The sequence below is a fragment of the Juglans regia genome, chromosome 14 (assembly GCF_001411555.2).
Source record: "Juglans regia cultivar Chandler chromosome 14, Walnut 2.0, whole genome shotgun sequence".
In the NCBI taxonomy this organism is placed as follows: domain Eukaryota; kingdom Viridiplantae; phylum Streptophyta; class Magnoliopsida; order Fagales; family Juglandaceae; genus Juglans; species Juglans regia.
Genome location: NC_049914.1, coordinates 21,385,216 through 21,457,304, shown reverse-complemented (window position 1 = coordinate 21,457,304; position 72,089 = coordinate 21,385,216). Strand labels below are relative to the sequence as shown.

The following is a 72,089-nucleotide window of genomic DNA, read 5'->3' as shown; positions in this document are numbered from 1 at the left end:
CATTCTTCGGACCTTCCTCCTTCGGGTAGGGGAAAGAAAATCTACCGAAAGAGCGCCTGGGCCTAGGATAGGCCTCTTCTCGGGGCCTGGGAACCATTATCATGAGGATAAGCTATATTGAAGGCCAACCATTCCATTACTGTTGCGATTCTAGCGTCGGTGTCATCAGATGAACTGGTGAGTAGTCTTCTTGTGGCACCCTTATTGGTGATCGTTGTTGAGGCTCCCAGGGTCGAAGTTGAGATCGATGCCTTCCTCCAGAGTATTTTCGTGTCTACCACTCCTGACGAGGGACAACATTCTTCTTCATGGATTTCACCTCCTTCTTCGTCTCGTTTGGCTGCCGGTAGTCATTCTCTCGAGGCTGCTGATGAGGGGCGGTGGCTACTTCTTGCAACCACATGGAGGTAGAGGATCGTACAGGAGGTAGGTCCCCTCCAGACGTTGAAATCTGCGAGGGTTCTAAGAGTCCTGTGGCAAACCCTTCCGTCCAAGCCACATCCACAGAGAAGGGGGGTTACTTTCTGTACATCCTAGTCGGCAAAGGTCCAAGGAGTTCGGTCATCAACCCATTTTTTCAAGTTGAGTTTCCCAAGGAAGGTGGTTAAGCAGGTGTTATAGTCAACGAGGGTCCGCGCGATGCACCATCCACCCAAGCCGAGTTTCCAACAGGGGGTGATTCTCTTTCGGAAGTTGCAATCGGCCTTAACCCTGGGGGTTTGAGTGGGGGTCCGCATGTTCCTATTGAGGTCTCTGCAAACTTGCCTGAATTCAAAGGCCTTGTAAAAGCTCTTCCCTCTTTGTTCCGGCTAGCCATGGAAGGGAACCGAGAGGAGGCCATGGGTCGGGTCATTGAATGCTTGTCTGGTTTTTTCCACGAGGTTTGATCATTTCCTTTTAGCCTTCTTCTTCTTCATCTTCATCTTCTTCTCCTTGTTTTCCTCTCCCCCCTTAAACCTTTCTTTTTTTGTCATTAGGGTACTTCCTAGCTTGCGGCTTTCATCATGGATGATCAGGAGGCAGCCGTTTAGGAGAATTTGGATCGTGCTCGTGGCAAAAGGCAGGAGAAGGAACTATTGAAACACGAGCTGGAGAGGGGGCGACTTGACCTATCGGACGAGCACAAAAGAGCGAGGAAGCTAGAGCGCCACCGGAGGAAACATAAGTAGAAGTCACAAGAGAAGAAGACGCAATTGGAGTGGCTTAACCAAAGTATTTAGGACAACTTATCCCAAGCGTAGGGGGAAAAGCAGTGGTTGGAGCAATTAAACCAAAGTCTTCAGGACGTCAACATCTCCCTAAAGGCTGTTGAAATTGTTCCCAAGACTTCGTGACGAAGAGTGGGGATGCGGGGTCGTCAAGGGCAGTAGATCAATACGGGCATTCCTTTTGGACTGTACGGACTTGCGTTCATGATTTTTCACCAAGTACCTTTAGAGGCTTATGCTTGCAGATATCCCCATCAGCGAAGCGGCCTTTCAAACCAACCATGACCTAGGAAGGAAAGCGATTCTTGAAGCTTTCCCCAGCCTAGTTGTTCGCGCGCCAACAGTTGTGGAGTTGGCCAGTCATGCTTCTACTGCCACTGAGATCAGTGTCCCTAGTGCTGAGATTTAAGGATTTTCTTGTTCCGTTATACTTTTCTTCTTTTTTTTTTTTTTTGCACGCATATGTATCCGCACTTTGTGGCCCAGTGACTTGTATATATATATATATATATATATATATATTGACTAGTACGCATGCCTTGTTCTTTATGTCTCTTTTTTGCTTTGATGGTCAGCCTGGGGAGTTATGGTGAAGGGGTTCATAGGGCTCCTACCCACCCCGCTGGCCGGTTGCACTGCACCTGTTTATCCTTTTTTGGACAGTCGTTCTCAGGGCATGACCATCGCATTCTTCATTATATTCTATTATTTATGGGGCCACGACCCGCGACTGGGTTCCAAGATTCTCGGCCCACCTCGCTGGCATCCGGTTTAACCCTTTCGACCTTGCTAGCCCCTTAGCCTTTTGTTCATGTTTTTAATACAGGCCTTCTTCCTCCACATTTCCCACAGTGCTCTGTGCAAGTCTTTGGGTTATGAAAGTGGCCACAGACTGTCAGACTAGACCATCCCGTTGACTGTTTGGCACCTCTTTCTAGCAGATGTTTCATCCCCTACGCAGACTTACGGGCCTTCAGGCCCTTTATTAGGTTGAGGCCTAGTGGGCTCTAAGTCAGCGGGAAAAATCCCTTAAAATTATCCTGCCAATTCCTTTTGGACGGGTCTGAGGGGAATTCTCTTTTCATTCCTTAACCCTTTGCTTTGCTGGATCTCCAAGCACTTTTCACTGTGTGCTGAGCGACCGTCCATTTTACTCCCACGTGGCAATTGTGGTGTCAGTTACATTTTTGCGTCAAATGGTGCCCCTTCGATTTTTTCATCATGACTTCGTGTAGTGTAAACATTAACTCTGCATATCGTACCAGTAGATACACTCTACAGCAGTTGCGATAATCGAGGGATTCTGGTTCTCTAGGGGGACACGTGGAGTTATGGCGCCTCAAGAGCTCAAACGTCAACCCCGCCTATATAAGGACCCTCTTCCACGTTGGGAAACCCATTATACTCACTCTGTATTTTCTCTTTCATTTTGTGATTCTTGCTCTGCTTCTTGAGTTCTTAGTTCCTTTGTCTTCCTTCGCTTTTCTTCTAAAGTTCTTTTTCTTTTTCTTCTATCTTTCATGGATTTGACGGAATCTTCACACCCTAGTGGGCGATAGGACCTCTAGTGGTGTTTAGGTTGCTGTTGGCTGTGGCGGTTCCATCTTGGATGATTTCACGTGGTGGAACTACCCATCCTCCGTTATGGGGATCTTAGACCCCATGTTCTCGTTCCTGCCCTTTTGCTTATTGGGCACAACTTCAAAGACATTCTCTGCAGCTTGCTGCTCACTCAGAAGCATAATTTGATCGAGCATGGTTGCAGCGGTGAATGACCTTCGTCCGATAAGCGGTTCTCAATGTAAAATTTAACTCTGAGATGTTCTGATTATTGACAGTATCTTCATCGTCGTTGGAGATTTTCAGCTTATCTTGTTTTAGATGGATCTGAGAACAGTGCGGTCTCCTGGTCCTTCTAGATTATCCCTGGCCGTTTTACGGTTTTGGTCTACGGTCGGACACTGGAACTTGTTGCGACTTGTTCCCTGTAGTTCTGCTGCTTTACGATGTAATTTGTTCCTTGTAGGTTTGCGGCTTTGTGATGTAATTTGTTCCTTGTAGCTTTCAGTAATCAATAGAATTATTTTTCGTTCATTGTAATTGGCTATATGATTTTCGTGCTTTCCTTGTTGCATTCCTCTTTTCTAGGCTTTTTCGTTTGCATCGTTTCGCGCTTATAGTCCTCCCTACGTGCCATTGTTGCCCTTTTTTGCATATTTTGTCTTGGTATTTGGGGAGTTTACAACCTCGACCTATGTCTTGCTTGTTAGTGCTTGTGCAGCCTTTTTGCGGGACCTTGCTCCCTTGTGGAGGTCTTTCTTACTTTTGGCAGTCGTAAAACTAACACCCACACTCCATCTGGGAGAGGTCAGACTACCTCAAATTAGCCTGCCCCTTTCGGTTCCCCAAGGAGGTAACTTCTTCGGGTAACCACTGGAGCAGTTTGCTCTTCTGTTGTGATAGGACTCGGGATAAATTTTTCAGGCCACCTCGAAAGCAGGACTCGCTCTCCTCTACGGGAGGGATAAAGCTGCCTTTAGGCCGACCTTACCCTGTTGGGTCCCGCAGGGATGTAAGTTATTCAGGCAATTTGTTACTGGATCTACTCCCGCTCGTTAACATCACAGGGGAGGTAAGTTTTTGGGCCAGGTTGGTGCTGAACCCACTCTTCGCTCGTAGTGGAGGTCGGGGTAAGTATTCGAGTTGCCCTAAGGGTCAAGCCTGCACTCCTCCATTGGGGGGACAAGATAACTTTTTAGGCCTACCTTTCCCTATTGTATCCTGTGAAAGGTAAGTTATTCTGGATAGTTTGTTACTGTACCCGCTCCCACATGTTGACACTTACAAGGAAGGTATAGTTTTGGATTTCAGGTAGCTGAGAACTAACCCCCACTCCATTGCCGAAGGGACAAGGTAACCTTAAGGCCTTCATTTCCCTGTGATATCCCACAGAAAGGTAAGTTCGGACAGCGATATAGCTTACTGCTTTTCGCACTGATAAGAGCGGGGGTAAGCAGCTCGGGTTACCGGGGAGGTATAACCCGCTCTCCATCGTGGGAGGGGTGGAACAGCCTCTAGCCTAATTCTCCCTTTGTCCCACTAGACTAGCTCTCGCTCATTGATATCATAGGAAATGTAAGTGTTGGGTCAGGCTTGTGCTGATCTCATTCTTCATTGCGGCCGAGGTCGGGATAATTTACTTGGGGGGTTGTGAGGCCGATTGTGCTCTCCTCTGCGGGAGGGATAATGTGAGATCCTTAATTTGTGTATTATTTACCTATTATTATTAGTCTTTTATTTTGATTATAATTATATTATTGGTAGTTAACAATATTGATAAAATGATTTTATTGTTTTATTTTATATTCTTTCTATTCTTTTGAAGTTGGGCTTGTGTGTAGTGAAATTTTAGTGTTTTATTTTCTGATAGGCTTTGTGTGTGTGTGTATTTTACTTGGGCAGTGTGTGTGTAATAAAGGGCCCATCCCGTGTGATATAGAGGGCCCAGCCCTTGCGGAAGTAGTGAAACCCAGCCCCCTTTGAAGGAAACAGTGCTGTTTTGAGAGGAACCCAGGGTTCCATCTCTTTCCCTCATGCGCCGCACATCACCTTCTTCTTTTTTCTTCTTCTTCTTTCTTCTGGGTTCTTCCTCCTCCACCTGTTTCCGACGCTGCTATTTCCTCTAATCAACCATGGCCACATTTTTCTCCTTTTTCTCATCACCGGCCACCACCACCTTCCACCTAGAGTTTCCATATTCTCCTCACCGCATGTAGTCACCTTCCCGTGGTTGCGCGACCATCCCCGAGAGCCACCCATTTATCACAACCCATAAAATAGCCCAACCCCGAGAGTTAGGATCTCTTTTTGGCACCACTCCACCGTGTGCCGCCGTGCACTCCCACCTTGGGCAACACTTGCACACGCGTAATCTTTTAGAAATTTCCCGACTACATTGTAAGTAATTTTTCAACACGACCCATAAGGTTTAGAATAGCACTATTATAATTGACATTATTTGTAGTTTGTTGGTTTGAGACAGGCCTTGAGCCGCTGAAGTGTTAGAATTAATATGTAGATGATTTTGGGCCTTGGGCCTGATTGAAGGATGGGATTACGGGTGTAGTTGGTTGTGAAATTGTGTATTTGTATTTATTACGATATTATTTACTATGTCATCCAATATCTGTTTATTATGCATATTTATCATTTTATAAATAATTGTACTATGAAGTCTTGTTTTCTGTTTGGAAATTGGGACTGTTTGTATTATAAATATGTGGGTGCGTGTATATCACGACCCCAAGCCGAGATAGAGTATTATCTCGATGGAGCTCCTCCGGTCACTCAAAAGTGTAACAGACTGACGTGATATCCCCTGAGTTGTTGCTGGGCATGACGGGAATGAACGAGACAGTAACGCTCTCATACCGATTTCGTGGCCTCTTGCTGGCGTGGTTAGAGGATGCTTGGTCATGTATGCGCCGGTGTGGAACTGGGCATCGCTCGTTACGAAGTCATGCACGAACGTTACCCATGGTGTGACGATGAGAGCCAGGGTATGTGGATGGTCCATAGGGGAGACCGTGGTACATGCATAATAAAATAATGGATATGTTTGGGCCAAATGAGATTTTTGGCGTGAGTGATTAAATTTGTCTTTTTGAGAGGATTTTTTCATTCATGTTTGACCGTATGTGGACGTGTTGGTTGTATTAATGTGTTTTAAATCGATTGGATGTTTGTTTGGTTGATTACTTACTGAGATGACATAATCTCATTATGGTGTTTTACCCTACAGTTCCGTCTTATAGAATCATAGACTTTGACACAGAGACTAATTATGAGCTTGAAGGACTGGCTCCGCTAGAGGCATGACTTGCTGATATGTTGTTCAGCGATATGGGATTTGTTTCCCTTATGTTATGTTATTTTCTTTAATTTATCTTTCGGATGACTATATAACTCTCGTAAAACATATTTTACTATTTTTGAACTTTACGATAGTTAATAAGAATGTCCTTTTCATTTTCCGTTGCGATTATTATATTGTACACTTATTGCATGTTGTACACACTCTGAGCACTTGTCGTTAGGGTATGTGATCCATGTGATCATCATCTCAGTGTCACGGCCTCCACTAAAATAACACGTGGGGGTCGAGGGCGCCACAGATAAGACCACCTTCGGGCCAACATTTCCCTATAGTGTCCTGCAGGGAGGTAACTTCGGGCAGTTTATGACTGGATCCGCACCCGGCCGTTGACATCCATAAGGAAGGTAAGCTTTCATCTTCGGGCTGCTGAAGGTTGACCCGGACTCCGCCACGGGAGGGATAAGAGAACTCTTAGGCCTGTCTTTCACTATGGTGCCCCGCGAGGAGGTAATCTGTTGATGACCTTGTTGCCGTAGATTTCGTTAGCCACGCACTCCTCTTTTCTTTTTTGGTGCTTTACTGGTAATATAAAAGCGTTGAGTAGATGTTTTGTATTGTCCTAAAAAATCTCATTTTCATTAAAAAAAAAAAAAGGTGCAAGCTAGACGAAGAGCTGTTACAAAATTAAGGAAAACAGAATCCTAGATCGGGGAGGTTGTCGTCCATCCTTTCTTCCAAAGTCGTGCTCCGCCCCTTCCCTCCGCGAGACTAGCAAGGAGAGTCGCAGACGGAGGCCTACCATGGCTTCTCCTACTCTGTTCTGTTACTGTCGTCTGAGGCAGACCCTCCATCTTTCTATTTTAGCTCTTGGACGTAGCATTCTTTTGTTAAGACCTGCTCTCGTCGGACTTAGCCCACTCCTTGGGATTTGGGAACTTGATTATGAGGTGATTGGTGGATGTGACAACCCTTAAGTTGTTGAGGGAAGACCTCCCAATGATGGCGTTGTACAACGACAGTGTCTTTACTACTAGGAAGTCGACCATAACAGGGGTTGTGCAGAGGCTACTCCCCACAAGGACGAATAGTGTGATAGTTCTCACAGGTTGGACAACGCTTCCAGAGAAACCTTTCAAGGGCATAGGGGCAGGTTGGAGCCAGGTGGCCTTAATACCCATTCTGGAGAAGGCTCCCCAGAATAGGATGTCCGCGGAACTCCCGTTATCGATGAGGATTTTGCAGGTGGTGAAGTTGGCAACAAGCATAGTGACCACCAGCGCGTCATCGTGGGGGTACATGACCCCTTCTTCATCGACCTCTATGAATGAGATTGTTAGGGTTGGTTCACCCCTCCATTATTTGGCAGGATGATACTCAGCCAAGTACACCTTGTGGTATCGGGCCCGTCTGGCGTGTGTTTTCCTGCTCGATGAGTGATGCCCCCACCCACAAATCCTCTAGCTATGGTTCAAATTTCTCCAAGAAGGGGCTCCTGCCTTGGCGACCTGGTGGTGACTCTCTTATCGCCAGTTGTTGCTGAGGGCTGTTCCCCCGCCTGTTTCGATCACCTTGGTTCTGACTCCTTTCTCTCGATCTTCTCCTTTTCTCATGCTCCTGCCTCCAGGCCAAGGAGTGGTACCGCTTTTGCTGTTTTACATATTCCCTCCTCCCTTGTGGGGAGAAGCAGTCTTCGGTATTGTGTGAGGTGGACTGATGGTACATGTAGTAGCGGCGCACTGTCCCCTGGTCGTCTTCCTTTTGAGGTGGGCCGATCGTACCGTGGTCCAGGTCCTTTTGCTGGACTTCCTCCCGCTGCTTCTCTTGGGAGCCATTCTCCCCTTTTTCATAGGGCTTGACCTTGGCTAGGACCTTAGCCTTCTTCTCTATGTGCTCCACTTCCTTTCTTTGTGGCTTTGTCAATGCCCGGAGAGTCTTCTGCATTGATGAAATCGTCGGCCTGGTCCGTGAACTCTCGCAACGTTGCGGGAGTCCTTCTGGCCAGCTCCGTTATAATCTAAGATCGTGGCCAGACCCCTCCCAGGAGTGCCGCCAAGGTTGTCTTCTCTTCTTGGTCATCAGTGGTCATGCGCTCTTTGTTGAACCGGGCTAGGTAAGACTTCATGCTTTCATCCTTTGTTTGTTTGATGGTGAGGAGGTTCGCAGCATGACGCCGCCTCCTTCAACTAGACATGAACTGGGATAGGAACAGTCTGACTAGTTCACCGAAGCTGTCCACCGATCCAAGTGCTAGTACGTGCTGACCCTTTCAGGGTTAGTGCAAATGCCCTACAAGCTACTTCCCCAGGGAAGCCATGCAGCGTCATGTGAGTCCTGAAAGTTTTCAGGTGCTCAATGGGGTCCCTTCCTCCATCATATATCTCCATAATGTGGACTCAAAATTTCGGTGGTAAAGGCACCTCCATTACTTCTTCAGTATAGGGTAGACTCGCGCTTGTGAGCAACTGGTCTACCGTTGACAACATGCCTACCTTCCTTACTATCTCCTCGTATTTTCCTTTGAGGCTGCGAAGCTTGTCCTGCATATTCTTCTACTCCTCTTCCTTAGTAAGTCCTACTTGCGTGTTTTGGGATCCCACGTGCTCAGTGTCACTGGATCCTGCTCCTATTGGGGTTTTCTGAGCTCCTCGTTTTCCTTGCGGAGTGTTTATACTTCTCCAGTTAGCTTTGCTACCAATTCCTCCATGGTCTTCAACCTTACTTCCATAGAATCTCCCACGTCTCTCCTGAGTTGCTCGGAACAGGTTGTCGCAGGCATGAGAAATACACACAAGATCTATTACGATTCCATAGACGGCGCCACTGTTAACATTATGTTTCGCACACCTTTGGGCCAAGCGCCGAAAACTCAGGTCTTCGAAAACCTGCCTGCAAAAGATGGAGAGAAAGGCAACTTGGAGAGGGTGGCCTAGGGGCCGGGTAACCTCCGATGCTAAAGTTAGTAAATAATCTTGAAAGTTTGTAAATAAGTAAGGAAGTCTAGAGATCAGAGAGAGATACTCTCGTACATGAGATCTGCTATTTATACTATAAGCCTGAAGGGATAGATCATGCTTGCCCCAATGAAGTCTGTGTCCTCCGTATTGTTCCATGTGTCAGAGTCTTTTAATGAGGCGTGGCTCTGCGACGGCATCATTAATGTGGCTTGTAGCCCGGGTAGTAGAGCCATTAATGAGGCGTGGTTCTCCGACCTCCTTCTCTCAAACTGCCTTCTTGATAGTCCCTTGATGTCTTTCCTGTCAGTAGATTAAGGGTTCCCCGCATATTACGCCTGCTGTGCAGGCGGGCACTTGAGGACTAAATACTACTAGAGGGGTCCCCAGATCGAGGAATCTCATCCCCTGCAGCACCATCCCTCATGTAGGTCGTGTACAAAGGAGCTTTCCCGTGGGCTGGGTTAGGGACTTTCTACTCCGGGCTTGACTTTTGATCTTGCTTCCTTTCCATTCATAGGCCTCTTGGTCTTAGTGGGGGAAAATACCCTTACACTAATCATTACAACTTTTCTAAACTTTCAAACAAAAAATAGAAAACAATTCAACTTTTTCAAATCACCAAACAAAAATAATATTATAAAACTATATTCTAACAATATTTTAACTTTATGATATTTTTTATTCAACTTTTTCTCTTTCTTTTCTTAAAACTCAAACTATCTTACTACTATGCACAAACTATCTTAGTACTTTTCACAAAGTTCTCATGTCATCTCACTCATCAACCGAGCCTACATGGAAGAAGGAGAATAAAGTAGAAGAAATGGTCAAGGACTATCTCTTAGATGTATATATAACACTGAGCGGGTGGTGGTTCAAACCTAGGGCTAAGTGGCACCCCGACCCTCCACCCCGCCCCACCTCATCCGACATGTGCCTGGTCGGGGTAGGGACCAAGCCCGCCCTATACCCTGTCCTCCTGGCCCAGCCCATATATATATATATATATATATATATATGTATAATATGCATATATATTAAAAATAATAATTTTCTTTCATAAGACGATGTCGTTTTATTTAAAGTTTTAATTTTTTCTATTTAATAAAACAATGTAAACGCCATCGTTTCCAGATTAGGTTTAACTGAAAACAAAACCCTCCCTCCTCCCCCAGTCTCTTTCTTTCCGCTCACTCTCTCTCTCTCTCTCTCTCTTTGGCACGATGGTAGCCATGTTCTCTCTTATGTCTCCTCTCCTCTCATTCTTTTCCTTAAAGAATAAGAGACCCACAGCTATTCGTTTTTGTGGTTCTTTGCTCAGATCTGTTGTTATTTTGGTTGTTTTGGATTTTTTTGTATTGTTTTCTTTGTGGATGGATGTGGATTTGTTGTTGATAGATCTGTGGTTATGTGGATTTGTTGTTATTTTTCGGTTGTTTTGAATTTTTAATATTTTTCAATTGTCTTTCACTGTGGGTGCGGTGGTTGGGATGGGGCAAACAGTTGTGAGGGCCAATCCACTTCCTAGCATTCAGACAAGGTTAGGGCAGGGGCACTCCATCCTAGTCAAACCCCCACTACAAATATTCTTTTAAAACATTGATCTTACATGCCTGCCAATCAAGGCCAGCTCTTCCATTAGGAGAATTAGGCAATTCCCTTGCCCCTACTGGAAGAAGGCACCCCCAAAAAAGTCTAAAAGTATAATTTTTTTAAAAGAAAAAATATATCTAATTAAAAAAATTAATTAACCCAATAAAATAACCTCAAAAGTATTAAATAGATATTATGTCATTGTTAATTTTAAAAGTATCCCATATAATAATTATTTCAAGTATTCTCCTTCTAAGAATACACTTATCTTTTGTCATTAATATTTTAATATATAATGTAAAACTTATAAATATCAAAATCTAATTTTCGAGTGTTCATAAAATACTTTTGTATGATCCTTTGTAAAAGGCAAGGGCCTACTTTTTCCTAAATGCGTACGTTATTTAGAGAACTTTATTGACAATAATTATTATAATTGCTTTCAGAACTCTTTTATATACTAAGAATATCTCAGAATATTTGTGAATAGTAGTGAAATAGTTTGAGTTAAGATGTTTTATTGAATTTTGAGAAATGAGAGAAACAAAAAGTTGAATTTGAGAATATTTGAGAATACCTAAGAACAGTTGTGTACCCAAACGGCCCTTAAGAGTCTAAAGCACGTCTTATCAAACTAGATTTGATAAAATCCTCTAAATAGAAAATTTTCTAATAAAGATTAAGTCGGTTATTAGTTGAAAATGTAGTATAAAATTTTCTAAGGGACTTGGTTCAGGCGTGCTAGCTCTTCTTCTCAGGTGGGTTTTATAATTGGCATCATTCCCATCATTGTTACTTGGCGCCTATGGAGGAGAAGATGCCTTGCTCACATGGAAGATATTCTGGAAACTCATGAAGTTGTTGTTCATTCTATTTGTGTGTGGCTAGGTTCCCTTTGTCATGCAGCTAAGAATCCCATAAAATTTTCTCGCCGAGATGGCATGATTCTAGAGGCCTTGTGGGTTAAGCCGGTTGTGCCTAAAGCTCCTTGTTGCAAAGTGGTTAAGTGGTTGAAACCATCGTCGGGATGGTACAAATTGAATACGGATGGTAATAGTCTGGGAAACTCGGGCGCTTATGGCATTGTTGGGGTTATTCGAAATGACTCAGGTCGACTTGTCCAGGCTTATGCCTCCCATATTGGTTTCGGTTCTAACAACAAATCGGAACTTCTGGCGTTCCTTCAAGGTTTGAGAATTTGTAAATCATTACATATTTCTAACGTAATAGTAGAAATGAATTCGATGGGTGGTTATTTCTTGGTGGAATAGAGGGCGATGTGGTGTGTGGTACCTAGATGATTTTTGGGTGGAACTTGTCGGATTGTCTCGCACTATTCATTGTCGTGTTCAACATGTGTTTCGTGAAGGTAATATGGTGGCGGATTGTTTAGCCAAAGAAGGGGCCTCAAGCGCAAAGTTGGTTTTTCTAATAATTGCGATATGCCTCGGATTCTTAGAGGATTGCTCCATTTGGATTTCTTAGCCCTCCCTTCTTTAAAATGTTAGTTTGTTTAGTTTTTGTGGTTTTGTTTTCTTTTTCATTCCATAGGATTGTCTTAGAATGTTTTTTTGGTTGCGGTCTTGTTGAGTTTTTCCATGGGCCTTGATTGTTATCACGGTATTCTTCCGCCATAAGTGGAAGCTTTATTAATAAATTCAGAAGGGGGTCACTATTGGACATGTGACTTCCCACTCTTAAAAAAAAAAGGTAGCGTAAAATTTTAATCAATAATTTTACTTGACAAACGATTGGAATTATTTTTAAATAAAAATGGAATGTAAAAATTAAAATTAAAATAATTTTATTTAATTTTACTTTAAAAAAAAGCCTCAATTAAAATCTTAGCCTTATGCCCCAAACCTATTGAGCCGGCGCTGCTGCAAATGTTCAAAATAATTAATTGTGCAGATTGGCAGGTATACAAATATATAAATATATATATATATATATATATATGTGTGTGTGTGTATATATATATACACTAGCAGTTTGCCACATCTGCCAAATTGAAGAAAAAAATAAAATGTAACTTCGAATATTAAAATAGTCTAATGTATAAGAGTAAAATTATTATTTATTTATGTTCATCATTTATTATGAAATTTAAATTATATTAAAAATTCAAATTAATTAGATATTTTTTTCTCTTAAAAATGTTCAATAAAACTTCATCATTTATTTAATGATAAAAAAATTAGTATTTTATAAATTAAAGTTGATTTTAAGTGTATGATATAATATTATTTTCTGAAAAATATTCACTAAAATTTTATCTTTTATTTAATACTGAAAAATTAGTATTTTATAAATGAAAGTTAATTTTAAGTGTATGATAGAATATTTATATTTTAATTATCTATTTTATATTAGTTTAAATCAATATTTAAACTTCTACCGTTATATTAAATCTGAAGATTAAAGATGAAAGGTTGGAATTTAAAACTCAAAAATGAACATTTTCCTTCACTTTTCCTTTCTCCCTCTCTCTCCTTCCCCAAGCATGTTTGCCTAATTTAGTTAATTAAGAATATTATCATATTTAAATTATGTTAAAACTCTAATTATTTATATGGTTTTAATTTCTTAAAAATATTTAGTAAACTTTTATCATTTATTTAATGATGGAAGGCTAGTATTTTATAAATTAAATTTGATAGTTTATGTATGATATGCTATTTATATATTAATTATTTAAATTTTAAATTAGTTTAAATCAATGTTTAAATTTCTATTGTTAGATCAAATCTAAGGACTTAAAATGAAGGGTTGAGATTAATTTCTTAAAAATATTTAATAAAATTTCATCATTTATTTAATTTATTTCAATATTTTTAATTAAGTTAATGTTTACGTATTTTCAAATTAATATTTTAATCTTTTACCGTTAGATCATTTTGAAAACCCCAAGACAAAGGGACTGCGTAAATATCCAGACCCTCTTCCTTCTCTCTCACTTTTCCCTCCCCTCTCTCTCTCCTCCCTCAGCTCACACGTATGTGGTACGCTGCCCCTCTCCCAGCCGAATCTTCCTCTGCCCAACCCGGCGCCACCATGCACCGGTGAGCCTCACCGCCCTTTCCACCGGCACCACCTCACTCTAGCGAGTCCCCCCACACCGGTCTCCCTCTCCCACGCTCTCTCTTCCTCTCTCTCGGCTGTGCACAGCCCGAATGGGTTTGATGTTGTTGCGCCACCGTGCGCCATCCTCCGGCGCCACCACCTCCACGATAGCCTCCTCTTCCACTTGCCATTCCCCTCTAGCGAGCTCGGCCTCCATCTCCCTGCCGTTTGCCCCCATGAAGTCCACCTCCCTCATGCACGGGTTCTCCCACTTCCACCACCGTGCACCATGACCCACGGTGTCCAACCACCGTCATGAGCCTCCTCTGGCCACCATCAACCTACCCCAACCACCCATGGCCCCGATCTACCCCTCATGCATGCCCACTCTCTCTCACTCTCTCACGGACTCTCCTTCCTTCCCAAACTCCAGTCGATGATCCTAATTTGTGATTTACGATTTGCGTGGAAACCTGTATGTTGATTTGGTGAGTTGTATGATTTGTGTGATGATTTTTTTATTTTGTGATATTTTTGTGGTGATTTTGTGATTTTGTGGTGATTTTGTTGTGATTTTACCGTGATTTTGCTGTGATGATGTAGAGAGGGACGCAGATTGTGGTATTACGTAGTACACTGGTATTTACACGCACGAACCCATTCTCAGCTCGGCTCATAGAGAAACACAGTGGCATTATGCACGAACTCATTGATTACTATTTATGGTTACTATTTATTGCTGTTCACATTATAGGTACTTTTAAGTATAAGGAAGATATTCTTACATACGTATAAAGTAATATACATGAACAACTTAAGAAGTCAAGCCCAGCTTTATACAAGTTTAATCGTGAACAATGTCCAACTTGAGCGAGTTTTATACAAGTTTGGTTTTAAAAATGTGGAAGCATGGAGGGGATTGTACTCCCGACTCCGTAAGAGGTGATAACGAGAGAGATAAATGAGAAGAATATGAAGATGGATTAAGGTTGCGTCTGAGTAAGATATTTTAAAGTATTCTATGAATAATAAAAATAATAATAATAAAATATTAAATAATAATAAATAATAGATAAAAAATAATAAAAAATAAAAAGATATTTAGCCTTCTCAGAATAAGGTGTAGCACGACTCTTTTGGCATACTTGTGCTTGTTAATTATAAACACAAATCACTTTTTTATAATATTTTACATAATTATATTTTAAAGTAGAGGTGTTTTTATAAAAATATCTTATAAAAATAACGTCATTTTATAAAAATATTTTTATTTTAAAATATATATATATATATATTATGAAATATATTGTAAAATATGCAGTGTAAGTATTATTACTCATCAAAGAAAGGAAAAATGACCCTCCGTGCTTTCACTGAATTTCCCTAATCATGAGGCCTAAACTTTCTATTTCTGTTTATACAAAGTGTACATAATACAGTCTTAATTTTCATCTATACAAAACAGCCTAAAAAGAGAAATAAATGATGTGGAACGTGATGATGAAGAAAAAAAAAATCTAATTTTAAAAGAAATATTAAATTCATTGCGCTCATAAACATTATAAATAATTTGTTTAATTATTTTTTTTTTTTGTATAAATGTAGATGTCTATGGCTTTTGGGGGAGCTTATTGGTGTGCAGCTTTTCAAAATATTATATAATAAGTTACAAAAAAAACTTGACAAGAAAAATTTTATTCATAAGTCCTACACATTACACATTATTTTTTTTATTATTTTTATAATTTTTTTTCTTATTAAATATGTAGTATATGTATGATGAATAGAAAAATTTAATTATTTTAAGAAGAATAAAATTATAAAAAATTTAAAAAATAATTAAAAATATATATATATATATATATATTATATAGTGTGTGAGACTTACGAATAGAAAAACTTTTTTTTAATATCAAAAGAGTCTATCCGGATCCACAAAAAGACCATTCCTCTAACGCGCTTGATCATTTGGATATAGATCAAAGACCGCTTGGATATATCTGTCACCTTTTTTTAACATCTATTTTATAATTAATTAGTGTTATATATATTTATAATTTTACACACAATATTATATATACCAAGTAAAATCAAATTTTATCAATTTTTTTTTTAATTCAACATATGAATAACTGACATGTCAGCATATATTATTACGTGAATATAAACAACATTTTCTTTTATAATTTATTTTAAATCAATCAATATAAATGTGTCACTTCATTTAAAATAACTTCAATTTTAGATAACTATTACTTATTTTTCTATAAAATAATTTTAGGTTTCTCATTTTCCCATATCACCGTTCATATGCAGATCACTATTAGATCTATGAAAGCAAATTGTACCAAGCAACGCGTCTCTGTTTTGGGACTTTCACATTGACACATCATAAAACGTGGGCGTCTCTGTTTTGGTTTGTCATTTTCATTTACATCCATTGAATCTTTAAGTCGGCAAATCGTTTTTGTACTGAGTGAAGTTATGAAAACTTGCCCAAATATGTGAGCAATTTGAGTACTACCTGTTTAGTTTATAGTTCATCTCCGAAGATAAGATTACATGCGGACAAAAAAAAAAAAAAAAATATTGTTTAGATATTAACATCAAATAATTCTATCTAAATTTAAATTCCAATAAGCATAAAAATCTATACATATATACAATTTGAAGATGGAATGGAGTGTTATCTTTGATCTTGTTGAAAATGATATTTGTTCAGGTTGATTGCGAGTTTCACGACCGACATGTAAATGACTTTGTCTTATCATATCAACATATTTTTGACTTAAATTCATTTATATCAAATTCAAACTCTCATATTTAGTATCGTATTTGTATTGAATTTTAAGTCATGTCACGGCTGCCGCCCCTTCATATGAATCATTTTAATTACTTGGTTTTGCCAATTATTTAAATACGTAGTTATATTTAAATGAATTACATCCGCTGATACGGTAGAAAATGACAATTCAAAATGAGTACATAAAACAACAAATAAATTTATATAAATTTTGTTTAAAAATTTATAATTAAAAAATGAGATTTGTTACAAATCAGTAACTGTTCACATTACATACTCTATACTTATAATTTTTTTATAAAGTGTGATATTGTTTTTCATAAAATATGAAATGTAAAATAATAGATAATAACTGATGAAAAAAATTAATTTAAAAAATATAAAAACATTTTTTCTCGCTATAGTGGAGATGTCGGAGGCCCGGTGGGGTCCCTGATCTGGGGCTCGGCTCCATAAAGTAGAAACCTTTTCCCAGCTGGGGGCTCCCTTGATCTGGGGGCTCTCGTACGCCACATGGAAGCACCCGAAAGCCCCCCTCCCCTTCCCATTGCATGAGTGGGGGGGCACACAATAGCTGGAAAGTGGGGGGCAACTGATGTGTACCTTAATGTTTCAAAAATCTTACAGTATAAGTATTAGAGTTCTTCTATTCAACAGTCGTAAATTATATATCTGTCGAGAAAAAGAAATAAAAAGATAAAAAATAAAAGCATGTGTGTGAGGTAAGGTTGTTTAGAATTTTTATAAGTATTAAATACCAATAATTTGTAAAAAAGTATAATCTTGTTTTAAAATTCATTCATTTATTTTTTATTTTTTAAAAATGTAAAAGTATTGGAATATGACAACAGTAAGCAAACAGAGCCTCCCATCCCTCTATATAAAGGGGTGCACTTTGTCAGTTGGCTGAAACGATACGTCGCCGCAAAGATAACACATTCTGCAAGCGTGTGGGTATTGGTGGTGGTGGTGGTGATCTGATCAGGAATGGCAAGCTGCTCCCTCTTTCGAGTGCTCTTGTTGTTTCTCACTCTTTCAGGTTTGTTGGTGCTTCGTTTCTTGACTAGTTTTTTTTTTTTTTGTTAACTACCTTTTGGTTCCTATGAAAGTGCATGGAAAAGAATGATCGAGCCCAAAAAAAAAACCACTAAGATAGTTTTATTTGGATGTTTCTTTGCTAAAAGCTCTGTCCAACAGGGCGCAATACAACTGTTCTTACTAGCTTTAGCTCTCTCTCTCTCTCTCTCTCTCTCTCTCTCTGTACCTTTGCCTCTGTTTTATCAGCAACCATACTGAGTTCATTGTATAATTGGATATGTGTTTTTATAGAGTTTCTTTCATTTTCATTTATGTTCTCGCCTGCAACTTTTGAATATGCCTAGTTTCTGATCTGATAACGGATTGCTTCTTGTCACGGTTACTTGAAATCTCTCCTTTTATTGCGCATTTAATCTGGTATGAGTAAATGAGAGCTTGTCACGTTTCTTGATAAAGTTAATTATTGGCATCTTCACCATCTTAAATTCTGTTTTGGACTCAGATATCAAAGTAGAATGTGCATCTTGAAACTTGAGATGTGAAAGCAAAACTATGGATGAAAAGTGTAATGGTTTTGTATCTGTATATATATATTAGTTCATACCTTTCTAACTCTGTTTCTCGCTCTGTTTCAGGCTCATTTGTTCAAATTTTCAGCGCTGGAATTGGAATAAACTATGGACAGATCGCCGACAACCTCCCCTCTCCCTCTCGTGTTGCCGTCCTCCTTGGATCTCTCAGCGTCAGTAGAGTAAAACTCTATGATGCAGACCCGAATGTTCTTCTTGCCTTTTCCAACTCGAGTGTTGAATTCATTGTTGGGCTAGGAAATGACAATCTTCAAAATATGAGAGACCCCGCCAAAGCTCAAGCTTGGGTTGAAGAGAATGTTCTATCCCACCTTCCTCAAACCAAGATTACTTGTATCCTTGTTGGAAATGAGATATTCTACAGCAATGACACTCAATTAAGGTCTAGTCTCCTCCCGGCGATGCAATCCGTATATCGGGTTCTTGTTAATCTTGGATTAGATAAACAAGTTATTGTCACAACTGCACACTCTCTTAGCATTTTAGCAACCTCCTACCCTCCGTCAGCAGGAACTTTTAAGGAAGATCTTACTGAATATCTCCAACCCCTTATAAACTTTCATTCACTGATCAAATCTCCCTTCTTAATAAATGCGTATCCGTATTTTGCATACAAGGATAACCCAGCTGAGGTGTCATTAGAGTATGTGCTGTTTCAGCCTAACCAAGGGATGACTGATCCTATCACGAATCTGCACTATGATAACATGTTGTATGCTCAAATTGATGCTGTCTATTCGGCAATTAAAGTAATGGGGCATACAGATATTGAGGTTAGAATTTCAGAGACCGGTTGGCCATCTAAGGGGGATGAAGATGAGGCAGGAGCTACAGTAGAGAATGCAGAGTTATATCATGCTAATTTGTTGAAGAGAATAACCCAGAAGCAAGGTACTCCTGCAAAACCGTCAACTCCAATTGACATATACGTGTTTGCGCTTTTCAATGAGAACTTAAAGCCTGGTCCGGCATCAGAGAGGAATTATGGCCTTTACTATCCTGATGGCAACCCAGTTTACAACATCGGATTACAGGGCAATCTCCCAGGAGGGACTTCTGACGTTTCAGCTTCCAACAAAACTGTAAGACATGCAATCTCTATAATTTGCATCTAGTCTCCTTATATTTGTGTGGAGGACACATACTCTCTATTACTGGCATGTTAGGAGCTGATTTACAAAAGAAGTTTCAAAATCTTGCAAATCAGCATCTAATATAAATGAAGTTTTTCATTTGCGACATGCTTATGGTCTCTCGTTTTTTATGAAGTGGTACAAACTTTGATGGAGCAGTTGTTAGCGGGAGATTTAGTTGTTAACTTGGTTGATTAAAATGATGCATCTAATGCCGAGTTTTCTTACTCCTTTTCCCCATATTTTGCAGGCTTTTTCTGTCTTCAGCTTTCTGCTCTTTCTCATTGCATGCTTCAACTTGTGAGTTTGTCAAAGGGAGGGAAGGAGAGGAATTTCTGGAGATGATTCAAATGCAAGGAGGAATTACTGCAGCCTGCCTGCAGGTGAGAATTTCAGTTACTTTTACTCTAATGACTCTCCCATTCCCTAAACCTTGACTGAAGTGGTCCATAACTTTCTTGTTCTCTTTTATGAAATGACCCATTTTTCTTGCATCTATTGCCTGCCATACATGCAGTGGGGATAGCAAGTGGAGATAGGTCGGTGACGTCGGTCCAAGCACAAAATTTTCATTTTCTTTGCCTTTCTATTCTTATATATTGTTTTCAGATTCCTCCTAGACTTTCATACACTAACCAAATAGAAAAAACTTTGGCATCTTATGATGGGAAATTTGGAATCCCCTTTTTTTTTTTTCTTGCATAAAGGTATTACGCCACGGAACCTATATGGAATTAGAATCTGTTCTCTGTCCATGGCTGTCCACTTCCTACATGACGCACTAAATAGATCCTTGATATTATATATTTTATATGATAACAAAGTTCAGATAAAAACTCCAAATACATGAATAAAACTTCTTTTTAGTGGTGTTTAATGCAGATAAGGTACTGCGTCGACTCCATTGTCCTTATCTCCCAATTGCAATAATGATGCTTGTAAAACCTGGTGTGAAAAAGATTCTCCATGCCTTCACCTGACAAAAAATAAACTTCTATCATGAAAGAAGCCGTCGCAGTCCATCTTTCGGCTGCCGACTGTTTATCTTATTTTTATCCCAAGTCGCCAAAACTGAAACCTCATCGGTTTTGTCTTTGATTTTGAACATGCACTACATCAAAGATGGCCGTCTTACCGTCCATATCTTTAATTTTAGATGGCTCTTGGCAGCATGCCGCCAGCATTTAGCTGGCGTCGTTAGGCCTAAAGGCCACCAAATTATGCTCAGACAGTTGGCCGCAACTTTTGTCGAACATTGGCCATAGTTCCTGCTGTTTCTATCTTGGATTCTTGTTGAAAATTCTAATGTATATGTAATGTCACAATGGATGGTTGCTTGAGCTATAAGACAGGCGGGTAGACGTCACCGTCTTGGACCATTCTAATGCACCTGATCGAAGACTTTTTAAATCGGGCATGGCTTAAACAGGATAAGATTCTCATGCAAATAGACAGATCCTGCTGGGAATTCAACTTAATTTTTAGCGACTATCTAGCTAGCAGCTACCAAATCTGACCCTCAATTCAAAGTAGTTCATTAGTCACTAATTCTGCATCCATCAAAGGCGGCTTCAGATTTAAAACATTTTAATTTCACACCAACTTATAACTATAATTTTCTTTTTCGTCTAGTTTGATATTAAGGAATCTTGACGGGCTGGTGTCAGATAAACATCAAACTAACAGCTAATTCCTTGCATAGCTCTCCAAAGAAGAAAAAATGAATAGATTAAGAAACAAAAGCTGACTTCTTGCATTGAATGTGCATGTAACCAGCCAATATTAAATATATCCATGCATGCAGGTAGTCATGATGGTAGGCCATGATCACTGAATTAGAATTCAAGAATTTAATGGTACAAGTGTTCAAAGTAATGTGTGTGCGGTTTTATTCTGGTTCATGTGATTGACATTTTGTTGCATCTGTGCAGGGACTGGGAGACAGTACTAGTGGGGAGAGCATTCATTTCTAACATCGAAGTTATTCCAGCATCAATGGATGGGACCCATCATGTAGAAATATATATATATATATATATATAATAGTCTTAGTCATTCAATTACACATTAGGAATTAAGTGATCAGATGAGCCAGGCTAGTAGAGCGCCTGTTGTAAGATATACGAGTTTGTTTAGCAAAACGCTGGGAGAAGTTGCATGCATGGGTGAAATTATAGGCAGCGTTTTCCTTTGTATGGAGCATAGAATTTTGATTTATTTTTCCACCTTAACTAGCAGATCAATGTTAGATAAGAATTTACTGATTTTATAAATTGTGAGCAGCCCTTTCCTTCTTTATGCAAACATATACTTTAATGATATATGATTTTGATATGTCAAGTTTCGTTGGTTGACCAAAAGATTATCTGATTCGATCAACTGCGTAAGCCGTACTAGAGCGCTACCGCTTACTGTTCCTCTATCTAAGTGCGAGGTTTCATCAACATGGATCACTTGCTGCGCGCGCGACTCATTCTAATTTCGTATGAGCTCGCTGCACCTCCACCATTTTTCTTTCAATTTGCATCCATCTTGCTTCTATATTACTTGCTCTAGTTTGCTCGAATTCTTCTCACGAGCATTCCGACAAATGCTTGATGTTAGAACTTAAGAATGTGATGACCTAGTAATGGATGTTAAACCAAATTAGAGGATTCACTAACAAAAACTTTGCTAAAACACCTCATGATCCAAATAAAATGATATATACTTCGACCTCGTTTTGTTACGTAGTTTAGATGAGATCATATGAGATATTTTGTTGAAAGTTGAATAAAATATTTTTATAATATAGTTTTTTAATATAATTTTTATTTTAAAATTTGAAAAAGTTGAATTGTTTATTATATTTTGTATAAGAGTTTGAAAAAATTATAATAATTATATGAGATAAGATAATTTGATTTTGTACAATAAAACAAGCGCTAACTTGTAGACAATTACAAAACCATGTGAATTAGAGCAATATATATGTATATATATATATAAAAGCTGCACAACAAAGCAACTTATTCCTATTGGGATAAGAGGTATCAACTCATATATAAAAGGACGCGAAATCTGACTCTAAAAGCAACCAAAAGACAAAACATTTTAGAAACAAAAAGACAAACGTGAAAGGCCAGATATCAAATACAATAGTTTTAAGAAACCTAGCTAAAGACGTGAAAACTCGTTTGACCATTGGACCAAGACTTCTCCCCATGCAATGACTCATCCATAATACTTATATTAGAAGAAGGTATTTCTTTTGGACAATGCAAGGGTCACCCAAAAAGGTCACCCCTGCAATATACCCAGTGTAAATTGTACTTTCATTTTTTTTTATTTTTTCCAAACTTTTTTAAATTAACCCCTTTAAATATTTTGATAAAAAAAAATTACAAACACATTAAAAAACATATTCTTAATCATTAAGTCAAAAAAAAGAGTTATCTCGGTGGGAGAAGCATTTTCCATTTCTTTTTCCTCCCATGACGTACAGAAATTTGATTACTTTGTCCAAGCAAGTCTTACGATTAACAAGCAATATATAATTTGTTTCGCTTTTGGGCTTTTGGGTGTTGGATACAACTTGTGTCTATATAATTTGTATCTCCATTTGATAGATCTATCAAAATATAATTTGATAGATCTATCAAATGGAGATACAAACCCGATTTTGTGTAAACGTTACGTATTTCTTTTGAAAAAATGTGAGATCTATTATTAAAAAATTATTTTTTTTATGTAAGTTTTATATTTATTTACTTTTTAAAAAAAAGAGTGCGCGGTGTTTATTCATTCCATAATTACAAATATCATTTCTTATAATAATATATAACAAGCATAAGGGTTATAACTCAATTAGTAGAGTTATCTTTACTCCTTCCAACACCTAATATTTTTTATACCTTATGTTAGCATGTTAGGCTCCTTTGTGTGGAGCCTAATTCTGTTTGTGGTGGCCTAGTTAATGACCCAACCCGATAAGGGTCCACTGTTATTATTATTTTTTTTTTTTGTAGATATTTAATGGGGCTTGGGCCATAAAGTGGGGGAGCGATTATGGACAAGTCTCGCGAGGGTCTTGGGGCTTCATCCGTTTGACCCGTTTTGGCTCTTGAATCAATTTGATCCGACATGCATGCTTATTAGTGTTTACTATATATTGTATTATTCCCCTGAATGGTTGCCGTATTGTACCTTTAATTATCATTTAATATAAAATCCATTGTAGCTCTATGGACATAGGATGTAGATGTTTGATAGCACATATTTCAAGTATTGGAAGGTGCAGATTGAAGATTATTTCTATGAAAAAATACTTTATTTTCCTTTGTTGGGAAAGAAGCCAGGAAACATAAAAGATGTGGATTGAAACCTATTAGATCAATAAGTTATGGGTGTCATTTGATTGACTTTGTCAAGATCAATTGCACATAATGTTATCAAGGAAAAGACTATAGGTGGTAATATATGACACGACTCGTTAACCCAATACGAACACAACACAATAATAACGGATTTGGGTTTAATCTTAACGGGTTCGGGTCAAAACGGGTTGATCCGTTAAAACACGATTGTTTAACGAGTTGATAACGGGTCAACCCGTTATGACTTGTTAAAAAAGTTAAAATTACAATTATATCCTTATACTTAAAAGTAAAATTGTTGGGATTTTAATTTCGATATTTTTATTATTTAGATTGTAATTTTGGATTTGTAGTTAGTTTTATATTTTTTCATAGATATTGTGATTTTAATATTTTTATAAAATAATGTTAAACTTAATCAGGTCAAATAGGTTAATTTCGGATCTATTCAACCCATTTACATAAATGGATTAAAATAGGTTGGGTCAGGTTAACATATTTCGTAGCATTCACTAACGGGTCAAAATAGGCTGACACAACACGACCCGTTATGTTAATGGGTCGTATTAGAGTTTGAGATTTTGACACAATAAGCTTAACGGGTCGACACATATAATATAATGTACATGCCTTGACACAACACGAACACGACTCGTTAACAAGATTTGATACCCCTAAAAAAGACCATTAGGAATCTTATAGCGGCCTTGTAGGGTATGTAAAAGAAGTTGTCGGCTAATAACAAGGTTCATCTGATGAAAAGGATGCTCAATATGAAAAAGGCAGAAGATATGTTTGTTGAGATTAAGTTTGATGATGAAGCTCATACATTGATTTTGTTGGCCTCATTGCCGAATAGTTGGAGGCCATGAGAATGATCGAGTAATTCTACTGAAAAAACAAACCTGAAATATGATAATATCTAATATTTGATTATTGTTGAGGAAGTGCACATAAGAGATTTTGGTGAGACTTTGGGATTAAGTTTTGCCCATAATATTGACACTCAAGGTAGAGGACATGAAAATAACTCAAATAAGGATTGGCCAAAATCGAGAAAAAGGGCAGGGAGCAATTCAAGGTCTAGGCAACAAAGAACTTACTGGAATTGTGGCAAGATGGGTCACTTTAAAAGAACTTGTAAAAACTTGAAGAAAGCTGAGAATGATGCTGCAAATGTGGTGACTTAGGAAGTACAGGATGCTCTAGTTCTTGCGGTTCATAGTCCAGTTGATGATTAGGTGTTGGAGTTGGGATCTTCATTTCAAACCACTTTACATCGAGAAAACATGCAAAACTATGTTGGTGATGACTTTGGTAATATGTATTTAGCTAATGGAGAAGCTCTAGATGTCGTGGGATTGAGAGATGTATGTATTATATTCCCAAACATAAATGTGTAGACTTTGTAATGTGTAGACTTTGTATAAAGTCAAACATATTCACGAGTTGAAAAGAAAAATATGAACTCTGTGAAATAGCTTGATGATGACGATCAGTCAATAGTTTTTTTGGGTGGTATATAAAAGGTTACAAAATGAATAATGATTCTGCCTCGTGGTTAAAAAATTGGTACTCTGTATATGACATTGGGATCAAACAATATAATTGCTATCACTGAAGCTAAGAATAATGCAGAACTATGGCACCACAAACTTGGTTATATGAGTCAGAAAGGGATGAAGGTAATTCTCTTAAAGGGAAAGCTACTATAACTAAAATCGGTTGATCTGAATATGTGTAAGAGTTGCAATATGAGAAAGTAGAAAATGGTTAATAAGAGTTGCAATATGAGGAAGTAGAAAAGGGTTAGTTTCTTGAAGGGTAGCATAACACTAAGGTCAAGAAAACTGAAACTTGTACACAAGGACTTGAGGGAGCCTTCCCTAGTTTCAACTCTTGGAGGCTTTCAATACTATGTCATCTTCATCGATGATTATAGTAGAAAGGTATAGGTCTATTTCCTGAAAAATAAATTTGATGTGTTTGAAACATTTAAGAAATGTAAAGCCATGGTTGAGACTGATACATACTTGAAATTAAAATACTTAAGGTCTGGCAATGATGGAGAGTACATTGATGGGAGCAAATAGTCTTTTTTTTTTCATTGGAAATAGTTGTTTGCAACGGAAGTTATATCCTTAGTAATATAAATATTTGCAACAACCATAACTTGGTTGCAAATAAGCATATTTGCACAACAACAATTTGGCTGAAAAAAGGTACGTAATTGCAGCAAAAACTATTTTTCGTTAGTAAAAGACCAATTAGTAGCAACAATTATACACATCACCTATATGCACAATAGCAACGACAATATATGTAACTTACAACGATAAAATCTTGCGGTTAAAAGTTATTGTTTGCAACGGAAAATTTTCGTTGGGATTAACTCTTCCTGATGTGGTATTTGCGAGAGTTGAGCAATGAAACTTGACTATTTGCAATGAAAATTTGACTTGCAACAATTTTTTTTCCTTTGCAATAAACCAACTCTGTTGTAGACTTGTAGTGATATGAGAGTCCTACGTGTATCTAGCAAGACACCAAATATAGTTCTTGCTTGACGGAATTTTTTATTGCAAATCTAACAAGTTCCGTTTATAAGTTTTATTGGAGCGAAATATTGAGCGAATGTCAAACAAACTCTTTTTATTAGATTCGATTGACCTAACTAATTCTCACATAAGTCTAGTTAACTTAATTTGTATTGGATTCTTTATCCAATTTCAAGCCAAAAAACCTCGGTGATAATAAATTGTTGCATATATCAACTATGGAAAATGATACAATTATAACTCTTTTTTATAATATTTATACAACCATGTGTTAAATAAGGGATATTTTTGTAAAAAAATAAAAATTTATAAAAAAAACATCACTTTACATAAATACCCTCAATTTAGTTGTTAAAAAGTTGTAAAAAAAGTTGTAAGTGCCCTTCGAAAAATATAAGGTTTTAGGTATTCTTAGTTGTACAGTCCATGAAAATTATCCTGAATTAATTATTGTTTTGCATATGATAAGAGAATGTGCCATAGGTTGAACTGAAATGTATATTTACGATACCAATAAATAGTTTATCACAAAAAAAAAAAAAAAAATCAACATTTTAATTTCCCTATGTAGGAAAAACTAGAATAGCATACATGACATACAATATATGTGGTAATTAGGAGTGTAACCAGTCCGATTTAGTCCGGTCTAGTTTTAGACAAAATTTAAGACTAAACCGATATATACCGATTTTACATTTTTCAAAACCAATTACGCCCTGGTTACCCTTCTAAACCGGTTTTACTGGTTTCCGATCCGGTTCGGTACGATTTTTCGATTTTTTTAAAATGTAAAAAATATATAATAAAGTGTTCTTCTTATGATAAAATGTTGTTAATAATTTAATATATATATTATATTTAAAGCATATGATCAATTAAATTTTCATCTTTAAGATTAAACTTTTATTTTATAAATTATAATAACATTATCTTATATATAATTATATTAATAACATATGATCAAACAAATTACAAATGTTCATATTTAAGATTAACATTTTATGTTATAATTTATAAATTATAATATAAAATTATTTCATATATGATATATAATTATATTATATAATTATATATAAAAATTTAATATATAATTATATATTATATATAAAATTTATATAAATATTTTGTATAATATATAAAATTAATTTTTATATATATATTTTCCTGTCCGGACTAGACCGGACCGTCCAGTCCGAATCGGTTTTCCGGTTTACCAGTTTAAATTTACACCCTTAGTGGCAATTTACTTGAAATTCCAGCAAAATCTTGGGTCAACAGTTGGGGTACAAATCAATGCCAAACGTCTCGAATTTGAAGATATATATAACACAAAGTGGTAAGAATTAATGGTGAAGAATTATTTGTATTGTCCGATACCATCACTTTTAGTACTATTTACTCTAGAGAAATGTTTGTCTATACAAGTATCTTAAAAGTAAACTTACAAATTGATATATTACATCAGATTGTAAAACACTTTTTATTGTAAAACATATCTAACATATTACATCAAACCATATTATTGTATAAGTTTGCTTTTGTAAAAACCTCTATTTAGATCTACCAATTCTCTTTACTCCTTCCCCATAGTTGCAGGTGTACCCTAAATCCACCTATACAGCCATGATGTCCTAAAACTTACTACAATACCAAGCAAAGGTAGCATTGCATTTAAACTTCAAACTTTTGTATTAATGGAGTTGGTAGTAGTTACCCTTAATTGTAGGACTTTTCTTTTCTTCTCTATTAAGCTCTTAATTTTAGGACTTGGACCATGATACAGGGGCTCTTACAATCAAATCAAAGGTGGGGGAAATGGACAGTATGGAGCTATGTCATTACACCTCTGAATTATACTTTTGAAATTGTATTCTGACTGTTTACATTACACATGAGGGCAAAAGAAGGAAACAAGAAACAGCAACTTGTATCAATGCACAATGGAACTGTGTAACACAACTCGTTTATAATTTATAAGCTCTTGCCTGAATCAAATAAATGAATGAACCAAATACTCATAGAGATCAAGACTACAAAATGAACGGCATCACATAGACTCAATCATAGGATACAAGAAAAGGAATGACCGTGGACATGAAAGCGTCATAAGAAAATGTCGCTGAACCGCCATGCTTTTGATCCTTCTCTTTAAACTTGTCTGTCAAACCCTGAAATGACAATAACATAGACAGACATCAGATAAAAGAACATATGAAATATTGAGGAAGCACAAATATCAGACATCGCCACCATGACGATAATGAGATATAACAAGAGGAAGAAAGTTTCTCCTCTCCTTTCGCCTCAAAAGGAACTTGCAGACTCACCTTCAGAATCATTCCGCACCTGAATATCGAATAAAAACATATGATCAGAAATACAATCCCATCAAAATTTCCACACAAAACAATAAAAATGTAAATGATGATGTATGTTATAGATTACAATAGTTAGAAGCCTTACTCGACAAAACTGTCAAAATTAAGTTCCACCCTCCTGCCACTTCCATTTTCATACTTGGAAATCAGGAGTTGGAGAATAGAAGCTGGGATAGCGTAGCCAATACCATAGAGAGCATCCCTCAGTTCAAATAAATCGATTTTGCCACTCCTATCTTTATCATATCTCTCAAATATGCCCTGCAAGTGGGAGTAGAATACTTCAATTGGACAATCAAACAGTAATTAAATCTTTTGCATTTTGTAAGATCAGAAAAAATTGCAGCTTTCAAAACTATAATCAGCATTGCAGTATTCAATTTCTAATGGGGATGTTTCTTAAAATTGTATTGTAAAAGCAGAGAGTTCGGTGTCAATGAAATTGGACACAGGATCACATCTATGCTTAGTACCCACTACCCAGTACAACCCATCAATATAAAACATCATGTTGTTATTGCAACAATACGACCAGACAGATCAATTACTACATATGCTGAAAATTTTATTAGCATTTGGATCATAGGATCCGGAGGAACCAGTTCACAATGATAGTTATGTTACTGTAGCAATGCATTACTTGGAGTTTGATGTGGAATCAAGCTCCCATTAAGGAAAAGAAATTGATTTGCTTCTCTGTCAGATCTTTTATATTGTCAACTTTTATTGATATCTAGCATCCACTGGCTTGTGATCGGGGAATTGTTATAACTAGTTAATAAGCATATATGATCATTGGATGAGCAGTGATATTACAAGGAGAGCACCAAGTAATATGATATAATAATGTGGTGATGCATTACATGAGCTGGATGAGGAATCTAGACAATCAGTGACTCCGTATCACATGCCATAAACGTGAAAAATTAGTATTTTTTTATGGGCAAATATAGTAATTACATTAAAATAAAGAACAGTACAAATAATGGGGGGGATAGCGTGAAGGAAGCAAATCATTTCCTTCACGTTAATGAATCAATTTCTCCATAAACGTGAAGGAAATGATTTGCTTGCCTGCCACATCTTTTAGATTGTTGAAAAAAGGAGGATGGAAAAGAGAGGAAAACAAGCGGCTAATGAGATCAGCTGAGGTGTTTCCCTATCTTTTCCCCACTATTCCCACGAACCAAACCGGAAATCATAGATTAATAGACATAAGTTGAATAAAATATTATTTTTTAATATTATTATTGTTTTAAAATTTGAAAAAATTAAATTGTTTATTATATTTTGTGCAAAAATTTAGGAAAGTTATAATAACGAGATGAGATGAGATGAGTTAAGGGAAATTTTCAATCCCAGCCAGGGCGACCTCATTTGTTTTCATAACTTCTCTCAACTCATTTCATCTCATCTCGTCTCAATTTATTTAATGATTATAATTTTTCTAAATACTTACATAAAATAAAATAAACAATTTAACTTTTTTAAATCTTAAAATAAAAATAATAGTAAAAAAAATATTTTAATAATATTTTATTTAATTTTTAATTTATCTCACATCAACTTCAAAAACAAAATAGACTAAACTGCAGCGTAAATTGAAATAAATGGGATAAGAATACTTACGCGCCATTGACCAAGACAACTCCACAGTGCAGCAAACTCTTTAGGTCCTGTCACAGTGCCCCACGTCAAATAAGTACAACCATTAATGAAATGAAAAATAGGAAAGAATCGAAAAGCAGCAAGCCGCCATCAAACTGTCCCAAAGGAAAAGAAAAGAGGAATATTGGTGGAAAGCCATTTTGATAAAGCAAAATGGACGTTTAAATGAGAATTCTCTACTTTTACTTTTAGGAAAACACTACTTTGCCTCCTCACTTTGCCCACTTTATTTGACCGCTTGTCCTTTTAAGGATTTTAAATGTATTTGTATTTTTTTATTTTTTTTAAATATATTTAAATGTATTAAAAAATATGAAAAGAAAAAAAAAAAAAAAAAAAAAGTTACGCTGGGCGGTACGCCCAGCGGTCAACATGGGGCGGCATTGTAGCCGCACCCTTACTTTTATCACCATCTTTTTTAACTGTTTAGATATTTTTTAAAAATTAAAAAAAATATATCACATATTTATTTAGTAAAAAAAAATTTCGGTGACCGCCATCGGTGACCACTTTCTGTGGGAAAAGCATTTCCCAAGCAAAATACAGATGCAAGACAAACGTTTACAGGTGGAAAGTGTAAGATTACATTCAATTTCAGAAGAACTTCACATCTGTATTTGGAATTACACAAACTCATTTGGAAATCCAATCAACACCCAAAAAAAAAGACCGAAAAAGAATTGAAACAAACGCAAATATATCGTGCTCATACAAAGATCAATGACCCTAGAATTTCCTAGACTGAAAATCAAACCCAGCAAAGAAATTTGAGATATTAATCAAAACTTTCCTTTCGGCTTTCATCTTCTAACGTTTTCTAATACTGCCTAAGGCCATTCAGACACCAGTGAAATAGAAGAAAAACACTCACCAATTCTTAGTGGGTCATTGGGGTTCTTGAAGAGAAAAATGAGTAGCCGGATGGTCCTGAGACTAAACCTCTGGTAAGCAGAAGAAAGAGCTTGCTGCAACTCAGCAGCATCAATAAAACCACTCCTATCCCTATCCACCATCTGAAAGCTTCTTATAACATCCACATGTGTTCCTGGTGGGAAACCCCATTGCTCATATGACTCACCGTACCCACGAGGAGCAGAAGGCTGAGTTTTGAATATTCTATTAAAGTAAGCCATTGATACGAACAATCACTCCCAAAATGCCTGTTTTTGGTTGCAGAAAAAGGATGTCAAGCGAGAGCTAGAATCTTGGTGAAGAAAAAGAAACACCTGAAGTGGGGGGCGGTGTTGTATCTACAAAAATTCTCAAAGGTTCTGGATTTTGAGAAAGCTTCCGATAAAACGTAACGTAAACGGGGAGGGGAGTGATTCAGAATCCGGGGACTCTTTATTAATATTTATATTGGTGACGCAAAGCACCGCTCAAGCGCGATGGTCTCGCGGGGTGGCTCTGCTTATAAATATTATTTCAACTTTGAAACGTTCCATATTTGACAAACACGGCACTGTTCAATAGCTCTCCGCGCCATGTTTTAGATTGGCTCAATAAAATCATATTCTACTGATAGCACTCTCGTTGGAATGGCTAAATTAAAGTATATTTTTTATGAATATAAGATGAATTTAACTTTTAATTATTTTATTTTTATAAATCTCCACATTGGAATAGTCATTTTTTTATTATATGACAATAAAATAATATAAGATGAATTTAATTTTGACTATTCACATCAAATTTCCAAATTGAATTATCCATTTATTCATTATATAGTAATGAGTAATTAATAATTTTAAAAATTTTTTAATTTTTTTAATTATAAATTTATTTTATTTTATCATATTTTACTATTTATAATATTATATATTAATTTGTAATTGTATTCTAATTATATTTTTTCAATTGTCATTTAAAATAGAGAGATAAATAATTAATATTAAAAGGAGAGAGAAATAAATAATATAAAAATGATTTGATGAATGAATAGTGTGTTCCAAATTTAAAAATTAATTTAAATATTACTGTAGCTATATTCCAAATATAGCTAATTCAATATGAGCAATTTATTGACCTAATAGCTAAATTCTTATTGGATTTAACTTTTAGCTAATCCAATGAGAATGCGTTTAGGCCAAATAGTATTCAAATTCTCCTTTTATAAGATAATAATTATGTTAAATAAAAGGATAGCATAAAGGACGAGAACGTTGAGAAGCAGGAAGTTACTCAAAAGTATGGGTGTAAAGTTAAAAAATGATCGAGACGGATCAGTTGATTTTTCCAGTCCAGACCAACGGTCTTACGGCCCTACTTATAAGCAGCAAGACACAAAGGCAATTGTGTTGCGAAGGAGCTTGATATCGCATGCATGGGGAACACACGTGCTGGTCAAAGGGAAATAAACCATCCAACGAGGATGTATTCGGATAAAAACTACCAATTCTCTTTGTTCAGAAAGTGTTTTTAAGCTTATGTTTGGATTCTAAATTATTTCAACTCATCTTATTATTATAAATTTTTATATAAAATATAATAAATTTTTTAAATTTTAAAATAATAATATTATTAAAAATAATTCAAGTACTTGAAAGCTCTCGGACCACCTCTCGGTGGCCCTATCACCACCTCCCCTCCGGGTGCTCAAAATAAGAGTTTGAGGAGCTGAGTGGTTATGGAGTCAGATGCCATTGCTCTCCTTGACGGGGTGCATGGGTAGTGTTTGGTAGTGGGCTAGTGCATATTTATGCTCAAAATTCCTGAAAAAGTAAAATATTTATAGAAACAAAAGGAAAAAAAATAATTAAAAAGGATAACTATAAGAGATGGTGGTGAATAGTGATGGTAACGCAGCAGAAGTGGAGCCAATTTTATTAGTCTTCTAGTGCAAATGAGATAATATATTTACCCTATTATAAAAATTCATATTGTTAAAGATGTCTATATAACTATTGGTTTTTGGTAATATAACTAATAACATAATGTGATTTGATAAAAATACTATATAGCCATATTTCCAAAATATCTAATAATTTTAAATAGCACGACCTCTCGTAAATGCACCAACACACATAATTGGTCCAAACAGTGGTGGACCCACGTTGGCCTTGGGAGGGGCCACGGTCCCTCCAAAGTTTTTTAAAATCTCACAATTTTCTTTAAATTTTATTTTTATAGAGAAGATCCCCCAAAAAAAAAAAAAAAATTATAAATCTCATATGCTCTCTGAAATTTCAATATACTTAAAAATGTCTTTCTCTAATTTTTTTTCCTATGGTCACAAAATTTTATATAATTTCTATAGGTTATCTATTTTCAAGGATGTGACATCACTAAAAGTAATTTAAACCAAGTTTAAAAAGAAATAATAAATTTACTAATATAAATCCTAAAGTTTTTTTGTCATCTTATCTCATTCCCGTCCTAACCTAGCCCTAATGTGGCTCCCACTTCCACTAAGACTTAGAATATGACTCACTCCCAGACACCTTCCACTCTCGCTTCATTTGCTTTCGTTCCCTCTAGATTTGTTGAATTCCTTACATGCCACTTGTCTTCTTGCTCTCCTTTCTTTCCTTGCTCCCGTCTTACGCCTCCCTTACTCGGGGGAAAGGCTCCGACCAAGTTGATTTCCCGCTGTGCAAACGGCCAAGGAGACATGATTGATGTCAACTCCTCTGGCGGGCAATGATGTATTGGGGTGAACACTTGACACTTCTGACATTTTCGAACGAACTCTTCAACATCTTTAAGAGCATGCAGCCAGTAGTATCCTGCACTTTTCCTATTAGTGCCTTACCACCATAATGGTTCCCACACACCCCATCCATGTATCTCCACCAGTATGTATTGTGCTTCTTCAAACGATACATATCTTAGGAGAGGTGCAGAGTAACCCCGTCTGTACCGGACTCCATCTACCAAGGTGAAGTGTGCTGACCAGTTTTTGACCTTTCGCGCCTCCCATTTCTCGTTAGGGAGCTCATTTACATATAGGTACTTGATTATCTCTATTGCCCATTTTGGAGCCCTCGATTTGACTTCTAAGATTTCGACCTCTACTGTTGGCATGTCAACCGTTCTGATTACTATCTAATCAGGCAAAGGGATGTCTTATTGTCCTGAAGTGGTTCTCACCCCTTGGCACCTGCCGAATCTGGAAGTACCGAAAGTGCTCGCATTTTCCCCCACACCATCAGTAAATATTTCTTTAACTTCTCACTTTTCAGGGTGAACTTCCCTCGACCTGGCTGACAACTATTTGGGAGTCGGCTCTCACTTCTACTTCGTCAGTGCCCAGTGACTCCGTGATTGCTAACCCAACTAACAATGCTTTATACTCTGCCTTGTTATTAGTGGTCTTGAATGCCAACCTGATTGCGGAGTTGTTTTCTTCTTCAGTGTTCATGACAATATGCACCCTCACTCCCTCACCATCCTGGCAGGACGAGCCATCCATGAAGACCTACCAGAGCATCATCAAAGGTGCATCTTGGATCTCTTCCGAAAAGTCGGTGAAGTCCGCAACAAAAACTGCTAGTACCTACCCCTTCACGATGTTTCTGGGGAGGTAGTCGATGTCGAATTCACTCAGCTCTATCGCCCAATTCATCACTCAACCTGAGACATTGGGGTGTTGTAAGATCTTCTTCAGGTGGGCTTCTGTAAGGACCTAGATCAGGTTGACCTGGAAGTATGATCTCAACCGTCTCTCCGTCATCACCATCGTGAAGGCTAACTAGTCCATTCGGGGGTATCTTGCCACTACTCTCTAAAAGGCCAGGCTGGTGTAGTACACCAGTTTTTGGAAACCCTTCAAGAATCGTTCCAAGGCTGCAAAGACTACGCTTGGAGAGACAGACAAATAAAATCTCAGGGCTTCTCTTGGTTCGGCTTGGCTGAGAAGGGGGCTGGTGAGATACTGTTTAAGATTCTCGAATGCCCGATCGCACTCCCTGTCCAAGGTCTGAGCCTTCTGCAACACATTGAAGAACGACAGGCATTTGCTCATTGATCGGGAAACGAACTGGTTGAGCGCCACCACTCACCCAAACAACCTCTGTACTTCATTTATTTTCCAAGGTGGGGTCATGTTTAGTATGGCCTCCACCTATTCCTTGCTCTAAGACCATGAAACTCATAAACTTTCCAACCTCAACATTGAAACCACATTTGGTCGAATTGATGTTCATCAAGTAATGTTGCAGCATCGCGAAGGCTTCGCGTAAGTCAGCTAAGTGCTCTTCAGAGGTTCTACTCTTGATGGGCAAGTCATCCACGTAGATCTCTGTATTGCGCCTATTTGCTCCTTGAACATGCAGTTAACCAGCCTTGGGTAGGTAGTTCCCGTGTTCTTGAGGCCAAAGGGCATAGCCATGTAGCAGTATAGCCTCTTGTTCGTAATGAATCATTTGTTCTCCTCATCGTCTGAGTTCATGAGGATCTGGTTGAACCCCAAGTGCACGTCCATGAAACTCTTCATGTGATGACCCTTAGTAGAGTCAACTATCAAGTCGATCCAGTGTAGTAGGAAGCTGTCCTTTGGGCACTCTTTGTTCAAGTTGATGAAGTTTATACACATCCTCCATTTTTTGCTAGGCTTCTTCACCAATACAATGTTGGAAAACCAAGTCGGGTAGTGTGCCTTTCGGATGAACTCTTTAGTGATGGCGGTGCATTTCTCAGCACTAGAGCTCTGGGGGTTCTGCTTAACTTTCTCGGCCTCAGGGCCTACACAAAGGTGGTGCTCAATTATGGCATGATCAATTCCAGGCATGTCCCCGTGACCCCAGGCAAATACATCTTGGTGCTTATAAAGAAGCTGCCTCATGACCCGCCGCCTCATGTCGGGTTCCATTCTGATGTCGATTTTGATTGTGTTCTCAGGGCGACTGCTTGTTTGGCTCTACCTGCCTGAGGGCCTTCTCATCCCCGACTTCTTTTTCATTGGTGGTGAACTCGCGAGGGTGGGGGTGGGGGTGAGGGTGGTGGTCTGATGCTGCTACTTGGGTATTCAATTGTGTTGACCTCCTCCGCTCCCAATTTTAGCTCTTGCACATAGCATTGTCATGCTAACACTTGTTCTCCCTGGACTTCCCCCACGCCAATAGCCATCAGGAACTTTAGCTTCAGATGGTAATTCAAAGTCACCGGCTTCAAGCTATTGAGGGTTGGTTTCCCCAGTATGGCATTGTATGACGGAGGGGCCTTCACCACTAGGAAGTCTGCATTGTCATAGTCATGTGAAGGACTTTGCCTGCCAAGACTGACAAAGTGATGGTTCCCACCGGCTAAACCATGTCCCCTGAGATCCCCTTCAACGACATGGGTACAGGCCGTAGCCGGCCATGATTGATCCCAATTCGGGTAAAGGTATTCCAAAAAATGATGTCTGCAAAGTTGTCGTTGTCGATAAGGATCTTTCTGGTTGTAAAGCTAGTGACAAGCATGGTCACTACTAGGGTGTCATCGTGAGGGTATAGGACTCCCTCTTCGTCATCTTATCCGTTGGAGATGACTGGTGTGTTGGTGTTTCTTCCTTGCTTGGACAGGCGGTGGTCAGCCGTGTATATTTCTTCATATCACGTCTTCTTGGAATGCTCTTTCCTACCGGAAGAGGTCGAACCATTGCCAGCAAATCCTCCAACGATGGTTTGAATCTCGGCCAAGGGTTGTTTCTGCCGGCAAGTGTCCAAGGGTGGTTATGCACAGGCTTCCCCTCCATCTGCCATCTTCTGGGGCTTTCACTCCATCTTGGCCTCTTAAGCCTTTCTCGGCTCTATTCTCATTCTCTCCTTCGGTTGGTACGATGTTGAGTGGCAAGGTGCTCCACCTCTTCTCTTCTCCTCTTAAAGGTGTAGCAATTCTCATTATTGTGAGTATAAATCCGGTGGTAGGTGCAACAACAATAGCCTCTCCTTCTTGGGTACTTGGTATGTCTCCTTCTTGAACAGTCAAAATAACTCGTGTGTGTCAGGCACCTAGGCCTCTTGAGGGGGGCGGTTTCATCTCTCCTCCCACTATGTTGCCTTTTATTATGCTTTTATAGGGCCTTGGTCCATCTTGATGTGTTAGTCTTCCTTCAGCGTGTTCCAACTTGGATTTCCTCGGGGCAATCGAGGCCGGAGTGTGTCCTCAGCTTTGATGAATTCGCCCGCTTGGTCTATGAACTCCCACAGTCTGGAGGGAGTTCTTCTCACTAGCTCTACCATGTATGGGTTTCGGGTCCATACCCTTCACAGAAGTGCCACCAGCGTGATTTTCTCATCCCGGTCGTCCGTTGCCTACCTTTTTTGTTGAACCTAGCCAAGTATGCCTTCAGGCTTTCGTCCTCCTTCTACTTGATTGTTAAGAGGTAGGCGGCTGGGCGTCTCATCCATCTACTCGCCATGAAATGTGTGAGAAACAGGCGGGCCAGCTCTCAGAAGCTGTCAATTCAGCCAGGTGCCAGTGATTCAAACCATTCCCTCACAGCTCCCTTTAAGGTCAACGGGAAGGCTCTGTAGGTGACCTCCTTGGGGAACCGTGCAAGGTCATATGAGTTTTGAAAGTTTCCAGGTGCTCTAGAGGGTCTTTGGACCTGTCGTACATGTCCATCTACGGGACCCTGAACTTCAATGGTAACAGTGTAATCATCACTTCTACACTGTAGGGAATCTGTGCTGGTAAGCAACTGGTCAACAAACGATGAAGCCCCAATCCTTTTTTACATCTCCTCATATTTATCCATTAGGCTACTTAGCTTGTGTGCATCTTCTTTTTTCTTCCTCGTTGGCGTCTACCCCGTCTGCGCTCACATATTCTTCTTGTTCATTTTGACTCGACCCCGCCACATCTTGCAACTCACTGTTGTTCCTCCTCAAGGCTTCTTTTTCCTGACGAAGATTCTCCATTTCTTCCGCCATCTCCCTCATACTCTCTTCCATCTTTACAAACTATCCCTTCATGTGCTTCGATGTAGCTTCCTGTCCACGTGTTGTTTGTGAATGTGTTGTAGCTGACATACGAAGGACATATTATGTCTATGAAGATCCCACAAACGATGCCACTATTGATGAAGTGTTTTCCACAGATGGCACCCTTGTTGGTGGGCTCAGAGTTGTTCTAGGAAACATCTGATTCCAAAGTCAGTATTTTTCTCCTTAGAGTATTTTCTTCCAAAATCAAAGAAATCTTATTATGACTTGGTGTCCGACTTTTATACTACATATTAGGGGGACAATATGTACCCTGTGTCAGGGGTCAGTGTTTTCATCACAAGTGCTAGGTCGTAGTCTTTAATGAGGCATGGCCTCTTGGGTTGTGCTTTGACGGCAGACATGCAGAGCGGTCACTTTCTATGCACTCCGTCAAAGGCAGGAGTGTTGTCCGCAATCCCTGTCCATTTATCGGATACGATCCTTAAATGCAAGGTGTTCCAGTAAAAGGGTGTCAGAGTTGGGTGGGTCTTGTCTGTCCACCTCGACACGAGCCTACTGACTTGAGGCTCATGGGCTCGTGGGCCGGCTGTGTTGATGGTTCCTAGGCATACTAGAGGGGCGTAACTCGGGCCAGGATGAACTTTAGTATCTTGGTCAGGCCCAACCCAGAGGAAGGGTGAGAATATCCCCTCAAATGGATAAATATCATCTAATTAAATATTAATTATTTATCAATTTTAACAATTTTCTAATTCAATAAAAGATCTACTTCTTAATGGTTAAAATTCCATTAAATTTATATTTTTTACTTTTTTAATTTATCTAATTTTTAATTTTTAATTTTAATTCAAAAACTAAAAAATAAACAACTCTAACTCAGCTCAGCTCAACTCGACTCGAGCTCGTTTTTAGATCGAGTTCGAGCTCGAACTTGATTTGAAAGCATAGTTTACTGAGCCGAGCTCGAAAAAAAGTTATATAAAAATCTTGAACTCAGACTCGTGTTCGAGCTCGAGATTTATTAGTCGATCTGAGCTCGACAATCCTAAGATCGGCTCAATGAGGCTCAATGAGAGCTATGTTTGCACTATTTATCTCAGTCCATTTTATTGCTTCGTTGTTCTCCTCTCATCATGATTGAGACATCAGTCATATTTTCTCTCTCTCCCCTATTTCAAAGGGATTTTTCTTTCTATAGTACTTTTCCTATCTAGCTTTCCAGAAATATGATTATGAGACCTGTCTTGTTTGATTTTTTATTTACAAATATGTGGTCTTTAATTGGGTTGTGAATCTATGAATCTTCTGCTAGTGACTTGTGAATCGAGATTTTTTTTTTTTTGGGACTTATTTTTTGGATCATGGTAGATAAATCTAGGCTAAGTGCCTACCGTAGGATGGGATAGACATGGAGACCAGTGCGAGTAAAACCCAAGCCTTGTCCATTCCTTGATAATGAGATTTGAGCACTTCCAGTTAGTTCTACACCGATCACAAGTTAACAACAGTTGAGAAAGAATGTCAGCAGCTTTATTTTCCACACTAGGCATGCTTGCACATTTGAGAGATTATGAAGTTTTGTGATATAGTAACCAAATGATTTAAATGAAAATATTTTATTGAATTTTAAAAAATGAGAAAAAAGAAAAAATTGAATAAAAATGTTATAAAATTAAAAAATTGTTTTAATATTATTTTTATTTTGAAGTTTGTAAAAGTTGTATTGATTTTTGTACTTGAATAATGATTAGATGAAAAAATTAAACATTTGAAATAAAAAAATGTTGTGTTTAAGTTATGTTTGGGAATAAAATTTTGAGTGTCCAAACAAGCCCTAAAATTGTTTTTAAATGTGAACCCTTGTGATTCATCCACCCAACCAGCATGCGTAGAGAAACACTTTGACCAGCAAAAGAGCATTTCTTTAGATATATGTAAGCTTTTGAAATCACAAAACAAACAATACTAGCAAGTGGACTTCTTGTTTGTGTTGTTCAAAATGAGGATAAGGGAAGATGAACTCTCCCCAAAACAAACATGAATATGCTTCATGCATAACTAATTAACCATTCTTAAAGTCCAACCTTTGTCTTGTCTTCCACTCATCCTTAGGATGAACTTTTAGTTTGGTGAGGACCATTTCACATTCAGTGTTGTGACGCCAACAGTTAGGTGCTTTTCTAGCATCAGACGTAGGCCTGTGCAAAATATTCGCTGAGTCGCACAACCCACACAATCTGATTGGGTCGAACCCATTGAAGTCGGGTTGAGTAAATGTCGGTTTTGACATCCATCCAATTCTATTAATACATTTGAACTCGAAACCCATTTCAGTGTCTGCATCTGTCTGTGTATGTGTCTCTCTTTCTTTCGCAAAATCAAACACGATCCACGCACTTGAGCTTTGAGACATAAAGTTTCACATATATATATATATATAGAGAGAGAGAGAGAGAGAGAGAGAGAGAGAGAGAGAGAGATCTTTATTTCATGGGCCTTTACTGTAAAGACTTGGTTAGAATTCTAACTCTACTCCAACTTTTTCATCAATGGCCAATCCTCTCAGTCTCAGTCTCAGCTCCTTCTTCACTCTTTTGATTCTTCACAGACTTCTACCCATTATCGGCCTTCACCTTCTCCTCATCTTTCTTCACTCCCTTTTATAAGTCTCGTTTATTGGTTTTCCTAGTGCCCACTTCCTCTTCTTTCTACTTCTCTCTACTTGATTCTCGGGAAAATAAGATACAAAATATTATTTTATTCCTAGACTTTTCTGGAGCAAAAGCAAACTGGCCCCCCACTAGTTGATTGCTCTTTGAAGGTGGGAAAGTGGAAGAAAGTTCAACTTTCAAATATCTACATCCCTTAGGAAGTTATAAACTTCATTGACTAAACTTATTATGTAGAGGTGATCTTTCTATCTTTTTATGCAGATAGAAAAAAATAAAGCATAAACTTCTATGAAATAGGAAGTTCACAGGAGAGCATTGATTTCTCATTAAAGAAGGTGGGTGCGTGGTGACCATTGTCATTGATGTCTATAGATGTGTGTTGATTTTATTGGGTATGTTGACCCCATAGACAAACTCGTATTGGTTTTGATACGTCTGATTAGGCCTGCAACATGACCTGCCCAAGCAAATTTTGGGCCTGACCCAACCCGGTCTTGCATGGTGAAAGCGAATTGACCCAACCCATTCGGGTCAGGTTAAAATTTTTGATTTTCTTTTTATTTTTTGATTTTTTTTAAACGTCTGCATAAAAAGATAATGAGAAATCAAATAAAGCAAAAAACAGGAACCGAATGGGTCAGGTCAATTCGCTTTCACCATGCAGGACCGGCTCGGGTCATGCCCAAAAGTTGCTTGGGCGGGTCATGTTGCAGGCCTAATCAGACGTATCAAAACCAATACGAGTTTGTCTATGGGGTCAACATACCCAATAAAATCAACACACATCTATAGACATCAACGACAATGGTCACCACGCACCCACCTTCTTTAAGGAAGAAAGTCCAAATAACCCAGTCATGGATCTCCCTCTTCATCTCTGGTGTCATCCTCTATATCACCAGGAGTTGCAATACCAGATCCATAGTATTATGGGTAGGACCGTCACATGAGCATGTTAAACGTAAGAAGTATCCTTGTGAGAGGATTAATACTGTGTTTGGTAAGTTCACTACTATTTACTACTTTTTTTTACCACTATTCAGTGTAATCACTACTTTTCATTACTGTTTACAGATCATCTGAGATCACCTAAGCATCCAAACGTAACAATATTAATATTTGCAATATAGCATTATGCTCTCAAGGATTTTCAAATAAGGTAAATAAGACAAGTTTTGGCAAACAGAAACATTCATGGAAAAAACATTAAAAAGACAAGAATTAAAAAGAAAATAATAAAGACTCAGGCATGGCCATACATAGGTCACCAACCAAGGAGACCCATGCAACATGGGTCGTAAGGATCACACCCAAGTAGAGACCTAAATACGACTTGGAACAAGTGGAATTGTTAATTTTATTAAAAAAACAAAAAAAATATTACAATGTGTTTTTAATTTTGTTGCCACGTGTCACTACCATTGGTGATAAGGTGACATATTTAGCAAAGTATTAGCGGTTTACTATAAACGGATCAAAATTAAAAACATACGGATTAAAAAGTTAGTATAAGGATCAATCTATCCAAAAAGCAAGCTACTTGGACTATATTGGCATTTTAACCAAAAAACTAATGAAAATATATTTTGTATCCAAACTACCACTTTGGAGATATTACACCCTGCATATAACATCAAATTCTGGTCATATTATTATGGACAAAGACTAATGACGTGGCACCTTCTAGACAGTCATCTAAATAATAAATGAAACTTTTTAATAGCTTAAGAGTACCAAGTATCTAAAGCGATAGTTTGATTTCACATTACAAAATAGGAAGTGTGAATTTGTAGTACAAATTGTAATTTCTCAAAACAACTGAAATTCCTATAAGTAATTAAGACTGACCAAAGTATAAGATTACCATAACAAACTTCAATAATTCAGATAACTGCAAAATTCAGATATATAACAATATTTAGGCTTTTGGGATTAAAACAAACACTTCCTGATGTATAATTTTTCACACTAAGAGGGGCTACTAATATGGGCGATACCTGCGCCCATGGCCACCATCATTGTTGTGCCTTCCCCTGCTTGAACTGACACTACTCTTGTTGCCATTTCCACCACCACCCCTGATGACACTTCTTTGATGTGAAGCAATATGTGGTTGTGCTCCTGGCTGTTGCCTGCAATGATTAAAAGAAAAAAGGGCCTTCACTCCCCAGGCATGTAAAGCAATCAATATATATTTAAATATTTTTCCATATATTCCCCCCATCTTGAATCTGCCGTTGGAAGTCCGTTTATCAAATATACTGTCATAAAAAATTTAGAAGTGCACCAGCCATGGAACAAAGCCATTCAGCGAATATGTTAAGTTCTGTTCAAAACCATATATACAATGATATAGGCAATAAATAATAAGCAATGCAAAAGGTACTCAATATCAAAGCAACCTAAAGAATGCTCTCACTGTTCAAAACCATATATTCAAAGACCCTAGGCAAAAAAGCATCAAAGCAATGCAAAGAATAGTCCTAAACTTCATACTTCGGGAACTTCCAAACGAGTCCAATAAAAAAGATTAACAGAATCTTTCTTAACCATTATAACATGCACAAAATAAGTAGCAATAAGAAATTATGGCTAAAAGGTACATAATTATATTTCAATGGTACAGAAGTCTGAAGGGGAATGTTAAAACACACTTAGACAACACTCACTTAGGATTCACAATGTAGGAAAAGGTTCTCCCAGGCAATGCCTTCTGCTTAGAATACATCTCCATTAAGTCTATCTGTTACAGTCATTGCCGTGGGGCTCCAGATCCTCCGCTTACCAACTAGTATCTCCATTGTCTCGGATTATTGATCTGTAGTTTAAGTTCCTTTAAAGGAACATCAGAAGTTTATGCTATTAAGGCTTTCGGCAGAAGTTCTATGGTCCGTTGATGCGAATTAGTACAGGTATGCATCTGCGTAGGAATTCTTACCAGTTGTAGCTTTTCAGGGAGCAATTCTGATGAAAAGATTGTAACTGAAAACTGTCATACAATTGTATGCATAGAAGACACGGATTAGTTAAGTCCAAATCTGTCAAATGCCACGAGTTAAAAAAAGATCAGCATATCATGGAGTTTGCATCGCTTGGAAATTGGAGGCTTGTAGGAGTCTTAGACGTAGTGCATTTATTTTATGGAACAAGTTTCTTCATTACTTTTGTTTTATTATATTAGGAGGCTGTTGGTGGAACAAATATTTTAGAATTATAACAGAAATTGTTATAGAGTTTTATTTTATTTTTGAAGTCTTAAAGTAGTTAGTCTATATAAAGGCAATCTATGATCATTATTGAGAAGTTGCTGATTAGTATTTGAAATTTATAATTGAAATACCCTATGATCGAGTTTTCCCCTATTCCTTGTTATCGTAGAGCGAAATGTTTAAGATTACAGAGGGATGTGATCTAAGTGGGGTAAATCTCATTCCTACAACATTCTGCCACACTTGCGATGTCAGATCCAAACAACTAACTGCATCAATTGGCATCAGTGTTGTAGGTTCAATTTCTACCATGGTAGGTAGAGAAGTATGGGGTGGACAACATGCACGGACAAACAACGCCTGTGAATGTGTTGGAACAACACTAGGGCAGCAACTACAGGCCTTTTTACAGCGCAAGAAGGTGAGTTTTGGAAGACTGATCAAATAGATAGTATCAAAGGAGAAGCTATCAAATTGGGTTGAAGAGGTGGAAGAAAAAGACTCGTTGGATGACCACTCATAGCTAGATGACCTTGAGAAGAAACATTCTTCCATAGGCTGGGCATCCACACCAATCAGAGATACCTATCCAAACGACAATGACCTAGTGAAAATAAAGATGATGGTGAAATTCGGAATTTCGATTGGGCATTGAGAAAATTAAGTTATGCTGATTTTCTTGGAGTTGAGATTTTTTTTTTCCAAATTTAACTAAACAAAGTATCACTTTTGGATTTTGGCAAGAAAAGTTCATTTTTGGTGAAAAATTGTTGAGTACTATTTTATTTCAAGCTAGGCCAAGCAATTTCAACTTTATTATGGCAATGAGATGCTCATAAAAAAATTATGGCCATGAAATGAGATCACAAAAGAACAGGAAGATGGGCTGGAGAGAATAATGCAGATTGTAACTCAAAACTATGATACAATTGCATGAGTAGAAGACACGTTATTAGTTCAAGTCAATCTGTCAAATGCGGCAAGTTCAAAAAAGATTGGCATATCATGGAGTTTGCACACCATTTGCAAATGGTAAAGTCTGTAGGAGTCTCTGACATGTAGTGGATTTATTTTAGGGAGCAGGTTTCTTGATTAATTACTTTTGTTTTATTAGATTAAGAGTCTTTTAGTGCAACAGTGATTTTAGATTATGTTTTTTATGAATAACAATGATTTTAGAATTATAATAGGATTTTTCAGTTATATTTTATTTTAAAGTCTTTTTTTATTGTCACTGGATATCTGAGAGCAAAGTCCCAACTACTCCGGGGGTGCACAGGCTCTTGGCAGGAACTTTTATGCAAGTGCACCTCTAGTAATTCAAGAGGACCAGAATAAACCCTGATATGGGAATTGGAACTCTGAGGAGTCCCAGAATAAACCCTCGACGGCACAAGAGGTTGCAATTTCTTCACAGAAAGGGACAACGGTGGTAGTCGATCCCTATGAGGGTACTCAGGTGGTGAGTTCAACTCCGGCGACGGGGAGTTTGTTGCCCTCCTCTGAGGCTGAGGTTCTGATGGGAGATTCTCATCTCGAGGTTCTCTTCTCAGCTGTTAATGGCTCCTACTGAGTTATGTTTTGAAGGCACCAAGAGGGTTTCAGAGGTGTGGAAGTGGTGGAGGAAGATGTGGAGTTGAGTGGTCCTTTGAGGTCCTTGCACCCAAAGGTTTAACTCTAAGTTGCAGATGGTTCTTGGAGGGGAGGAGGAGGCAAAGGCAAGTGAGTCAGGAGAGTTGAGGGAGTCTGATGAAGAAATAGACCCTGATCCGTTGTGTTCTATCCTCCTGAAATTTATTGGCCCAATTCTTCATCTGATTGGGTGATGAGGAAAGTGGAAGAAATCAAGGATTGTGTGGGAATCTCTCGTGTCGGATTTGAGGAACAATTTAGAGCACTTCTAATAGCTATATAGGCTAGTCAACCTTCATTGGCTAGATCCACTCTAAAGGAGGAGAGGGAATTAAAGAGGTTATGGTGCTCCATTAATTATAACTCAAAGGGAGGAAGTGTTGTTAGATATAAAGGTAAGGGGAGGGTTGTTCATAGTCATCAAAGAAACCAACAATCATCTCTTGGAATGTGAGGGGGCTGAATGACTGTAGAAAACGTCTTCGGGTAAAGAATATGATTCGAAAGTGGAGTGTTGATGTCATTTGCTTCCAAGAAACCAACCTGAAGTTGGTTAATCAAACAATTGTGAACAATTTATGTAGCAGTCAATGTGTGGGATGGGTTGAATTAGTTTCAAATAGGGCTTCGGGTAGTATTATTGTTATGTGGGATAGAAGGTCAGTGAAGATGGTAGATCATTATGTGGGAGAGTTTATGGTTGCTTGCCGATTTAAAGTGTGGATGATGGATTTGAATGGGCTTTTGCAGGGATTTATGGTCCTAACATGGATAATAGTAGGAGTCTTTTATGGGATGAAATGGTAGGTGTTTGCTGCTGTTGGGATGTTCCCTGGTGTTTTGGAGGAGATTTCAACATTACACAGTTCCCTAGCGAGAGTGGGGGATAATTATTTCTCTCATGCCATGAATGCTTTTTCAAATATGATTTTTGAGCTTGGTTTGATCGATCTACCGCTGGTTGGTGGGGATTTTACGTGGTCCAATGGAAGGGCATGGTCTAAGCTGGACGGATTTCTGGTTTCAGCTTCTTGGGAGGTTCCTTTTCCTGATTTGAGGCAAAAAAGGTTACCGAGAATGTTGTCTGACCATTATCCTATTATGCTGGAGACTGGGGGCACTTTTAGAGGGCTAAGGTATTTTGAATTTGAAAATATGTGGTTGGAGGCTGAGGGTTTTGTGGATAGGCTGAGGTCGTGGTGGTCTTCGTATGAAATTTCGAGACCTTTTTTATACATTTATGAAATTTGAAAAAAGTTTCAATGCTACATTTATCGCACTTATTCCCAAAAAGGTAAGGACTGTGGAGATGTGGGATTTTCGGCCTATTAGTTTGGTGAATAGGGTATACAAGATAATCTCTAAGGTGTTAGCTAATCATATGAGTGTGGTGTTGGGAAATATTATATCAAAATCTCAAAATGTATTTGTAAGAGAGCGACAAATTCTTGACTCGGTATTAGTTGCTAATGAGTACGTGGATAGCAGAATCAAATCAAATGAATATGGAATTCTAATTAAATTGGACATGGAAAAAGCATATGATCATGTTAGTTGGAATTTTCTCTTGTATTTACTTGGAAGATATGGTTTTGGAGAGAAATGGTGTATGTGGATCAAACATTGCATTTCGACGTCAAGATTTTCCATTTTGGTGAATGGCAACCCGGTTGGGTTTTTTAATAGTACACATGGTTTGAGACAAGAAGATCTGCTATCTCCTTTTCTTTTTGTTCTTGTCATGTATGTGTTGAGTAGAACGTTGGAAGCGGCAGTTGAAGGAAGGTACTTATGGGGTTTTGAGGTGGGAAATGAGGAACAAAATAATAGCATTAAATTATCCCATCTTCTTTTTGCCGATGACACTTCAATTTTCAATGAGCCCAGCCAAGAACATATTCGTACTTTGAGAGTCTTGTTGTTATGTTTTGAAGCTGTCTCGAGTCTCAAGATTAACCTAAACAAGTCTGAAATTGTACCAGTGGATGCAGTAGGCAATATTTCAGATTTGGCTAATATTTTGGAGCGTAAGATTTCTTCAATGCCACTAAAGTATCTTGGTCTTACCTCGGGGGCTTCTCACAAATCTATTTTGATATGGGATGGAGTGATTGAGAAAATCGAGAGAAGGTTGGCTAGATGGAAAAAGTTATATTTGAGTATGTTGTCTAATCTTCCTACATATTTTCTTTCACTTTTCCCTTGGAGTTGCTAGAAGAATTAAGAAAATTTATTGTAATTTCTTATGGGGAGAAATAGGAGAGGAAAAGAAGTTTTATTTGGTTAGTTGGAACAAGGTTTGTCTTGTTTGTGGAAGGAAAGAGTAAGATTCCACTATATTGAAAATAAGGTTACAGGCCCCTCTTTATATAGATGATAATGCTCATCTATTTTAGGGATATTTACAGCTAATCTAGAAAGGAAATCAGAACTACCTAAAACTGAAAGCTATAAAACAGGAAACTTATATCTGCAGATTTGGTAACAGACTACCAAATCTCCTAAAATCATGGGATAAGAAAAACTGATCTGTTAGCTGTAGATCTCCTAGATATTAGCCCCTAATATTGCTAACAGATCCTTAAACATAAATCTCTCTATAATTCTACACTCCCCCTCAAGCTGGGCGGTAAATATTAATTAACCCCAGCTTGGAACTCAGATCATCAAACACCTTTCTCGATAGAGCCTTGGTAAGGATGTCTGCTGTCTGAAGACATGTAGGCACGTACAACATCTTGATTATTCCTTCCTCTATCTTCTCCTTTATAAAATGTCGATCAATTTCCACATGTTTTGTTCTATCATGATGAACTGGATTTTTGGCAATGCTGATTGCTGATTGATTATCACAGAACATTTTCATAGGTTCTTCATCTGAAATTTTTAATTCCTTTAGCACCCTTTTTAACCAAATTCCCTCACAAATACCGTGTGCCATTGCCCGGAATTCAGCTTCTGCACTGCTTCTTGACACCACTGACTGCTTCTTACTTCTCCAAGTGACCAAATTTCCCCACACAAAGGTGCAATATCCTGAAGTTGATCTTCGGTCTTGTACTGATCCTGCCCAATCTGCATCGCTGAACACTTCAATATCTCTTCTTTGGTTCTTCTCAAAAAATAATCCTCTACCTGGTGTTAGTTTCAGGTATCTCAGGATTCTATACACAGCTTCCATGTGTTCTTCATTTGGATTGTTCATGAACTGACTTACCATGCTAACAGCAAATCCAATGTCTGGTCGTGTGTGAGATAGGTATATTAGTTTACCTACTAATCTTTGGTATCTTCCTTTGTCCACGGGTGCACAATTTTCCTTAGCTCCTAGTTTGATAGTTGGATCCATAGGAGTATCTACCGGCTTACACCCGAGCATTCCAGTCTCTTTTAAGAGATCTAGGACATATTTTCTCTGTGAGACAGAGATTCCCTTTCTTGACCTTGCAATCTCCATACCTAGGAAATATTTAAGATTCCCAAGGTTCTTGATTTCAAATTCTGCAGCTAGTAAACTTTTGATGGTGCAGATTTCCTCTTCATAGTCTCCTGTTAGGATTATGTCATCCACATACACTATGAGGACAGCAAGTTTTCCTGCAGAAGAGTGTTTAACAAATAGTGTATGGTCCGTCTGACATTGAGAGTAGCCATGCTTCTTCACTACCTTTGTGAATCTTTCAAACCAAGCTCTTGGAGATTGCTTGAGCCCATATAGAGATCTCCTAAGTTTACAAACCTTGTTGCATGTAGTTTGTGTCTCAAATCCGGGGGGAATTTCCATGTACACTTCTTCAGTTAGGTCCCCATTTAGAAAGGCATTCTTGACATCTAGTTGGTGGAGAGGCCAGTCAAGGTTTGCAGCCAAAGATAATAAAACCCGAACTGTGTTTAACTTGGCTACAGGAGCAAATGTCTCCTCATAATCGATTCCATATGATTGGGTGAATCCCTTTGCAACCAGCCGTGCCTTGAACCGATTAACACTCCCATCTTCATTATATTTTACTGTGAAGATCCATTTGCAGCCTACTGGGCGTTTCCCAGTTGGTAAGTCAGAGATTTCCCAAGTTCCATTTTTCTCTAGTGCATGAATTTCTTCATACACTGCTGATTTCCATTCTGGTGAGCCGAGAGCTTCTTGTATATTATTGGGAACTTGGATGTTGTCGAGGTTGGCAACAAAAGCTTTGAACTTCGGTGACAATCCTTCATATGACACAAATGTGTATATCGGATGTTTTGTGCATGATCTTACCCCTTTTCTCACAGCAATAGGAAGGCCACTGTCATCATTAGTTTCAGGATTAGTGTTACCTGGTGGATCTTCACTTGGTCTAGGACTTGAGTCAGACTCTTGGGTTTGCTCAAGAGATGCTTGTTGTTCCATCTCCTTTTGGTTCTTTCTCCTCCTTGAGTAGGTAATCAATTCATCACTCTTTGTTGATTGAATAGTGTCCAGATTTTGAGGTGTGTCCAGATTTTGAGGTGGATTGTTGGCTTGATCTTGAGTAGGAGGTTCTAGGAAGTAAGAAGACTCAAGGGAGAGATTTTGAGGAGGAAGTGATTCATGATTTAGTGATGGGCAAGTTTGGTCAGAATTATGAGAGACATGAGGTGATTCTTCAATATCCCAAAGCTGATATTCTAGGATAAAATTAGTCTCCCCCTGAATATCAGATTTGGGGAAATAAGGTTGTTGCTCAAAGAAGGTGACATCCATGGAGTGATAGAATTGTTTAGTGACCGGTGAGTAGCATTTATATCCTTTTTGAGTTGGAGAGTACCCAAGGAAAATACATTTATGAGCTCTAGGATCAAGTTTGTCCCGATGTTGTTGATGGATATGGACAAAAGCTGAACACCCGAAAACTTTGAATGGGATGGTGGAGATGAGACGAGTAGTGGGAAAGGACTGAAGGAGAATTTGACAGGGAGTCTGGAAGTTAAGAATCCGAGATGGCATCCTATTTATGAGGTATGCAGCCGTAAGGATGGCTTCACCCCAGAAATATTTTGGTACATGGGTAGAGAACATAAGAGACCGAGCCACATCAAGAAGATGCCGGTTTTTTCTTTCGGCAATACCATTTTGCTGAGGAGTGTTAACACAGGAACTTTGGTGAACAATACCATGACTCATGAGATAATCATTAAGACTGGAATTGAAATACTCTTTGGCATTGTCAGTTTTCAAAATTTGAATTTTTGCTTGGAATTGAGTTTGGATCATGGTATTGAAGGTTTTGAAGATCTGGTTTGCCTCAGATTTTTCTTTCATGAGGAATACCCATGTGAGTCTAGTGTGATCATCAATAAATGAAATGAACCAACGAGAACCAGTAACATTTTTTATCCTAGAAGGGCCCCATATATCACTATGAATCATGGAAAAAGGTTGAGATGCTTTGTAGGATCTGTTAGGATAAGAATTGCGAATATGTTTAGAGAATTGACAGATCTCACATTGAAATTCGTTTGGATTTTTACTATGGAATAATGAAGGAAACAACTTCTCAAGATACAAGAAATTTGGATGACCTAACCTATAGTGCCATAACATAATTGCACTATCATTATTAGACTGACTCACAGACAAAGAAACAGGACTACTGGACACTGAACAATCTAATTGATGAATTGCTCCTTGAGGAGGATCATTAACCTCTAGAAGATAGAGCCCCGAACACATCTTAGCACTGCCAATCGTCTTCCCCGAGTCCAAGACCTGAAATACACACAGATTTGAGCCAAATTTAGTAACACAGTTGAGATCCCGAGTGAGTTTACTAATGGACAGTAAATTGCAATTTAATTTTGGTACAAGTAGAACGGAATCAAGAGTGATGTTCTCTGAAATTTGAACCGAGCCTGTACCAGCCACCTTTGAGAGTGAACCATCAGCTATTCGCACAGTTAAATTTTTATAGCATGGGGTGTAAGTTGAAAACAGCTTCTCATCTCCAGTCATATGATCAGAAGCTCCTGAGTCTATAATCCATGGACTGAGCCTCTCCTTGTTAGCATTTAGAGCACTTAAAAAATTACCTTTTTGTGCCAGGGATCCGGTACCAACTACAGTGGGAGCTGGTGCAGGCAAGGATTGGCTGAACATTTTCTGCAAGATCTCTATCTGTTCCTTGCTGAAGGGAGTTGGTTCGGGTGGAGGTTGTTCATCCATGGAAGCAAGGTTGCCTCGTCCTTCTTTGTCATTGGCAAACCGGGAAGGCCTCCAATCTGCTGGTTTGCCATGAATCTTCCAGCAGTTGTCCTTGGTGTGACCAGGACGTCGACAATGATCACACCATGGTCGCCCTTTCTTTGGTCTGTGATCGTTGTTGTTGTTGGATGGATTCCCTCTCACCACAAGTGCTGAACTCTCAGGATTTGTCACAAAATCTTGAGATCCCATCATGATCTTCTTTCGACTTTCCTCTCTCCGAACTTCTGAAAAAGCTTCTCGGATATTTGGTAGTGGTTTGGATCCTAAAATTCTTCCTTGTACTTCATCAAGGTTCTTATTTAATCCAATCAAAAATTTGTATATTCTTTTCCGTTCAATTATTTGTCTATACCTGATTCCATCATTCGGACAGCTCCAATTGTGCTCCTCGAATAAGTCTAGCTGCTGCCAATACCGATTGAGAGTGTTGAAGTATTGAGTCACTGTTAATTCTCCTTGGCGGAAGTCATGAAGAACACTTTCCACCTCGAATAATTCCGATGTATTCTCATTGTTAGAATATATTTCCTTGGCAGCATCCCAAATCTCCTTTGCTGTTCCATAGAGAAGAAAGTTTTCTCCAATGTCATTTGTCATGGAATTAATGAGCCATGACATGACCATATTATTCTCGGCATTCCAGACTTTGAATTTTTCATCCGTCTTGTTTGGTTTGGCAGCATCTCCGGTGAGATAATCATCTTTGCCCTTTCCGCATATGAACATCATTACGGAATGGGACCATTGGAGATAGTTGTTCCCATTCAGTTTGTGTCCTGTAATGGTCATGAGGTTACTATCATTGTTGGAAGCCATGGCTTCCTGATTGGAGGTGATTTGGGAAACGGTAGCTCTTGAATCACGTTTCCCGTATTTGGTCATATGAGGGAATTAGGGTTCAGAGATTGCTCTGATACCATCTTGTTTGTGGAAGGAAAGAGTAAGATTCCACTATATTGAAAATAAGGTTACAGGCCCCTCTTTATATAGATGATAATGCTCATCTATTTTAGGGATATTTACAGCTAATCTAGAAAGGAAATCAGAACTACCTAAAACTGAAAGCTATAAAACAGGAAACTTATATCTGCAGATTTGGTAACAGACTACCAAATCTCCTAAAATCATGGGATAAGAAAAACTGATCTGTTAGCTGTAGATCTCCTAGATATTAGCCCCTAATATTGCTAACAGATCCTTAAACATAAATCTCTCTATAATTCTACAGTTTGTCAACCGGTTTTTTGTGGAGGATTGGAAGTGAGAAATTTGAGGTTGTTTAATAAAGCACTCCTTGGAAAATGGCTTTGGAGATGTCATGAAGAGAGAAATACTTTATGGAAGAATGTTGTTGCTATTAAATATGGGAGTGGGCGGGGGATTGGTGTTCTAATGAAGTTAGAGGAGCATAGGGGTGAGTTTGTGGAAGTTTATTAGGAAAGGTTGGGGGGAGTTTTCTAAACACATTAAGTTTAAGGTGGAGGAAGGGAAGAGGATTCTCTTTTGGCATGACATTTGGTGTGGGGAATAAGCTCTTAAATCAGATTTTTCATCTCTTTATAGAATTGCAAGGGATCAAAATGTTGATATGGCAGATTACCTTCAATGTACGGATAATAATATTCTATGGAATGTTGACTTTATTAGAGATGAAAATGACTGGGAGGTGAATGTTGTTTCATATTTTTTGGGAAGATTTTATAACTCAAGTGATGCAGGAAAGAGAGGACAGGCTACTGTGGGATCATGCTGGAAATTTCAAATTTTCAGTCAATTCTTTGTATAAGGTGCTTAATTGTCATTCTGGCTGTGTATTCCCCTAGAAAAGCATTTGGAGGATGAAGGTTCCTACAAAGGTGGCGTTCTTCAGTTGGGTGGTTGCTCAAGGGAAAGTATTGACCACAGATAAACTTAGAAAACGTAGTTTGTGTATAGTTGATTGGTGTGTCATGTGCAAGAAGGACGGTGAATCTGTAAATCATCTTTTTTACATTGTGAGGTAGCAAAGTCTTTGTGAAATGAGGTTATTGGTCGGATAGGTTTATATTGGGTGATGCCTCGGGAAGTTCTGGATCTTCTTGCACGTTGATGTGATTTTGAGGCAAGGAAATGTGTAGCTGCCAAATGGAGAATGATTCATTTGTGTTTAATGTGGTGTCTATGGTTGGAAAGGAATGAGAGATGTTTTGAATCTCCGGAATTTTTTCTTTTCTACTTTGAGCTTGTGAGCTAAGATCTTTGTAAGGAATGATTATAATGTACTGAATCTGTTTCTATTTTAGTTTTCCTGCTTTCTAGAGTGTAGTAGGTATTTCTATTGTATACATCATGTGTACTTGGGTTGTGCCTATTCTTGGTAATAAAATTTCTTATTAATTATCGGGAAAAAAAAAATAATTCAAGGGGACCCTCAATCCAATGGCCCTTGCAACTAAAGGTTCAAACCTTACACCTGGAGAAAGCATACCACCAAGATCAAGGCTCTTAGCATTTGAGCCAACCCATAGAGGTTTTTTTTATAAGTCTTAAAGTGGTCAGTCTATATAAAGGCAATCTATGGTCATTATTGAGAAGGTGATTATTATTTTATATTTATAATGAATGTAGTGGGAAAGAATTTTCTATACCCCATGTTATCTTAGAGTGGATTATTTAAGATTACATAAGAGTTGTATGATCTAAGTGGGCAAATTTGTAACGCCCTACTTATAAAAAAAATAAAAAATCTGTAACGCCCCAAGGGAGGCCCAAGCCATATCTAGGCCTATATTCCTATTAGAGGGCATGGTTGTAATTAGTGTAACTTGTGAGGGTATAAATGTCAGTTGTATGTAGTGTATATATATGATGGTACATCAATGAATAAAGTATTTGTCCCATGTGTTTCTACATGGTATCAGAGATCCCAGTTGTCGGATGGTGGTAAGTGGTGTAAGGTGGTTCACGCTGAAATCATGCTCACTGTTGTCTAAACTCGTCGGAGTGTTTTTCGGTGTAGTATCTAAATTTTGTGGTCGGATTAAGCTCACCAGCGTTTGCATCCACCGGATCCTAGTTCGCCATCTTCTTCTGCACATCCCGGTGGCTTCTCTCTTCGTCGTCGACGGCCCGTAGGTGTTTGAAGTTGCTTCTGGCAAGTTTCCGGTGTCATCTTCAATACTGGGCACCAGGGGTAAACTCGCCGTCACTTTCTGTGATTATCGGGAAGTTTTTCGTCTTTATAGCCAGCTGGAAAGGATCTTCGTCGCCGGAAAAAAGTTGAAGCCCCAAAGTGTTTGGTTGCAGGTATAAGCTATCCAATCCTCGAGTGTGAATAACCAAAACTTGGAGTAAGAGTTTATTCCTATCCGGAATAACACCTGTTTGGTAACACTGATAAGGTAATACCCAAATCCCTTATTCTTGGTTAGGTTAACCTAATCCATGTTCTTAAGGATAGCAACAGGCCGATACCGATACATACCTGATACGGGTCGATAACGGCTAATACAAGCCCGATTCCAACCGACACAAGCCCGATTCCAGGCCGATACAGACTGGTTTCAAGCCGGTACGTGCCTATTTTGACCAATTTAGTCCGATACTAAGCCAAAATTTGGTTATTCAAGTTGATTTTTCGGGTACTTGAGTTGGGTTTCTAGTTTTCCAGATCGTATTCCCCGGTTTTTCATACATATTTCATATTCTGTGTAAATTTTCTATCTTCAAGTGGAATTGTGATATTTTTCTATGCCTATGGCAACTAAATTTGAGTAAAAGTAGCTTGCACTAAACTTTAATATGCCTATGACTTCCATGAAATTGGATGGAAAGAACTATATACTATGGTCAAAATCTGTTACAATATTTTTGAAAGGCAAGGGACTTTCCAGCCACCTGGTTGATCCAAAATCTTACTCAAATAGCTCTACATTTGCTCAATGGAAGCAAGAGGATGCTCAAATCTTGTCCTTGATGTTAACTAGTATTGAGCCTAATATTTGCTCTAGTTTGATACATTTTGACATTGTCCAAAGGTGTTGTAAAGTCATCTCAAGCATATGTATTCGGGTGTTGGGAACACAACCCGTATTTATGAGCTATGTAAGCAATTCTTTGGGTTAGAACAAGGTACTTTGGGCCTGGAAGAGTATTATTCTTAAGTGATGAGCATATGTGAAGAACTCAAGATGTATCAACCTATCACTTATGATGTTTCACGTATGCTACAACAACATGAAGAGTTTAATGTTGTTCGGTTTCTTGTTGGTTTAAAACCTGAATACGAGTCAATGCGTTCTCAAATTTTGGCAAGTCCACAACTTCCTTCATTTCCTGATTTATTCTCCTTGACTTCAACGTGCCACATTATCTGGACACAGATCTCAGTTTTCTTCTGATCCGATCAGTGAGAGATCCACTTTGGTTGCCTCTTATGTTGCTCCTGGTGAGCATGGAGGCCGTGGTGGTAGAGGTGCACGTGGGGGACGTGATGCCAAAGGTAATCACACTCGAGGTTGTGAGCCTCATAAGTGCACCCATTGTGGTTGCACTAACCATTCGGTGGACTATTGTTGGGGTATACATGGTAGACCATCTGGGTCTGCTAATCAGGTCATTTGCCAAGATGCTACATCAAAGTCAACAAGCTCCAACCCAGCTCCAGATATGATTAGTATATCGAAGGATGAGTATGAGCAGCTTTTGGGTCGCACACGGGCTTCATCTTCCGCAACTACTCTTGTCCACTCAAGTATAGCATCCACATGTCTTGTCTCATCCATTCAAGATCCATGGATCATTGATTCAGGAGCTAATGAACATCTGACCGATTTGTCTTCTGCCTTATCTAAGTTAAATACTGTAACATCTCTAAAAAGTGTCACGCTTGCTAATCGTTCTCTTGCTAAAGTTACAAGCATTGGATCCACTAAGCTCACTGATTCTATATCCTTGTCACTTGTTCTATATGCTCTTAGTTTTCCCTTTAGTTTGCTGTCTATTAGTAAGATTACTCAAAATTTTCAATGTTCAGTGACTTTTTATCCCTCTTCATGTATTTTTCAGGATCTCAAGATGGGAAACAAGATTGGTACGGGGCATGAAGCTGGTGGTCTATATTATCTTGATGTTCAACAGTCACCCACTCGAGCCCTTACATCCTCCTCATCATCCGCTTATGAACAGCATTGTCACCTTGGTCACCCCTCTCTTTTGAAGAGTCAAAGTTAGGAATTTGGGAAATTTGTCTCCCTCTCTTGTGAAGCATGTCAACTTAGTAAACATCATCGTATGTCTTTGGTACCTCGAGTTGATAAACGAGCATCGAATCCTTTTGAATTGATTCACTTTGATATATAGGAACCAATCAACATTGAATCAAACAAGTTTCAGTATTTTGTTACATTTATTGATGACTACTCTCGTGTGACATGAATGTTTTTTATGAAGGCAAGATCTAAACTTCTTTACATATTCAAAGGGTTATGGAAAGAAATTAAAACTCAATTTAACAAAAAAAATTCAAGTTTTGCATTCTGATAATGCTAGAAAATATCAATCTAGTGCCTTTGCTACTTACTTAAGTAATAAAGGAATTGTTCATCAACCATCAAGTTCATATACAGCGCAACAAAATGGGGTGGCTGAATGCAAAAATCGTCATTTGTTAGATGTAACCCGAGCACTTTTGCTACACATGCATGTTCCTAAACGATTTTGGAGTGATAGTGTTCTTACTGCTTGTCACCTTATTAATCGTATGCTTTCATCAGTTCTTGCTGGTTCCACTCCCTTTTCCATCTTGTTTCCTTCATCTTCGCCATTTTCTCTTCCAACAAAAATCTTTGGGTGTGTTTGCTATGTTCTACCAAGTGTCTCTTCGTTGGTTGTTTCCGGACTCAAAAAGGGTATCGCTGCTGTAGTCATGTTCTTAGAGGCAACTTCACGAGTGCTGACGTTACCTTCTTTGAGTCCATATCCTATTTTTCGAACACATCTTCAAGTGTTAAGTATGATCCTCTACCATTACCTACTCTTATACTGTCTCATTCACACTCACCCAACCTTACCCAACCCTCCTCAGTCCCTCCCCAAGTTCCTTTACAAGTTTACTCGCGTCGCTTGTAGCCGCCGGCTCCCATGCCCCCACCAACCGTGTCTCCATCTTCATATCATGAGTTGCCTAGTACTTCAGACTCTCCACCTATTGCTCTCCGCAAAGGTACTCGTTTTTGTGTTACTCAACATCCAATTAGCCAATTTGTTTCATATCATGCCTTATCTCCTTCATTCTCATGTTTTACATCTCAACTTTCAAAACTTTATGTTCCTAAGACAGTTAGGGATGCTTTATCTAATTCAAGATGAAGGACAACTATGAAAAATGAAATGGATGCCCTTCACCATAACGAGACATGGGATCTTGTTCCACTACCACCTGGTAAGCAACATGTTGGCTGTAAATGGGTATATACAATCAAATTTCATCCTTAAGATTCTGTGGAACGTCTGAAAGTCCGTTTGGTTGCTATGGGCTACACTCAAACCTATAGCATTGATTACGAGGAGACCTTCTCCCCAGTTACTAAAATCTCTTCTATTCGAGTGATGATCTCTCTTGCTGCTAATTTAGACTAGCCCTTATTTCAGCTGGATGTTAAAAATACATTTCTACATGGCGACTTGCATGAAAAAGTTTATATGGAACAACCACTTGGGTTTGTTGCTCAGGAAGAGTATCGAGGTACTGTATACAAGTTAAAGAAATATGGTTTGAAACAATCTCCTCGAGCATGGTTTGGAAGGTTCTCTAATGTTGAATTGGCATTTGGTCTTCATAGATGCTAAATAGACCACTTGGTATTTCACTTACATAGTGATGCAGGTCACATTTTGTTGATTATATATGTGGATGACATTGTAATTACTAGGAGTGACTCTGCTGGAATTGCTAGGCTAAAACAATTTTTACGTGATCAGTTTCAGACAAAAGATTTAAGCTTAGATATTTCCTTGGAATTTAAGTCAGTAGATCTAAAAAGGGTATCAACCTATCTCATAGGAAATATGTACTTGACCTTTTGGAAGAAACTAGCATGTTGGATGTATGACCTATTGACACTCCTATGGACCCAAATCGTACATTCTTGAAAGAGGAATGGGAGTTGTTTGGAGATCCAGGTAGGTAACAAAGACTTATTGAAAAACTAAATTATCTCACTATCACTAGACCGGACATCTCGTATGCAATGAGTATACTGAGTCAATTTTTACAAACGCCACGAGTCTCACATTGGGATGCTGTAATTCATATTTTTCGTTATCTTAAGCAAGCTCCTTCGATTGTTGTATCGACCAAATAGATATCTTGAAGTTGAAGCTTTTTCAGACGCTGATTGGGGAAGATCTCCTTCATATAGAAGATCTATTACTGGGTATTGTACCTTTGCGGGAGGTAACTTTGTTACATGAAAGAGTAAAAAACAAGCAATAGTAGCTCGATCTAGTGCAACAGCCGAATATACTGCAATGGCTCACACTACTAGTGAGTTGACACAGCTGCAACACTTCGTCCAAGAGATTGGGTTTCCAGCTCCTGTTCCTCTTCAGCTATTTTGTGATAATCAAGTTGCAGTGCATATTGTCTCTAATCTTGTGTTCTATGAGAGGACTAAACACATAGAGATTGATTGTCACTCCATTCGCATTCGCAATAAGATACTAAGTGGTGACATTTCTACACCTTTTGTGAAGTCTGCGAATCAACTCGCAGATATGTTCACTAAGTCATTGTGTTGTAGTCGGTTAAAGCTTATTTGTTTCAAGTTGGGTTTATATGATATATATGCGCTAGCTTGAGGGGGGAGTGTTAGAGGGCATGGTTGTAATTAGTGTAACCTGTGAGGGTATAAATGTCAATTGTATGTAGTGTATATATATGATGATACATCAATGAATCAAGTATTTGTCCCACGTGTTTCTACAATTCTAAAAGGGCTAATCAATGATACAATTGGACCCCTATTGGAACCATTATAAGGAGCAAGAACTTATTCTTCCCAAGCAATGTGAGATCCCTACCCTTATCAGTCAAGTATAGGGGGGTATCACAATCTCCACTCTTAAATTCCCAACGTCCTCGTCAGGTCTGTCTGTCATAGGTAGCACGGCTCAAATCTCACATTTTTGATTTGGATGGGCTCTGATACCATTTGTAACGCCCTAAGGGAGGCCCAAGCCACATTTGGGCCTATACACCAAAATGACGAGTCAATTATACAATTGAAATCCCATTGAAACCATTATAAAAAACAAAAACTTCTCCTTCCTAAACAATGTTGGATTTCTTACACCACCTACCCTTATCACTTAGGGTATCACAAATTCCATTCCAACAACATTCCACTACGTTTGCGACATTTGATCTCAATTCTGAATATCCAATTTTGTCCCACCATCTGGTCTAGATTGCCCTTCCTAATGAAGGAAACATAGTCCCATGCATCATCTTCATCCAGAGTGATCCGATAATTCCTTTTCAAGATCCACAAAAAATTCTAATTAGCAAGAGAATACAAGCAATGTCTTCTCTCTCCATTATACATCTTAGGCCCCGTTTGGTTTCAAGTATGGTCTCAACCTATTTCATCTTATCTCAACATCCAAACACTATTCAAGCACAAACACTTTTCAATTTCAATTTTTCAACTTTTTCATTTAATCATTACTTAATCATTACAACTTTCCCAAATTTTCAAACAAAACACAAAAAGCAATTCAACTTTTTCAAATCTCAACCCAAAAATTATATTAAAAATTTATATTCTAACAATAATTTAACTTTATAATATTTTTATTCTACTTTTTCTCTCTCCTTTTCCAAAACCTCATAAAACATCTTAACTCAAACTATTTCACTACTATTCACAAACTATTTTTTTATAAGTACTACTATTCACAAATTATCTCACTACTATTCACATATTTCTGATCATCTCATCTCATCTGTGTAACCAAACAAGGCCTTAATATAATGGTATGAGCTTTTTAGATCATTTGGGAATATTTCTTTAGTTGTCCAACATAGGTACCAACTATTTCACTATTATTTACAAATTATCTTACTACAATTCACATATTTCTCATCTCATCTGTGTAAGCAAACGATGCCTTAATGTTATGGTATGAGCTTTTTAGATCATTTGGGAATATTTCTTCAGTTGTCTCAACGTAGGTACCAACTAACAAACCAATTCAGGAATACCTATTAGGTGTCCACTCTAAATCTGATAGGGGCTATGTAAAAACTCACTCCAACTTCGTTCAAATCCCAACTCTGATGAGTCGGACTCTGAGTTTATGATGGCCCAATGAACAAAGAAGGCATTAAGGAAGGCCCACGAGTTTCAATATTAACTCGAATGTCCGCAGCACTGATGATGGTGAGACGATAAAAGAACATTATCCCAAGTATTGGATCTTATGCAACCTTGAGATCCTTTAAGGACCTGAGCTAATAATATTTTGTTGCTTCACAACGATTGAGAATGAAAACCTAGTGCTCTGCTACATCAAGGGTCTGGTTGGGGAAGGAGGATGAACAATACCCGACCCAAATCCCAAACGTCCTCATTAATTGTTGCAGGTGACACAATCCAAGTCCTAGAGTTTTTATTGGGATTGACTCCAATATCATTTATAAAAGCCTAAAAAAACTCAAGTCACATTAGAGCTATTCTCCAAAAAGACTAGTTAATGTCATAATTAGAGTCCCTTGGAGTCATTGTAAATTTTAACTACTCCCTCCTAGGCAATGTGGAATCTCTTCCACTACCCTCCTATACTCAATATCGGTATTACTAGAACCCTATGGATTTAGCCTATTAAACATTCCTTTTTTCCTTTCAATTTAACATTAGTCATTGGGTGCATTTCAGGCAGACCAAAATCTTTGCTAACTCGGTTTTGGAGCCGTTTAGAAAACAAATAAACCCAAAGAACATTTATGCAAGCTTCCACTCAACCAGGCAACAAGACCAATGCAAAACAAGTGGGTCAGAGCAACCAGCAAGTAATTGAGGGTAAACCAAAGTTGAACTGCACAAAATCAGCAAAAACAACAGAACCACTAAAGAATCAGATAACCAACCAGTGTTAAACCAACTGAATCTCCATAAATAAGATTGATCTACTAAACCTTGAAGAGATCAGAAAAGATGACAAAGCTGCCGCAAGGAAATATCAACCAAGACCAGCCTAGAAGAGCCAAAACCAAGTGAAATAAGATCTGAACCAACCAAAATTTGTTGAACTGACAGCATTAATCCAGAACCAGCAGAAAGATAACCAAACTGGCTGAAAAGGAGGAATGGGAAAAACAGGAATCTGAACCAGAAATCATGGGAATGAACTGACCAAAAAGACCTTCAAAACCAACCTAGAAATACTGACCTGAACTGACTCAAGTCAGAACCAAACAAAACTGTGTCTGAACGAACCAAAATGCCTAAACCAACTGTGCTTAATGGATATGGGTTGAACTGCCTCGATGGAACCCAAGTAAAAGCTCTACCTTGATGGATCTAGATGAACCCAACTTGATGGATTTCAGTTGACCTAGCATTGTATGGCCAGAACAATATTTTTTTGATATGCAACTGAGAAGTTTTATTAATAAAATAAGAGGAATAACCCAAGTACACAGGACATAACATGATTAATATCTAACTAGGATTTACAATTGAAATAAGAAACTCATGGACATTTAGCCCATTAAAACCTATCGCCACAGCCCAAAGAAACAAGGTTTTAAAAATGAAAGCTTTCGGCTCCATCCATTGTCCGCTTCAAAGTTTCTATTCTATCATTTCTTTCCCTTCAAATGCACCAACACATACATATAGGAGCCATCTTCAAAATTGACCCTACTAGTAGTTGCCTTGGAGGCCTCTCCAACTTGCCAAGTCCACCAACCTTCTAGGCATGACCCATGATATTCCCACTCTCGCAAAAAAGCCGTTACACAAAGTCCTAGCCACCTCGCTGTGTAGAAGCAAATGATCCACTGCTTCACCATCCTTCTTGCACATGTAACACCAATCCAACACCATGATCTGACTTTCCCTTAGAGACCAAAAAAAAAACAAAAGGCTACTTTCAAGGGAGCTTTAGCCATATATTCCTCAGGCATCCATGCCTTGCTAGTAAGGAGAACATTGACTCTACTTTTCTTGGAGGGACTCCAAATGATCTTGTCTATAGTTCACACCATCACTCTTGTAGAGAGTACAATAAATCAAAAAACTCAGTAGTGACATCCTATTCCCAATTATGTGCTACTCTGGACGAAAACAACATTCCATAGAGAGCCATTGAAAGATTCCAAGAGCTCAACTATTGAGGTTACTTTGGCCCATGCAATTTCAAATACTGCTAGGTATGTGTCCTTGAGGATTCGACTACCACACCATGTGCCATGCCAAAACTTGACTCAAGAGCCATCATCAACCTTAATACGAGTGTCTAAAGAGGGCCTCCCATACTTTTCTTATGTGCTTCCACAAACCCACCCCATGTGGTCCATGTAACTCATTTGAGCACCAGCAACCCCCATGCTTCACAAAACTTCAAATCTACAACAACCCTCCATAAAACCTCCTTTTCTTACTAGTATCGCCACATCCATTTCCCCAAAAGAGCTTGGTTGACACCATCAAGTTACGAATACCCAAACCTCCCTCGGAGATGGGTATACATATTGTTGTCCAATTCACAAGATGGAATTTAAAATCATCCCATCCCATTCCACAAGAAATCCAATTGTAGCTCCTCAATACGGTTGGCAACCTTCGTGGAAAGTAGAAACAAAGACGAGAAGTATGTGGGCAAATTAGAAAAAGTTCTTTTTGTTAATGTAAGCCAACCCCCATTTGATAGGTTACCTCTTCCAGCTAGCCAATCTAAACTCCACCTTTTCAATCACAACATCCCAAATGCATTATGAACATTTTCCACCTCCAAACCAGAGACAGCTTCAAAGCATAAGAGAAGTGCCCTCAAAGATTGAATGTGACCTTGGTGCCCCAACAAAAGATGAGGGTCACATCGGCAAATAAAAGGTGAGAGACATCAAGAGAGCCATAGTTGCTATTGCCCATCAAGGCGCCCGAGAGAGCCACCATCTACAAGAGCTAAGATCATCTCACAAAGAGCTTCCATGGAGATAATAAAAAGAAGCAAAGAAAGCAAGTTCCCCTATCTCAGACCAAGGGAGTTGTTGAAGAAACCCAACCAAAGAACCTTTCACCAAAATAGAAAAGCAGATATAGATACAATATGCTATCCAGGAACACCATTTCTCCCCAAAGCCACTTATTGCAAGCAAACAAAGCAAGAAATTCCAAATGACAAGGCGTTACACTTTCTCCACGTCCAACTTGCAAAGTATCCCATGACCTCTAGACTCAAGTATGCTATCCAAGCATTCATTCTCAATTAATCCCAAGACTAGAATCTATCTACCTTTGGTAAACGTCTTTTTTAGGCTTCAATATTATCTTCTCCATCATCATACTCAATATGTTTCCCAAAACCTTAGATAAACTCCTATAGATCCCATTCACAAGACTAATCAGGCAATAATCTTTAATATCCATTGTCCCTGCCTTTTTTAGGAATAAGGGCTATGAAAGTAGCGTTTAGGACTTTTTCCAAACCTTTCATTGCATGTAAATCTTGAAACACATTCATTAGGTCGTCTTAACCACTTCCCAACAAACTTGGAAGAAAGCCATGGTGAATCTATCAAGCTTGAAGCCTTGTCACTAGTTGTTCTTTGGACCACTTTGTAAACCTCATCTTGTTCAAAAACCCTGTTGATCTATTGTCTCGAATATTAAGCCATCCAATTTTAGTCTCCATGCAAACTGTTCAAAGGGGAGGTGCTCATAATATTGTACAATATGATTCTTGATGACAGCTTGGTCAAAGGAAATTGCTCTGCCCACCATCATCATCTCAATTGGATTGTTCCTCCTATGCAAATTAGCCAATCGGTGGAAGAAGCTTGTGCATTTATCTCCCTCAACCATAGTGCCCTTGATTTCTGTCTCCAAGAGATCTCCACTATTAAAGAAACCCTATCAAGATCTATGACCACCTAACACTTACAAGTTCTCTCAACTTCGAAGAGGACTCGCCTCCTCCTCACTCTCCAAACCATACAAAATCTATAAGAGAGAGCACTTCTGCTACACCACATTACCAAAAGCCTATTCATTCCATTGCGTCAAAATCATTCTTCAGTGCCTTTTACTTGCAAGCCATTATGATACTTGGAGTACCTTGAAAGAAGTAAGAAGTCCACGAATGCCTAATTCCGTCTATAATTCCGGAGTACCTTTAAGCCACATGTTCTCAAACTTAATATACCTCCATCCCCCTCAAATGCCTCAACAATCTAAGGTCAATGAACATAACCAAGGAAGTCTTTTGAATTACATCAGGAAAATGCAATTCCCAATCTGAAGATACTAGAAATCTATCAATCTTGGACCAAGATGGATGTTTGCGGCTGTTGGACCATGTGAAGGTGTCCCCAATTAATGGAATATCCATAAGGTCTTGCTCAGAAATGAAATTGGAGAATTCCACCATCTTAAGGTTAAGGTGAGACGCGCTCAATATTTCACTCGAGAACAAGTGACATTAAAGTCTCCTCCTATGTCCCATGGTATTTCCCACCAACTATAAAGCCCCGCCAATTCTGCCCACAATAACCTTCTTTATATGTCAATATCTAGGCCATATACACCTGCAATGGCCCACAGGAATCCATCTTCCACAAGAAAAATGCCCTCCATTTCATCCTATATAGTAGATAGCTTAAAGAACCAACTGGCCAATAAATTCTGTTTGTCTTCACCATAGTATTATATGGGTAATGTGCATCAGGGAGGATCATAGTAAGGGCAAAAGAATCAGAGTGAAAACTCAAAATAGCATGATTTAACAGATCCAATAGACTGAAAAAAACTTTTAGTCAAGTTTTCTGATACTATGATGGTATAATCCGTATTTAAGCCTCTTAAGATATTTCTCATATAAGGATGCCAACGAGCTCTGCCTCGAATGGTACTTCCTCCCCTAGAAGAATCAGATGAAAGGCGCTATCATAACTTCAATATCAATTTGGTGCATTACTAACTTACCAATCAATTTCAGGGTGTTGGGGGCTAGTCCTTAATTATGCATACATCATTTTAACATTAGCAATTAATCTCACTAGAAATCAAATGTTAGTCATATGGCCTTTTAAATAGACCAAAAACACAGGTATAAGTATAAAACTAAACATTAAACGATCAAACTACTAACAAGTCTATAATAACAAATTCCAAGTTACTGCAAAAAAACTCATTGTAATTCTTAATAGACATTACTTTATTTTTTTTATGGTTTTTTTTTTAATGGTTACTTATAAACAAAAAATTTGACTGCTGGATTACATTTTCTCTTCATACCTAACATGAAAGCAAAATTCATATCAATCAGATGTCATTTACTATGCATTTAATACACTGAAGTACTTGGGTGTGTTTAAAAGCAATTAAAATTAAACTAATACTAACTATTAACTAAATCCAATTAACCAGAGGGGCTCATTTGGTTAGATGGTCCTGCGTCACTATAGACTGATTACTTGCCAAGCTAGTAGTCATGACAGAAACTAAAGCTGTCCAGAGTGGAAATGAGAGGAGGAATTAAGAAGGAAACATGAAGCATAAAATCTAACATCTGTTCCAATAAGCCTGTTTAAAGAAAAAGATGAATGAATGTGCTCACAAAACATATCCAATCCGTCCATCTGGCAGAAGCATTGGCATCATTGACAAGCCAGGAGCTGGTCCCCTTCCATAGATCATTGGCTGAAAGACATGTCTAAATATTAGAGAAAATCTAGAGATTATTACTCGCAAGTGTAAGAACTGAGAAGAGTGAAATTATCTACAGTGGCTTCTATAGTAAGGTATATACACTATGTATTAACACCAATTTGAAACCTCTAACACGTGGCACTGGCCCATAGATAGCGGCACCAAAGCACCTAATTTACACCCCAAGTGTATTCTCACATAGCCATTCTATTAATGAAAAAAAATCGAAGTTCAAGATTGCATTTTTCATATTTATCACAACAAACTAGCACATTAGGGTGGCATTAAAGCATTTTAGTTCTGTATTAGTTTTTGTAAAAGTTTCCAGGCATCCTACAAAGAGATTCAAGTTTAAGGGAAAACATGAAAAGAAGGATTACCTAGAAATATCAAGTTTAGAAAATCAGACCACTATTATCAGAAAATAAATAAATAAATATATAGACAACACGATAAAGATGAGACCATGGTTAGGGGTCAGTTCATATTCACGTACAAGAGGCAAATCATGAGAGTTCAAGAAAAGGCTCCAGAGGAATCTATGCAGATTTCTCTTGATGAAAAATGAACAGACAAATGAGTAGAGTGACACATTTGAACATTGCTCACCGGTGCAAAGCCTGCAGCACCATATCGTGCACCAAGACCACCATAGGCACCATCGACCACACCATAACCAACACGAGGGGGATAATTTGGAAGCAATCCTGACTTCTGTGAATTTGACCCTCCAGCCTTTTCATCTGCTTGTGGTTTTGCAAGAGAACACTCCAAAACTTGGCCTGAAATCAAAACAATCCCAAGCATCAGGAGTGACTAATTCGATTGTCTTTGGTTTGGTAAAAACCAAAACTGTAGCTATGATCACCATCTAGTTCGTATTTTTCTGTATTCTTCAGTGCCTTCATAGCAATTGACCTCTCTGCAAAATGTACGAAACCTATTCTACTTTTTTCCTTTCCAGATTTGGCGGGTGGCAGAACCACTTTTGTGATTTTCCCATGATGTTCAAAAAGCTTCTTTAACTGGTTTTGTGTTATATTCTTTGGCAAATTCTTCACGTATATTGCCTTCACCTGTAAGAGACGAGCTAAAGCTTTTAAAGAGCAAGGCCAAACAGAAAACAGCAACAAAATCGGAGAACCACCAGATCCTGAAAACAAACTAAGTTTAATAGAGGATAAGCCCTGATACACTAGAAAAAAAAAGAAAAAAAAAAAAGAATAGCCACCTGAACCAGGCATGGACTATGGGCACTATAACACAATATGGGTAACACCTCAATTTTCTTTTTGAAGTAGTGTGCTTTACAGAAGCAGCAACGTCACATAACTCCTACATGTCCTACGAACTATAACATCTTTTTCTAGGTGCACACCGAGATAAACCACTTACAGAGCATTATCTAAAAAAGAATTTAGCTTTCTTCACCAGTCACAAAAAACAATTGTTGACAACAGCACCCTACATTCTTGTAACATAAACTGAAATAGTTGCTCCTCAAATTTGGAGAAAACAGGAAGCTATAAGCACTCATAAGTAAATAAATAAAAAGAAGAGAACAAAATAACAAAAGCAACTTAACGAGACCTGTGCAGAAGCAGAAGAATCAGCATTTTTTGGGTCAGCCCAACTCACGGTTGGGGCATTATCACCTAGCTTAAATTGTGGGTTCATCATCTTTTGCCTTGAATACTCAGCACATGCATGATTATAATAATCAACAAAAGCAAAGCCTCTGTTATTGCTGGTGTTCTTTACATCCTGTGACAAAGTTTAATAACATCAGCACATGATGACGCTTGTAACACATATAAATTTCCAAACCACTGGCTGTTTTTTAACATAATGTTTTCCAAAGCAAGGAGAATTCAGATAATAAACAAACAAAAAGAAGCAAAAATTAAAAAATAAATTGAAAAGAAAACAGATAACACCAACAATTAATGAAAATTACCATAATTTTTCATAACTACTACATACTAACCTTAACCAGTTCCACAGCAGTAACTCCGGGTCCTATCTCAGTGACAACTTTCCTCAGATCCTCCTCTCCCCAGCTTCTAGGAACATTACCAATGAATAAACGGTGCTTTGCTTTTGACGTTGAACATTTTATTTTTTTACCCTGAGAGAGAGAGAGAGAGCAAGAGAGAGAGATTTAACAATTTCAGCATACATAAGTAATAGCAAACAGCCATAATAAGATGTTTGCACCAAAACAACAAACAATAAAAAGGGTTTACGAAAGACTTGTCTTAATATTTTAACAATCAATTATACTTGACATTAAGTTCAAAATCCAACTTTTCATCAAGTCATTCAGCTTATGCAGGGAAAAACAACAAAGAAATGAGGGGAAAAAAGGTTATGTTACCTTAAATTCATTGTTACTCAGCTCATCAATAGCTTTAGATGCTAATTCTGTACTTCTAAAGGTCACAAATGCAAAGCCCTTGTTCTCACCTGAATCTTTGCCTTTCATAATTCGAACCTGTTGCCAAAGAACACTAAGGTATTTGTATAAATCTTTAGAAAAAGCACATAAGAGGTTACTTTATAAATAGAAATGCATCTAACCTCTCCCACTTCTCCGACAGATTCACAAAAAACTCTCAAATCCTCATCCGAAGTATCATGGGGAATGCCGCCTATGTATATTTCAGAACCATGCGGAGGAAGGGCAAGAAGTTCAGCATGTTTTTTCTTCTCGTCCCCATCTTCAACCTTCATCTCACCACCACTATTGTTTTTCTGTGCATCAGCTCCAATAGCATTATTAGTATCCTCCTCTTCGGCTTCTTCCAGTTCCTCCTCTTCTTCTTCCACCTCTTCTTCAATTTCTTCAACTTCCTCTTCCTCCTCTACCTCTTCATACTCAACCTCCTCCTCCTCCTCCTCCTCCTCAGGCTCCTCCTCCTCATCCTCCTCAGGCTCATCGTCTTCATCAAGATCAACCTTCTCTTCAGATTCAACTGCCTTTTCCAGCTCACTTAACTTTTGAGGTTCAACTGGCTTACCAGCAGATAATGCATTTGCCTTTGTCTGTGGCATCTTATGTGTCTAACGAAACACGTTTGCAAGGCAACTGTGAAGAAGGCACGGAGGCTAGAAGAATTCATCGGAGTAGTATACACATATCGAGTGGAGGAAACAAAATAAAAGGCCAAAAGGAGTTGTAGTGTATGAATTTATTGTTTTTGGTCAACAAAGTATGAATTTCAGCTGAACCCATCTGATGAGATAAGACTAGAGGGGGTTGCAATATGAAAGACTTTCTCAAGGGATGAAGATAATATTAGTAGCAGTACTAACAAAGACCGGTAAAATAATTTTCTGAATGCTAAAAGGATCGTGAAGGTGGTGCAAAACATCAAATATTGCATTTCTTGAATCAGAAGAAGAATGCGGTAAGAAAAAGCATACAGAGCAAAAAACAAAGCATTTCACCATCTTCATTTCAAATGGTGTATGGAACCCCATAAAATCTAAGAATATCAGAGCAGCAAATAAAAATTGTGAAGCTAAACCATGGATAATAGATTTAAAAATGGTTATGATATTAATTGTTCGTTGTAATCCAAGGTGACACACCAAATTTTAAAAGAAGTCTCCAAGGTGTTTGGCTCAAATCATTGAGATACAAAAGGAGTGAGACTGCTGAAACATAAAGGGCAACAGAGCCACAAAAATTGTCCACTCTCAGAAAACAATACCAGTTCCAAATAAACGTACCAATTTGTGCACCTTCCTGCAATAGATTTACATATAAAAGCGAGCTCAGATATTTAGGATGGAAATTATAGCTTTGCATAAGCAGTACAGAAAAATAAAAACAAAAATTAAATAAACTGAAACACCGTCTTGCAAATTCTCCAAGGATAGGTTTAAAGAAACCCATTGTTTAGACTACTCAAATATAGCTCGCCATCCTCATAGATGCACTCTAATCAAATTATAGTGATGCAGGTATATGCACAAGAAATAATACTAAAGGCAACTATCTCAAATAGCTTACACAATGTGGGTTGAAATAAGTTGATAAACAGAAGACTTCCAAGGCGTTATTCATTTGTGGGTCTCTTAAGCATTATTATTACGAGGAAATCAATAGATTTGGCGAAAGAACGAGTTTTTGGGTTTGATCGTCTAATAATCAAGTTAATATTTTTATTAATTTTTAGTTATAAAAAAATGTTTTTCTAAATTTTCCTGTTTACACTTATTGACCTGTAGAAAGGAATTTACCTAACCCAAAAGGTAAGCAAACTATATGTCGATAAAAGCACACAGGCAGTCAATTCTTAGAATCAGACAATTACAAATTCAATCAAGTCCGTAGCTCCAGAGGGCAAAAGTTTTAGCATTTCACCAAGTTCATGCAGTAACACACCACACGCCCAAAACCGCAGATTAAAATAAAAAAGTAAAAAACTTCGGAAACCCCAAAACCCCAGTTTATACGCATAAAAACCCAACTTGTCCGAAATGAAAATATGCTCATTTAGCCATCAATTTAAACTAACACGGTCACATTTTGCCACCAATTATAGAGGGAGAAGTGAGAACTCTGGAGAGAGATATTACCGAGAGGCTAACTTCGGAGATTTTTTTTTTTGCTGTATAGATTCGAACCGCGAAGAAAGCGAAACTCGGAGATCGCGTGATGGAAATTTTTTTATTCCAAGTATGGTTAAAGAAGCCCTAGAGCGGAGTAGTCACTGTCCTTACTTCTTTAAATGCGAGTTTACTGTTTACTTGGGCTTGTGGTAAAAATTTTGGATCCAAAATTCTCATATCACACTTCATTGCATCTTTTTTTCAAATATTATTTAAGGAAAAATATTTTTAAATTAATTATTATAATTTTTATAAATTTTTAAATAAAAAATAAAAAAATCTATATTTTTAAATTTTTAAATAAAAATTATATTAAAAAATTATATTTTAATAATATTTTAATTTTATAATATTTTTCATTTAATTTTTCTCTCTATTTTTCTAAAATCTCATAAAATATAATTCAAACTATTTTATTACTATTTATAAAAGATAAATTCTTCTCACTAGTCATTATTTACTGCACACACCCTACACCCTATAAAAAATAAAAAAAAAATTATCAAGTGTAGAATATATGGATAAATAGTAGTTGATGTATAATAAAATAATTTACAAAATTATCATCTTATCTCACTCTCATGCACTTTCCATCCTTAAATAGGGAGGGAATATTATTATTAACAAAAATGTTATTTTTTATTGATTTTATCATTATAATTACATCAACTGTGATATATTTTAAAATATTAATATTTCTTAAGAAAAATATTGTCTTATTTTGTATTGT

The 72,089-nt window shown here is 38.0% G+C and overlaps 3 protein-coding genes across 7 annotated transcripts; 1 reads left to right on the top strand and 2 right to left on the bottom strand.

The window, feature by feature from the left end:
- The first annotated feature begins 17,401 nt into the window (after window positions 1-17,401).
- On the top strand, window positions 17,402-21,562 carry LOC108988272 (glucan endo-1,3-beta-glucosidase 14-like). Of its 3 annotated transcripts, XM_035685254.1 has the most exons (5): window positions 17,402-17,536; window positions 18,171-19,207; window positions 19,509-19,641; window positions 19,776-19,797; window positions 21,190-21,562. In XM_035685254.1, exons 1-3 carry the CDS (start codon window positions 17,485-17,487, stop codon window positions 19,560-19,562), a joined length of 1,143 nt encoding a protein of 380 aa, XP_035541147.1. In that variant the 5' UTR covers window positions 17,402-17,484; the 3' UTR covers window positions 19,563-19,641; window positions 19,776-19,797; window positions 21,190-21,562. The 3 variants fall into 3 exon arrangements, with proteins under 3 accessions (XP_035541147.1, XP_018817033.1, XP_018817034.1); XM_018961488.2 differs by lacking the exon at window positions 19,776-19,797; XM_018961489.2 differs by lacking the exon at window positions 21,190-21,562 and having other exon boundaries at window positions 19,776-20,013.
- A 6,376-nt stretch (window positions 21,563-27,938) lies between these two features.
- LOC108988263 (probable calcium-binding protein CML48) lies at window positions 27,939-31,615 on the bottom strand. Of its 2 annotated transcripts, XR_001995647.2 has the most exons (6): window positions 31,089-31,615; window positions 30,179-30,225; window positions 28,635-28,810; window positions 28,499-28,517; window positions 28,163-28,339; window positions 27,939-28,119 (listed from the first exon to the last, which is right to left on the bottom strand). XR_001995647.2 is itself a non-coding variant. In XM_018961478.2 (5 exons), the coding sequence occupies exons 1-5, from the start codon at window positions 31,348-31,350 to the stop codon at window positions 28,229-28,231; spliced, it is 615 nt and encodes a 204-aa protein (XP_018817023.1). In that variant the 5' UTR covers window positions 31,351-31,615; the 3' UTR covers window positions 27,939-28,228. The 2 variants fall into 2 exon arrangements, 1 of the variants encoding a protein (XP_018817023.1); XM_018961478.2 differs by having other exon boundaries at window positions 27,939-28,339.
- Window positions 31,616-42,485: 10,870 nt separating this feature from the next.
- Window positions 42,486-71,446, bottom strand: LOC108988273 (heterogeneous nuclear ribonucleoprotein Q-like). 2 transcript variants are annotated; one of them, XM_018961491.2, is made up of 10 exons: window positions 71,327-71,446; window positions 70,475-70,490; window positions 69,320-69,827; window positions 69,117-69,233; window positions 68,727-68,867; window positions 68,330-68,503; window positions 67,608-67,815; window positions 67,349-67,521; window positions 66,648-66,730; window positions 42,486-42,892 (listed from the first exon to the last, which is right to left on the bottom strand). In XM_018961491.2, the coding sequence occupies exons 3-10, from the start codon at window positions 69,791-69,793 to the stop codon at window positions 42,742-42,744; spliced, it is 1,521 nt and encodes a 506-aa protein (XP_018817036.2). In that variant the 5' UTR covers window positions 69,794-69,827; window positions 70,475-70,490; window positions 71,327-71,446; the 3' UTR covers window positions 42,486-42,741. The 2 variants fall into 2 exon arrangements, with proteins under 2 accessions (XP_018817036.2, XP_035541146.1); XM_035685253.1 differs by lacking the exon at window positions 71,327-71,446 and adding an exon at window positions 70,758-70,809.
- Window positions 71,447-72,089: the final 643 nt, after the last annotated feature.

Bases quoted from the DNA above. Each gene is read 5' to 3' on its own strand.
- LOC108988273 (XM_018961491.2), bottom strand. From the start codon at position 69,793: ATGCCACAGACAAAGGCAAATGCATTATCTGCTGGTAAGCCAGTTGAA. The intron at 69,234-69,319 runs GTTAGATGCATT...CTTTGGCAACAG, and splicing joins CTGTCGGAGAAGTGGGAGAG to GTTCGAATTATGAAAGGCAA. The intron at 67,816-68,329 runs GTCTCGTTAAGT...CGTCTCTTACAG, and splicing joins ATTCTTCTGCTTCTGCACAG to GTGAAGGCAATATACGTGAA.
- LOC108988272 (XM_018961488.2), top strand. From the start codon at position 17,485: ATGGCAAGCTGCTCCCTCTTTCGAGTGCTCTTGTTGTTTCTCACTCTT. The intron at 17,537-18,170 runs GTTTGTTGGTGC...GCTCTGTTTCAG, and splicing joins GTTGTTTCTCACTCTTTCAG to GCTCATTTGTTCAAATTTTC. The intron at 19,208-19,508 runs GTAAGACATGCA...CATATTTTGCAG, and splicing joins TTTCAGCTTCCAACAAAACT to GCTTTTTCTGTCTTCAGCTT.
- LOC108988263 (XM_018961478.2), bottom strand. From the start codon at position 31,350: ATGGCTTACTTTAATAGAATATTCAAAACTCAGCCTTCTGCTCCTCGT. The intron at 30,226-31,088 runs GTGAGTGTTTTT...GCACTGTGACAG, and splicing joins CAATGACCCACTAAGAATTG to GACCTAAAGAGTTTGCTGCA. The intron at 28,811-30,178 runs GTAAGTATTCTT...TCCCACTTGCAG, and splicing joins GTTGTCTTGGTCAATGGCGC to GGCATATTTGAGAGATATGA.